Below are 70,838 nucleotides of genomic sequence, written 5' to 3'. Positions count from 1 at the left end.
GTGCTCAGCCTCACCTCCTCAGGAAGTCCCCCACAGATCCCAACACCCCCAGACCTGAGCTGAGACACATCCTGTGCTGTTTCTCAGGGGTGGGGACACAGTGTGTTGTGCTATGTGACCTGACACTCCACTGCTGTGTAGGGCTGCCCTATAAAGCTTTGACTCACCCAAGAGTCCCACTGCAGTCATCTGGAGAGGCTGGTGGCCACCAGCACCTAAGCTGTGCTCATGAGCCCTGCATGGCCCCTTCAGAGCCAAGGGCTGCCTGATGCTGCTGCTGCTCTTGATTTATGGCCTGTGCTTTCCTTGAGAGCTTTGTGCTTTTCCACCGGCAGAAGGGCCAAGCCTGTTGGGCAGAGCCAGCTGCAGCCCTTCAGTGTTTCGTGGCTGAGAAACAGTTAATGCAAGGAGGGATGAATGCAGGACAAGGAAATTCAAGCAGCTGTTCCAGCAGAGGAAGGGGGGAGCCAGCACACTGCACTACCCAGCACATGTAGGTGTGGCCCGAAGGGGTGGCAGCAACCAAAATTAATTCCCCATCCCCTCCTGCTGCTGATATTAAATTGCTCTAAGCACAGGCTGGAGCCAGAGCCAAGCTCAGCTCTTCCAGGAGAGTCTGACCAGCAAGTTGCCTTCTGTTTGTTGATCAGACAAGCACCTAATGGAGGAAGAAGAATTTGGCACTGGGCTGGGCTGCAGAGAACTGGCCCTGCTGGAAGCCGCTGCGATCACGCAGCCTGTGCTGGAGAGAGGAACAGGCTGTTGACAGCAGACACCGTAATGAGGAGGAGTCAGCTCTGTTGGGCAGGGCAGTGCTGCAGAGACACAAGATTCAGGGTGGTCTGTGAACTCTCCCGGGGTTCCCTGGAACCTCTGTGAACCTCTCCTGGAGGCTGCAGTGCTGCTACAGAGCACTCTAAGGTTGGAGCTGGTGGAAGGGTTTGACTTCAGCCATCACTGACTGCCTATCAGGCTCCTGGCAGGGCTGGACAGTGGCAGGAAGGGGCTGCAGTTTCACCTGTTCACTCCCAAGCCAAGGTGCTTTGCCTTGCTGAGGCATGGGAAGACAGCTCTGACAGACACAGCCCTCTCGGTGCTGCCCCCTCTGTGTGTTGCATGGGCAAACTGGACTGCAAATCTGTACTGCAGGGGCACCACTCCCTGGGCTGGGGAGAGACAGGGAGGTTACCCAGGCCTGCCTGCAACGCGGGAGGACCAGGGGGAGCATGCCATCCCTCTGCTCATGCCCCCTAGCCAGGCACCTCTGCACATCTGCTGGATGTACAGGAGGACCTGCACTGTTCGGAAAGTTTGATGCAAATGCTTGTGGTTGGCAATGCCCTGCAGCCAGGGCTGCACCTGATGAGCTGTGGCAGAGGGACAGACAAGCCAATCCAGCTGGCATGAGCAGAGGTCTCTTCGAGGCAGCAGGCACAGGGGATGCAGAGTCAATACTGCATCCCTTGCCCTCAAAAGCCAGTGTGTTCATTACTGCAATGACCTCGCTGCCTTCCTCCCACCAGTGGCCACAGCCACACGTATCCCCAGGGAGGGGAAGCTTCATGTCCCTTGGATCAGCCAGGACCCACACTCCATCCTGGCTTTGCACCTCTTGCAACAGGAGACATTTCCTGTGCTGGCTCTGCAGGGCCACGTCCATCCACACACCACAGGGGCCCTGAGCAGGTACAAGGCAGTCTTTGAACAATGGCTTGTGCTGCAGGAAGAAGCACTAGCAAGGAGTGAGTGCTCCTCATAACCACCAGTGGGACACAGGCTGATGGCAGCAGCTGTGGAAGGCATCACTCTCAACAGTCTGCCCTGACCTGCTGCACAGCTCTGCGGCCCTGCCTTAGTGGTGCTGGCGCTGGGAATCTGCAGAGCACCTGTATGCAGCCCAGCAGGCACCCTGTCTGCTGTCCGTGCCGTGACTCTCGGGAGGGCAGCCCTGCGGGATGTGCCGAGCTCTGTCTCTCTTCCCTGCTCACCCAGATACTTTGCATGCTCAGGCGAGCCTGCCACTGGCTCTGCCCACACCCCTTCCACTGCCCAAACCCCTGTTCTTCCCAGCTCAGGAGCCTCCTTCACATTTGCTGGGGCTCTCCTCAGAATGTGGCTGCCACGGCCACCTCCAAAGGGACTGGGGAGGGCCAACTCTGGTGTGGAGCTGGTGGGAGCCCCCAGTGCTCTTGAGACACCCCACCACACCGGTGCTGACAAAGCGGGGTGGCTACAGGCAGCACAGGCACTACCTGCAGGTAGCTTGCAGGGAGCATCTGGAGCAGAACGAGCCCAGCAGAACAAACCCTCCTTCCTGCACCTGCACCGGGTCACCAGCCACGGGGAGCACGGGGAGCCCTGGCCATGCACACCACGGTCCCAGGCTGCGCTGTCCCCAGCCACTGCCGCGAGGTGCCGGGGTTTGTCCTGCTGTGCCCCCCCTCCCAGGGGGCCAGGAGGTCTTACCGAGACGCACAGAAATTCTGCCTGCTGCCATGAGCTGTCACCTCCGATTCTGCTGAATATTTAAAAACCGCCTGAATCTGAAGTGACAAATCCATCATTGACCATCTGCCACTCTGCACGGTCACCCTGCAGCAGTCCCTGACATTTCCAGCTCTGCCCTGACACGAGCCAGTAACTCAGAGATGGCAGGCATCAGCCTCAGCAGGCTGACAGGCGCTGCCCCCCGCCTGCCCCAGGCCCCTCGGCAGCCCACGCACAGGGACAGCCGCGGCACAGGGCCCCTCCTGCCCCTCCCCGGCACAGACTCCGTGTCCGTCTGCCGCTGCTGCCGAGCGCACGGCTCCACACCGAGTACTGACCCCACTGCCGGCACAGTCTGAGGGACAGAGCCAACGGGACACCGTGCTGAGGGCACGGCCACCCCCAAAGCTGGCTGTGAGCATCCCCCTGCCATCCCTCAGAGGGGCGCTGTCCCGGGGGACAGCGATTGCTGCGAGCCCCACCGGCAGCATTGAGTCCTCCTGCACCTGTACCAGAGGTTCCCTCAGCACAGCGGAGTGAGTGGGGCTCCACTGCGGGTCCCCAGAAGCCTGTCCCTCCCTAGGGCTGCACAGGAGTCCTGCCACATCTCCATGGCCAGCAGGAGCAGCCAGGTTGCCTCATACTCCACATAGGAATTAGGGTGGATGACTGCTCGGGCATTTCTGGGTACCCTCCTCTTCCTTGATAGTGCCTGTCCTGTGTACACCAGGCAGGACAGCATGGGATGGGATGATGCAGGGAACAGGCTGCTTTGAGGCAGAAGTGCCCATGTTCATTTCCACACCTCCCCTTGGCAGCACAACAACCACTCTCTGCTTGGCTGCAACTGGTTGTCCTGCAATGTGAGCCCATGCTCAGCCATCCCTCCTTGTCCCACAGGGACAGGTCTGGGGGTCCCCCTCTGAGAGGTGGTCTCCCCTATGGCTGCTCCCCACACAGGATGCAGGAGGAGTGTTACAATTATCCACTTTCCACCAAGGCTGCTGCATCCTGCACGCCTGGTTTGGGGACCTGTGGGTGGCACTGCTCATTTGGGCTCCAAGCCAGTGGCAGTCCAGGCTCCAGCATGGAGCAGGGGAGACCCAGGAGCTCTTCTGGAGCAAGGGATGCTCTGTGAAGGCAGCATGACTCTTATACCCTGTGGGTCTAAGAAGGACCAACAGTTCCTCCCTGCAGAGCTGCTCCTGGCAGCTGTCCATAGAGGAACAGTACTAGCAAGGCCACAGGGGTCCTTACCCACTCTCCTGTGTCCACAGCAGCTCGAGGGGGAGGCTGTGGGGCCAAGTGCCAGGAGACCCCACGGGGGATGCTGTGGGCCATGGCCCTACACCTCCCGCTTGGCTCAGACCCGAGCAGAGCCAGCCGGGCTGCAGGAGAGCTCCCGCCAGCCATTCGCTCCGTACTTGTAGCTGGCACAGAGCTGCAATTTACAATCAACCTGCTGTTTGAGCTAATTGTGCTGTAATTGCTGAGCTGTGCTCCCTCCTGTTCCACCAGCGAGAGGCAGTTCTCACACTTCTCTTGGCAAGCTGGTACATCCACGGTCAGCCCCGGCGCTCAGCTCGCATGCTTCCACCCCAGCCATGCCCCGGGCAGAGGCAGTTTTCCTCTCACTCCTCTGCCAGCAAACACCACCCCAAGCTTGGCAGCTGCTGGTCTCTCTACAAGCCCTCATTGGAAGCAGCTGCTGGAGGCCACGGGATGACCAGGACCATGATGCCACATATACGTGGATGGGCAGGCACTGGGCACTTCACAGAGATGCCTCTGCCTCCTGGGAAGGCATCTTGCCAATGTTTCCTTTATATTGGATAAAACGTGGGCATTTGGAGGAGCAGAGCAGGCTGTGCCTGGGTTCAGGGAGCGGCTGGGTAGGGCCTGGGGTCTCATTGTCCTGCTGCGAGGCAATGAGCTGATGAGCACGAGGGAAGGGAGATGCCAGGTCATCAATTGTAATTAAAGGACACTGTCACTGCCGGGGTTGGGCCGGTTCCCAGCAGCTCGTGTCACTCCCCCATGCTGACACCGCAAAACTTGTACATCTTCTGTGCTATTTAAAAATCCCATCTTTAATAACTCGGAGTCATCAGGAACCTGCATGACAGGCACGGGGGGATGTCAGACACCCAGGGGACAAGCACAAAGGGAAGCCACTCCTTGGGGAGCAGGGGGTGCTGCAGGTGGTTCCAGCCCCATGTGAACACGCAGGCAGGCTCTGGGCTAAGTGTCCCTCCAGGCTCACAGCCTTCGGGCTTGGTGCCCTGGGGCTTGGTGCCCTCTGCTGTGCCCTGGGGTGGCACTGGTGCGGGGCCGTGGTGGGGCAGAGCTGGCAGAACTGCAGGCAGCACCGCAGGCAGCACCGCAAGCTCTCGCCGCTGCAGGCGGTGTGTGCGCAATCAGCGCTAATCAGGTCTCTCACTAATTGCGGGGCCTCCCGCAGGGCGGTGAGGGCTGGGGGGCTCGGAGGGGGGTGGCACTGCCCTTCCCATCCTCTCTCCTGTCCGGAGTAGGTGTCACATCTCTTGTCAAAGGCATCTATGGAGAGTGGGCGTTAAACACTCACAAAGGCGCTGCGATTATTTCAAGAGAGAAGGGTTGGAAAAGTCAGCTTTGCTGAGAAAATCTGTCCCTCTTCACATCTCAACAGTTTTTCTCCAAGGACACTGTAGCACTGTGTTTTTCCCACAAAGAGTCACTTGTGGTCTCAGCAGTGGGCAGTCTCATCCTGCCTGCCTGGTGTCCATCCTCACTGCCTGGAGTCCCCATGGGATTCCCATCTAGGAGGCAGAGGAGATTGTCTGGGCACTGCCCCTCCTGGCAGGGAGTCCTGCCCAGCACACCTGGCTTGGCAGGATGTCTGCAGCTTGTCCTCATCATGGGTTCGTGCCTTCAAACCCATCTCCAGCTGACAGGCTGGGGCCTATGTAAATTCCCACCATAGTCACACTGAGAGCTATCAAACTATCTAATTTAATTTCTTTGTGAAAATAAATAGCTAAAGTGGCCCTAGGTACATGCATAAATACTTCAGCTTTATGTTGGGCCTGTTATTATTTCTCCCAGCTCGTGCAGTTGTAAGGCACACTTAATAAGTACATATTTATTGCATGTCTCGTCCTGGTGGAAGAGTAGGGAATTTTTGCTGAATAAGCAGGAAAACAGCTTAGTCTGTAATAAAAAAGGGAGGGAGTTAAACAAAAATATGCTGGGTAATTAATGATTGGGCTTTGAATGGCCATAATTTTTTATTAAGCAAGTATGCAAATACGGCTTAAGTGGCTATGTTAGTATTCAATGGCTTTTTTTCAAATGTTGATGGCTGATCTCTGGTAGGACTGTCTCTTTTCTTCATGCCTGAGTGCACGATGATGAGCTAACATGAGCACTCCTGCGAGTCCACGTGGGAAGCTGGGAGCATGTACCCAGGGAGGTGTGCTGCTCCTGTTCAGCCCTGGCCAGCTTCACTGGTCCACACCACGCTCACCTCCCTCTTGCCTGCTGCCAGCCACTGGCTCTGTCTCTGCTGCTTTCTTTGCCTCCCTATCCGTTTGTTGCACGCTTCATTAATCCTGATAAATGTGTGGGTTAGTGCTGGGAGAAGCAGCTCCAGGATGCTGCTACCATGGAGCTCCCTGTGCTCTGCTCCCTCTCCAACAGGTCGGTGCTGGCACCCATCAGGCAGCCCCTCCACCAGCCCTGGGACATGTCCTGCCGTGCAGCTGGCACCTGTGGCTGTGGAGCAGGGACAGCAGGGGACAGGCACAGGGATAATGGGTCCCAGCTCTGTGGAGCAGAGATGTCCCAAGCAGAGCTGCTGTCCCCAGGCACCAGCACCACAGCCATAAGAACCAGGCTGGGCATGCAGGTGACAAAAAGTTACTGAGCTGTGGCCAAACCATCACTTCTCTAGGTACCAGTGGCTGCTGTACCCCGTGCAGACCCTGAGTCACAGCAGGGCAGCATGAGGGGTGACACAGACTCCATGGCTGCCCCTTCTCTAAGAGGAGGGTCCCAAGGGTGCATGTGGCTGTCCTGGGGCTGCAGAGACAGGAGGGGATATGGCAGCACTGTGCACAGCCACAGGGGCCAACTGAGCTTTTGGGACTGTTGATGCTGTGATACAAGGGAGCCCTGGGAATCCTGGGGGGCTGCCAATGGACAGCACCAGGAGGCTCTGCTCCCCAGATGAGTCCTGCTGCTCTGTGGTCAGAGAAGCTGGCTTGGTGGAGCGGTTTTTGACACGCCACATGAGCTCCAGGGGGAGCAGGCCCCGAGTCCCTCTTCCCATCAGAGCAGCAAGGCAGAGAAAGACAGCAGCCAGTGAGGACAACCAGGCTGCAGGAGTGACAGGGCCATGGCAATGCACACAGCAACGCTGGCAAACAGCAAGCTGATCTTCCCATTAGCCCTCATTAGCACGTGGCTGAAAGACAACACGAGTTTAAATTAAGAAGACATCACTATGGTCCCAACTGTGTTACTGCTGTGCACGGGAAGAGCCCGACAGCTGCTATTTAATACACCTCCACGATCTGTCAGGGCACACACGGGCTGCACAGCACAGCGTCTGCCTCAGCACACACATGCTTCTGCATGGCTGCACACCTCCACACGCAGACAGCACCTGCCTCTGCACGTGTCCAGCACCCTGCACATGTGTGTGCAGGGGCAGGAGAGCTATGCTCAGCCCTGCTGCCTGGGACGTGTCCCTTGGGCAGGACGTGGCTCCTCCATCCAGAACACCTTGCTGTGGCTCCATGTGCTGGACAATGGATGAGCCCCTCTGTCTTCATGTGTGGCCATGACACATCTCTCTTGCACTGTGCTCTCCTGAACCCAGGGAGCCAGAAGAAACCTGTGGATCTAAAGAACATCCAGGGCCAGACTGATGGGTGGGAGCTGCCAGGGGAACAGTGTCAGTCTGGGGTTGCTGCTCCCAGCACAGCCAAGTGGGATATCAGCACTCCATATTTACACTGCACATTCCCAGCGTGATGCCTGCTAATGACTCCCGCTGTTCGGGGGAGCTGGTGGCTGTCATGAGCAGGAAGGAAAGAAAAAACCTGTTTGTGGGCATGAAGGGAGCCAGAACCATGTGATGGGAGGTGTAGGGGGCTGATGCTGAAGGTGTGAGCTTGCCCCTCAAGAGGGACAGAGCAACCTGCTGATGTACCCCGTAGGTGTCTCCCATGGGTATCTCACATGGGTATCCCACATGAGTAAGCCTTGCCTGCAAGCTCATCTGCCAGCCCACAGCTCATGCCTGATGGCCTGCAGGAGCCCCAGTCAAGGATTACACTTGCCCTTTGTGCCAAGACTTGTAGAAGGGCTGGAGGGGGTCTGACTGGTGAACAGAATGGGTGGCAGGCATTACATCATGGTGGGACTCTCAAGGGACAGGATGCTCCCACCAGTCTTGGCCAGGTGAGTGAGGAAAGCTGTGTTCAGAGATAGATTGTGCTTCCAAGGCCACAGCAGCAACAAGCATTCTCAGCCATGGATTGTGAATTTCCCACACATTCAGTGACAGTATTGGAAATGCATCTGAGTACATTAAAGTATTTCAGATAGCATTAACTGTGCTGGCCATGTGCTGGCACAGGGAGACCTGCAGGTGCTGCCCTAGGCAGCTCTGGAAACTTCAACAGATTGGGAGGTGGTGGGCACTGACAGGCAAGAGCTGCTCCTGAGTCACTGAGATGACTGGGCTCCTCTAACCACGTGCCAGGTTCTCCCCACACATCCACACGTGGCAGTGCCCCAGGCAGGAGCCAGGCGCTGCACATGGCCCACAAAGGCAAGGTCTGGAGCTTGATGGTCTGCACTCATCTCCCTGCAGGGAGCAGCCCAGACCCCCAGCCCTGGGAGCATGGCCTGCCAATGCAGCAGAGAAATTAGTGTGGGGACAAGTGTCAGGTGCCCCTTCATGTCCAAGATGGTGAGTGGGAGAAGGAGAGGTCATCTCCCCAGGCCACCTCACTGGAGGAGCAGAAAGCTGCAGCACAGAGCTCAGTGCAGACCTGCTGCCTCAATTATTTATAGGTACCATGGGTAGAACATGTTTTAATGACATTTGTGCTGGAGCTCAGCAGTGCGGATCTGCAGCGAGCCAAAAGGAATATGTCAGAGGCTTTAGGGCCGGTAAAAGCAGCGTGTCAATCACAGTGGCATGCTCACCTCAGCCCCTGGATCCGCTCCCCCTGCCCTGCGGAGAGCCGGCCGCCGCCGGGATGGATTGATGGGCAAACCCACAGACACACCAGCAAAAGTCACCCGCCTTTTTTATGGGTAAATCACAAGCAATAAGCTTTCTCAGTAGAATTAGAATGACATCCTGGAAAATTATGCTCTGGTTTTACAGCGTATGATGGAAAGGCAACGGACTCTTTGGAAGGGGATGCCTGTCCTACCATCAGGCAGCCATGGCTCGAGGCTGGGCACGGATGAAGCAAGCCTGGTTGGCGCAAATGTGAGCAGGAGATGAAGGGGACAGGACAGACCTGGGAATGTGATCGGCACTGGACTGCACCAGCTCTGCGCACAGGACCCAGCCCAGGCCCCAGAGGCCCTGGGTGATGGCTGGGTGCTGCTGTGCATGGGCAGTGCTGGCTGTGTGCAGCCCGGGATGGCTCAGCCTGGCAAGGAGCACGGCTGCCTCCCGATGCCAGTGATGTCTGCGGTGACAGGAAAGGGATATGTCTCTGCCTAACCTTGTAATCTTGCAGCCAACTTCTCTGTGCAGCTGGTGGGGTAGGGGTCCACAGGCCAGGGCCTTGGCAGCCAGACCTGAAAGCAAATGAGATTCCAAATCAAGCCATCTGGACACAACACGCTCCAGCACCTCCAGCAGCTTCCCAGAGAAGAACCTAGAAGAACCTGTGATGCTGAAGCACCTCCAGCTCACCAGTGTGTCTGACAGCATGCCTTGTGCTGGGATTTAAAGACAATTGGCCCTTGTGTCTTTTTGCATTTCTGCTTGCAGAGTGTCATTTTCTTCAGAAAATGCTCTTTTGCAATTACTGTGAATTACACATGAAAAGCAAGCGACCACATATTGATTGGAGCCCAAGAAAAGCACCAGAGCCATTTAGAGTAGATTAACTTTTTCTGGAAAACGGCTTCACAGTTATTTAAAGAGATTAATCAGTTCATTTTAGGTCATTTACCATTGTTTCCATGGCCTAGCCTGGAATATCCCCTCTCTCCGTTGTGGACAGAGCTGAGGCCGTACCAGGAGGAGGAGTACCAGGAGGAGGAAGGAGAGGTGCAAGCAGATGGTGCTGCTCTCTGGGTCCCTGTACCACTGTACCACAGCTGCCTCAGGGCAGAGCACAGGGGAACCCTCCTCAGCCAACCCAAATACCTGTCTGCTCCAGGCCAGGTGCAGCCAAAGAACAGGAGGGCAGCATTCCTGGGATACATCCTGGGTCATTGCCCGTGCCCCCTCACTCTCCTCCTGCTCCCCATGCCAGCATGCTGCAGGCAGAGCAGGCTCCTGCCCTGGAGTATTTCAAAGCATTTTTTTCTTCAGGAAGAAAGCATTGAAGTCAAATAGCTCCTGTGGTGGAATACTTCCCAAATGTCAACACAATCTGTGCTACATTACGGGTAAATGTGATAATCTTAACGCCTGGCTTCTTAATGTCAGTGGCACTGAAGTCTGATGGATTGACAGACAGCCAGAATGACACGCAGTCATAGCTGATAAGGGCTCTCTCCGGGGAAATCACAGCTTTTTAAAGATGTTGGCAGCTACTAGCAAGTACCTTTTTATTTAAAAGGATTACAAGCATTGATTGCACTTCCTGTTTTCTTTTTATCACATTCCTGCACCAAGTGAAGCTTGTGCTGCGAGCTGAGCTTTTCAGACAATTATTCTGGAATAATGAAGGCGTGTCATGTTGCCTGTAATGAGTGTTTTCAATGCCTAATTTGCGTGCAGTATGAAGGGATTTCAACAGCTGCCTGGCTCCTGGCTAAAGGTGAGTGACTCCTGACTGCAGTGGAGGCTGCCGTGGGCTGGCTCTGCCGGGGTGGATGGCAACACGTGCTTTCCCCAGCAGAAGAGGGATTAAAACTCCACGAATTGCCATGGTTAAAACACAAGCTAAGGGGATGTGTTCTGCTTAGAAATGGCTGGTGGCTGTTCCCCCAGTGAACAGCGGACCAATTCATGCTCACCTGAGCAGCTCTTCCACAGCAGTGGAGAGAGATGAAAAATGGATGTCTATAAAACCTGCAGTGTAGCTGGACAGGGCAGTTAAAAACCCTGAGCCACAAACACTTGCTGTCACTGACTACAGATGAGGGATGTCTAAGAATCACCACTTGGCCTCCCAACCACGGCTGCTGGGCACACGCAGCAGCAGAAGAGGTGGGTGGATGGTGTGACTCCCTGCACAGCCTAGGGGAGGAAAACACCAAGGCACTGGGCTCCTGCTCCTGCTTTTACCCTTCCTTGCTGCCCCATGTTATGCTGTTAAATGCCGGATTTGACCCCTTACAACTGGGTTTCAGTGTTGGAGAGGGTGGGTGGGATGGCATGGGCCATGGGAAAGCCTGGGCTGTGTGACTGCTGCGTGGGGAGCTCTGGCTGTGCTTTGCCGTGTATCCCAACTACTTCAGACTCTGCCCACCCATGCTGGATTCAGCTTTGCAAAGCCCAAGGTACTTCTCTAAAAATTTGAAGAACAGTCATTCAATCCACACTCATCTGGCAAGGGATTGTGAGGCTGGAGAAAGCCCAGGCTGGGCTGTGTGAGTGACAGATGATGGCCAGCCGGGCTGCTCAGCATGGCACCAGCATCCCCAGAGGACATAGTCCCGCTGGCAGCAGGAACACCAGCTCTCCACCACACTGCCCTGGCTGCTCAGTAAGGTGAGGGGTGATTTCAGCCCCACTGACTGCCCAGAAGCACAATTCCAGGGCCAAGTGAAATTCAGTGATCTTGTTTCTCTCCAACTTCTCTGGCTTTGGTGACAGAGTTGTGACAGCTGCCTGGAAACACAGCTCCACTCCCATCAGTGAAGAGGGGAGCAAGAACTGCTGCTGCTGAGCACAAAGCCAGGTCATCTCCAGATACTGGGAACACTCCTGGGATAGGCTGGGAGGCAGCAGAGCCACATCAAGTAGAGACCACAAACCAGAGTTCTGTGGCCCAGCAAGAGAGCCCTGACAAGACAGAGCTGCTGCCTGCACCAAGCACAGGGCAGAGATGTGAAACAGAGATTTTGCTGAGCAGGGAGAGTCTGACACCAGCCCCGAAAGAAGCTCAAGGGCTCGGTAAATGAAAGGAGGGGGCTGGGATATTAGCCACAGTGGAGGTGGTTAAAGGAGTCAGCTTTCTGGTGATAAAGCAGCTTCCTTAGAGGATATGGGGGGAGAAGGGATCACCTTCCAGAGCATGATAATGCCAGTGGGAACGGAAGGTAGAGGTTGACACAGCCTTGCTACATTCAGCTACCAGAGATGGATTTTCCTCCGGGGGGTAAAGGTATCACTGCCCTTTTTTCACTTCCCTTTAATGATCCCAGAAGATCACATCCATCTTTTGCAAATACCTCTCTAGAGGAGACCTGGACACCTTGCCTTCTGGAGCTTGCCATGGCTCAGTGCAGGCACTGGAGGTGACTGATGCAGCCTCCCTGTGCTGGGGATGCAAAAAGGGCTGCAGCAGCCCGTGGTTGATGGGACACAGCAGCACCAGCCTTGTAGGACCCATTCAGAATGGGACCGTGGCAAGTGCCACTGTCCTCAGCCAGCAGTGACAGTAGACAGCCACAGGTCACGTTCCATGTGGAGAGAACCATCATCTGCAGAGAAGGACTGGCTTCCCCTCCTGCAGAAGGAAGAGGAAAGAGACCTGCCCTCAGCATGCTCTGCAAGGAGGCTGTTGTGCAACTGCTGAAGAGAGAGAAGCTGCTACAGGAAAATTTCCTCAGAAGGGGCTGTGTTGAGGAGGCATAGAGCTATTCAAGCATCTTCACAGATGCTTCTGCAATCAAAACTCTCAATAATCCTCTTCTTTTGTAGTGAAGGGTCTGGTTCTGACTGGCAATTTGTTGCTTTGAGCTCTCTCCATTTCCTCACAATATACAAGAAGCAGATCCTCCTGCACAGCGCAGGCTCACAGTCAGTGCCAGGCACTTGTCACCTCCACTGCAATGAGCACAGACACCTCCTCTTCCTCAACGAGGAGTTCCCAGAACACTTCAGCCCCGGCCTCTAGAGTCCCAAAGTGTTTGGGTGCCTGAAGTGGGACAGCAGGACTTGAAGAGCTGCAGCTGGATGAGAGTTCTTTTTGCCAAGAGCCTGGGCTGGAAACCTGGGTACAGACACTCAGCAATGCTCAACTCTCTGCAAACAGCAATGGGCCAAGTGTCCAGACCTGCCAGAGCAGGCAGCTGTGACCACAGCACTGACAGACTTGCTGTGAGGGGGTAATTAATGATGCAGTTAATGGTGATGCTTCCTGAAGGCTGGCAGCTGTAGAGGCATTCATTTTAAGTGTGAGAAGGAAAATCACGCAAATGTTGAGGTCTGACAGCACACCTTGTGCCTCTGGAAAACCCTCCAGGCTCAGGACTTCCCCCTTCTGTCACAGTATCCCATTAACTGCTGTCATCAAAGGTCACCAGATGCTTCTTCCATAACATTTAGTGAATAATCAAGGGAGCAGGATGGAGTGGAGGCAGGGGGATGGTGAAGGATAAGGAAACACTCAAAGACCTGGGGGAACAATAATCCTGTTTTGGAGCCAGGGCTGCAAGATGCTGTTCAAATGACTGTTACTTTATGGAGCAGTTTAAAGTCTGCCTGCTGTATCTGCTGACCTACACTGAGGCCACCACTGAGCTTGGCCATGTCCCCTCTCTCTGTGCCTGCTCCACCCCTCCGTGGTGTGCCATTGTCACACTGATGGGTGCAGCCACCTCAGTGAGGCTTCCCAGGCCCAGGGAGGGTCATGCCTCTTTGCCATGAGTACTTTGATCCTTCCCCAGCCCTCGGGCATCAAGGAAACCACCAGCAATTGATTTAGCTGTGGTCAGGGCAGAATGTCATTTATTTGCATCATTTCATATTAAAACTGAGTTTGAAGGAGCATTTTTTAGCTGCTGCCAGTAACTGAATGCTGCTGCAACACACAATATCGCCAAAACAAGAATGGGTCAGGTACCAAAGCTGTTGACAATGCTCCATGAAGAATTACAGAATCATAGAATGGTTTGAGCTGCTCAAAGCACAACCCAGCCTTCTCCTGAAAGGATGGAGAAAACCAAGGGCATTTTTTTTCATTGTTCATTTCCTTCAAGTTCAGAGAGAAAAAATTACTCTTCTCTTGAAGAAGCTTTTTCTGATGAGCATTTCAATGAAAAACGGGAAGAAGCCAGAGATGCAGCATCCTGCCAGTGGGAAAACGCTGCAGGGGTTGACTGTGCTGTGGCCTGTCAGCCACCCAGCCCCTCGTGGAAGGCACCAAAGAGGCCACAGTGACAGGGCAATGCAAGTAAAGGAAAAAAAGACCAAAAAAAGCACATAAGACTGAGGCTAGACGACAAGGAAATAATTTATTTCCAGGTCCCAGAAAGACCTTGAAAAAAAAAAATAACAAGGGTGAGGAAATCAACCGTCTAATTTCATCTGGGTAGAGAAACGAACCCCAAGTGACTCCATCAGACACGGTGGCGGCTGCCAGCTCCTCCTGCGGGGGCAGGCAGAGGGTGCGGGCAGCGCGGCGGGGCCGGGGCGCTCCTGCCCTATTTACACGTGGGATAGGAACTAAAACGAAAGCGGTGCGTGCATGCGCGCCGGGGAGCACGGGCTGCTCGGGGATGGAGGGATGGAGGGATGGAGGGATGGATGGATGGATGGATGGATGGATGGATGGATGGATGGATGGATGGATGGGGGAGAACCCGCCGGGAGGGTTGCTAAACACGTACCCTGTCAGACCCCATCTCCTAGGACAGAGCCCTGCTATTGCACAACACTCGGCTAGAGGAAGGGCCAGTGCCCAGACAGGGGCTCGGGCACAGCTCTGCAGCCCACAGGGAAAACACGAACACATTCCTGAGGAAAGAGAGGGCTTTCTCCGTTCTCCTGCCTGGAGGTGCGGGGTGTCAGGTGCTTGAGACCAGAGCTGGCACTCGAGGGCCCCGCTGCCTCCCCAGCATCATCACAGTGAACCAGCAGCACGCTGGGCACAGGCGCCAGCCACAGCATCATCGCCTCCTCGCGGGGACCAGAGAGGAGCTCCTGGTCCCAGTATGAGCCAGGCTGGGCCCTGCACATGGTGGCAGTGGGCAGGAGCAGCTGAGGGCAGACACCATGGCAGGTCCTGTCCCTCTCTGCTGCTGGGTCTCGTGCTGCAGCCGAAGGACCAATGCCAGCAGCCGGGAAGCAACACACAGTAAAAAAATGGACACGCATGTATATTTACAGTTAAATCTTCTCTAAGCATGGAGAAAACAGTGTCTGTGGTTGAACTAAAAGGACAAAACCAATGACAAGCCCAGCATGTGTCAGGGCTTGGGAGACCATATCAGTTACCTATCAATGATATAATTGATTTTTTCCCAACATGAACAGATAAAGAGCTGCACCAGCCAGGACGGCCTGAGGTGCTGGGCAAGGACATCACTCTACAGGCTGTTCAGTTTTCCCTGCGGCAGTTGGCAGGCTGGGAAGGCACTGGGCACCCAGTGCTTTCCTCCAGCATCATCTGCAGGCCTGAGGAGCAATGGCACATCCCACTAGCATCTTCCTCACCTGCCTCCCAAACCCAGGAATTACATGCAAAAGCAGTCCTGCTGGGAGCTCATGCTGGTGTGCTGCAGGATACTGTGCTGGGGACACCCTGGATACCCCGAGGTGTCACAGATGTGCTGCCTAAGTCACAGCCAGCTCGGCCCCAGAGCTATGCCAGCAGGTTCTGGCCTCACACACAGCTCCTGGGGATGGCTGTTCTGTTGCTAATCGTGATGCTCTGCTGCTGGCTGGGTGCAAGCAGGAATTATTCTTCCCAGCCAGGGGCTGGGGTTCCCCCGCACCCTGCAGCAAGGTCCTCCATGGGATGCAGCTCTCCCCCAGCCACTGTGGGCCAGGGAGCACTGACGTCCTGCCTGCTGCCCTGTGCAGCTCACACCATTTGGTGACAGCCAGTGCCTGGCTGGGAGCCCTGCAAACCCCAGGTCCTGTGTGAGGGGCTGGCAGAGTCCACCTGGGGGTGCTGCCCTGGGCCCCTTTGATGGCACTCCCCAGCACCGCAGCTGCTCTGTGGCCCAGGCCACAACATCACTCCTTGGTGACAGGTGGGACATCCCTGTCTGTCACTGGGGCTGTGTGGCACACCAGGACTTTGCAGACAACGTCAGGGAGTGTTGGGGATTCCCTTCACGTCACCAGCACCTCTGTGATCACAAGACAGGGGTGAAGTGATTGCAGCACGGAAGGGAAACCTGGTTTGAGGTGAGTGGCTGCTCTGTGCAGGATGTGATCCCACCGTGGCATCCTCCCTCCAACACAACACCATGCCCGCAGCCGGGGGCTACTGAGAGGCCCACGGGGAGCAGCAAGAAGGAAGACTTCAAAAAGCAAGTAAACTTAGGAGGGGAAAATCTGAACAGAAGTTAAAAGCTTGTTTCCCTCAGCAAGGAAAGCTCTTAAAGAAATCAAAGCTCTTTAAATGCTCTGACTCAAGTGACAAAAACAATTTAGACAACAAAAGGCTCCCGGTTTGCTCTTCCTCTCCTGGATGGGGATCACCGAACAGATCTATTTAAATGATAATTTGTGGGGGAGAAACCCTCTCCAAACCCTCTTGAATTAGATTTTCTCCTTCTTAAGTCAACGCGTAGTGCTTTAAAAGAGACTGGCTTTGAGGAGATGAGGACACCCCGGTGGCTCTCCTGGGCTCCCCAGCCTCCCCACGCGGGTGTGGAGCCCACCCGAGGCCAAGGCAGCTGCAGAGGAGCAGTCACCTGGTGCCCGCCGGCAGCCGTGGAGACTTGCCCAGGAGCGCACGATTGCCGTGTGACACCTCACGGCGCGGAGCCCACGGGGATGGGGGACAGCTAGGACTCCTCGCTGTCCTCCTCGCCCCTGCGCCCCGCGTACAGCGCTGCCAGCTGCCGGAAACGTGGCCCCCAGCCCCCCAGGTAGGAGAAGTCCTGCTCCGAGCCGCTGGACCAGGTGTTGATGGAGCTCAGCGAGGGCACTGGGGAGTCCGAGCCCTCGAAGGCATAGGTCTGGAATGAGTCATAGGGCGGCACAGAGAGGTCCTCATCCGCCTGCTCCACCTTCCTGCAGATGTAGTCTCTGAACACAGAGAAGTCCAGGTCTGGGCTCTGCACCCACTGTGGGAGGGCATGGAGCTCGGAGGCTGGGTTTCTGCCTGGGCCCCCCTCTCCTGGCCCCCCACCTCCATCACCAGCTTTGATCTCACTGAAGTCGTAGAGGCTGCGCAGCGCTGACATGTCGTAGGCCTCTGTGTCCTGCTCACCACCCCCTTCATCGTTGTATTTGATGACATTGTCCCTCATGTCCTCGTCATCCTCAGAGGTCAGGTGGCTTTTGTGGTGTCGCTTCAGCGTGAGGATCAGAAGGACCAGCACTGGGAAAGGAAGAGACAGTCAGATGGGGACGCTGTGCTCCTGCAGGGCAAGGATGACTCCTGCTTGGTGGCAGGTGTGGAGGCACAGTACCCCCTGGCAAGGGGACCTCTGCCAGCATGCCAGACGGTTCCCATCAGCCAGGCTCATCAAGCAGCAGCCGTGCTGTGCACTGCCTTGGAGAGAGGTTTGCCTGGGCTCCAGAGCAGACCAGGAGCTTCCTTTGCCATGCAGCATGACCACCGAGACAGGAGCGAGCGATGGATAAACACACAGCTGGACAGACAAACGGATGTGTTCTGCAGAAGATGAGTAGGAAAAGGGGGTGCATGATTCACAGTAGCAGCCAAATGTTGGGTGGGTGAATGTGGAGCAGATGGCATAGAGCCTGAGCAGTGAGCCACAGCTGTGTCCTGGATCATCATCCATTCAGCCCATCACCTTTAAAGCACCGATGTGCACTTTATTCGTTTGGGCAATTAGGCAGAAATTTGTTTGCACTGCGTTGGAAAATGAAACCAGTGTAAAGTGCACCCTGTGGGAAAGGGTTTTCTGAACAGAGATGCAGCACAAGACAGAGAGTGGAGCCATGCCAAGGTGAGGAGACCTCACCAAACAATGTGCTGCCTCCCACAGGCATCTGGACAGCCCTTGGGGCCAGGCCGAGCCAGCTCTGGGGCCAGAGAGGGTTTTCAGCAGCTGCATCCATCAACTGTCCCGTGCTAAACCTGAGGGCACTACAACATCCCTTGTTCAGCCCCCTTTCCCACATGTACACAAGCACTTGCTCCTCATGCCCAGCAAAGCTTGTGCCCGTGTTCCAGTGGCAGGCAGCAGCATTCCTGGGGCACAGGTTCTGACCTAGGCAGCACTCTGGTTTGACCACAGCCCAGCTCTGCATCCTGCCCACACACTCACAAACACTCTAACACTGACCTTTTCAGGTAAAAGTACACGTGTGTGCCCTACACCCACCACCCCTGCCCACATGCAGGGAGCACATCCTCCCCATCTGCTGCGAGACGCCTGCTGTGGGCACAGCATGGCAGCTGGCAAGCAGCTCTTGGCTCCTGCCTGTCCAGGCAGGGAGTGAGCCAGCAGCTCTCCAGGCTCCACTGGGCAGCATCACACCTGCCTGGCACAGGGAACTCTGCTCTGGCTGCCTTGTGGAGCCCAGCATGCAGAAGCTGTGTCAAAAATGGGAGCTTCCCCACCGGTCCCCCCCACCAGGGGCTGAGGTTCATGCCCCCCATGCTGCAGCTACCAGGGAGGACACAGATGCAGAGAAGCCTGCTCTTGTGCCCACAGCACTGTGCCCACATTCATGTGATGCTGATGGAGCGGAGCTGGGACAGGACAGGAAGGACTCAGGGCACTCACCAACCAGAATGAGGACGCAGACCAGCAGTGCGATGAGGGCGCCGGGGCTCAGCGTGGCTGACACCACATAGGCTGTGCTGTTGCAGGACTGGATGGCCCCGTTGCTGTCACAGCCACAGACACGGATGGTCAGAGTCCCTGTGCTGCTCAGGGCTGGGGGGCCGCTGTCCACCACCAGAATGGGGAGCAGGAACACATCCTGCTCCTGGCGATTGAAGCCCACTCTCTGCGTGTGCACCGCTGCCGTGTTGTCTGCAGGGAACAAGCAAAACCACAGCAAAGTCACCCCCACATCAACAGCCTGCAAGACCTGCCAGGAGCTCCTCCGTGCTCTGGATGAACAGCAGCTATTCCTGCACCACCTCCAGCAGCCATCCTGAGAGAGCATGGGGCCTCCTCCTCCATCACATGGACCCAGGTCATGGTTCCCTGGCACTGCAGCCCCCCTACAGCCTGAGTGCCTGAACACTCCACTCCAGCACATTACACTTTTACACCTCAAGGCCAGCCTGGGGTCTCCTTTGTCACCACACCTGTGGTGAGCCTGGCACAGGAGCTGCAGCACACAAGTGTCTGAACCATGCTGACAAACAATGCAGGTGGCACAGAGACAGGGGAAAAACTTCTGAAAGACCCTCTGAGAGTGGCACAGAGTCACAATCAGGATAAGCATCAATTGCTGACATATAGACAAGAACAAACAGGGTCTGCAGGTGGCACTGAGACTGCAAGAGCAGACACTGCTTCTTCCAAAGCCAAGAGTCATGAGTGAATGGTCCTGCCTCAACCGGAGGGCCAGACACCCCTGTGATCCTCTGTAACTCCTGAAGGAGTAGGCAGAGCTTCTTCCAAGCCTCCCAGCCAAGTTAGGCATCCTCCTCCCCATCTGCTTACACCCTGCTGCTTCAGGGGCTCAGCTGGCACAGCACAACTCATTAAGATCCCATTAACACAGCCACTTCAGGGACCCTCCAGGGCCCTGGTGCCAGCGATGAGCCCAAGGAGCAGCTGCTGCCGACCAGGAGCAGGGAGGGAGGGCAGGGACAGGGACTGACACTGGGATTGACTCCCTGCTCAGGGGTGCTGCAGGCTGCCAGCCAGCAGCAGCACAGGCAGGATGGGGCTGAACAGCAGGTGACAATTGCAGCCAGGTGTCACAAACCACTGCCGACTGTCTGCAGTCTTTATCTAATAAACCAGAGATTGGCCCACTCACAGCAAGGTGCTGCTGTCTACAGACTCTCCTCATCGAACCTGATTTATGCCAGACCATCCCCTTTCTCTATGAATCAGCTCTTCCATTGGAAAACACATCTACTGTAACTCTGGCTCTTGGGCTGCTGCCACCACGGAAATTGCTGTATGGATTGGGTGCTGCATGAGAGCACACAGGGCATGGTGGGGACAGGAGGTGAGCCAGGATGGAAGATCCACTGGTCAGCCAGGAAGCAGATCCCAAAGGCTCTGTGTGGCAGCCAGGGCACTGCAGAGCAGAGATTCCTGTCCTGTGGGACACCTGCCACTGTGGCTGAGACTCCTGGAGCATTGTGTGGTGGCAGCACCATGGCATCTGGGCAGAGGTGTCAGGAGGAACAGGGGAGCACTGGCCCCTGGGTGCAAGGAGGCTGAACCCAAGTGTGGCGGCAGCAACATCTGAGAGCTGCCTGTGGCCTACCAAGGATGAGCTAGGAAAAAAAAAATTATTGTTATGCTAATCGTTTGCACAAAGGTAATGAGATGTCATTTGGTGCTGGTCCCCCCTCCTTGCTGCAGTGTAGCAGGAGGATATAAATAATGTTAATGGCACCATCTCAGCAAGAGGCCAGGACTAACTCCTAGCTAGCCCAGCTAAAAGTAAGCCTCAGACACCTGGATCGAGTGGAGATAAAACCACAGGACAAAAAGGACAGACCAAAGTGCTGTAAGAGAGAAAGGCTCTGGCCACAGCCCAGGAAGGTCACCTTTGCTGTCACTGTCACACCAGTTGGGTCACCAGTCTGAGGCTGGGGTCAGATTCTGGCTCAGAGGGTCCCTGAGCACACAACCCCGCACCTCCGTTGCAGCTCAGCCCAACCCTCACACAGTGCTATGAAACACAGTGCTTGAGAACTCCCCCAGCTGCTCTTCAGCACTGTGTAAACACAGGGGTAGCACCAAGTCTCTCTGGAAATGCAGCAGGAGGCTGGCAACTCCCTTCTGTTTACAGCCAGCTCCAGCTCCTGTTAGGGACCTGCGACAAGGCATGCTGTATTTTTAGAAACAGTCTCTAGAAACCAAGGGGAACTACACAGGCAAGTGGCAGAGGGGCAGGCACCAACCTCAGCTCAGCCCAGACAGTTTATGTAGCCTGGCACCACTGAAAAAGAAATATTGCCACCCACCAAGTCAAAATGAAGAAGCTGGTAGTTAAATCTAACAGCAGCATGACAGACAGGTCTGCTCAGAGAAACCTCGCCTCAGGAAGGGGCTGAGGGTTTGCCCTGTGACCCAAAACTTGATGCAAGGGAGCAACAAAAATCACTACAAACACCACTTTAAACATCATGAAACTGTATTTTATCTCCTGAACAGGGTGACAGGAGCTCGTCATCCCAGGAGAGAGATGCACAGAAATTTCACGTGTACACCAATGAAACTGCTGACCAAGGCTCAACAGCCAGAGCCCAGCCTGGCAGGGACCACCTGCCTCTGGCACTGAAATGGCTCCAGCACCTGCCCACTACCCCCTGCTCCCCACCACCATGAACTCCTCCCTGTTGGGTGTTTGCACCCCTGTTACTTGCAAACTTCTGAGTTCTCCTCTGAGATACTCAAAAAAACCCCCAGTGCTCTGCCATATGATTGTAGTCCTTTTCATCGCAGATCTGGGAAAATTTTGCCCAGATCTTGGAATATGTATCCTGGAAAATGCATCCAATGCAACCTCCTACAAAGCAATTGTCCTTTCTCTTGGTGCAGTTGTGTCTTTACATGTAGCTGACCCACAGCAGCTGCTTTGGGATGCGTTTTGGTGCAGATTTGTTTGCATTGGCACAGCCCAGGCAGCCCTGGCCCCGCGGCCCTCATGTCTCTTCCTCTGCAGCAGCTTCCTGCCAAATCCATTTCTGGAGTGATGAACTGAGGAGCAGTGCTTCTCAGGAGCAGCACTGGAATGTGAGCAGACGTTAATCCACAGCTTTCCTGAACAGACAAGTCTGGGTCTCCACACTTGGTTTCCTGCCCAGTCCCCACAAAGCTGCACCTTCTGTTGCGGCTGTGCTGAGTGTCCTCTGATGCCCCAAACCAAACCTTTTACTATCACTGCTTTCTTGCTGCACAACTTGACATTTTCTTCATAGGTTTCCACTGCCACCCTCTCTCTGATCATGCAGTGACATTATCCTGTGTTACATCACATCATCTTGTGTGGCAGGGGAGGAGACGGCCCCTCTGTCCACCTGGGGAGCAGGACATTGGACAAGGCAGGAACTGACACGACCTGAGCACACAGGGACTTATCAATATTGCCCTAAGAGGAAAGTTTGGAAATGCAATATACTCTGGTGGTAGCTTAACGTCACTAGGAATAATAAAATAATTAAGTCTCCCAGACTCCCTCTCCAAAGAGGCTCTTGGCAGCCTCGAAGACAGAACTAATAAATCCTTCTCATAACTCAATCTCAAACAGCGCTAGGAGAGCAGGAGGGATTTTGATGTCCCTTCCCTCTCCCACACTCACAGGGTCCTGTGAGCACCTGTCTTCCCCTTCTCCTGCAGCTGCTCTGCTGTACCAGAGCCTGGGAACACTGGCTCTGAGGAGGAGCACTGGCACCCGGCTGGGCCTGTGGGGACACTGCTGCCAGAGCTGCCCCAAGGGAGCAGACCTCCTCCAGCCCCAGGTGGTGCAGCTGGCAGAACAAACATCCTGTTTTTCCCTTCTGCCTCTTCCTTCTCTCGAGTTCTCTGGGTACCAGGCCACAGTACCACTGCTGCTCCTTTGCTGTTTGCTCAGCCCCGAGGAGGTTTGATGCTCTTTTACACACACCCTCCCCACCTTCACCCCGGTCAAATGAGCATCTGTGCTGCTTGTGCTGAGAGGGGCATCCCTGTGGGGCTGGAGGAGGCTTCCTCTAGCCTCAGGCAATCCTTAAATCCTAACATTTTGCTTTTGATTGTTAGGGTTTTCAGATCTTCTATCACCCATTACACGCTCTTAATGAGACCTGCAGAGAGTTCAGACATCTGCTTGCCGAGCCCTTGAGCCCTGGAGTCAGTAGCTCCATGTGTCACTCCATATTACCTAGCACTCCTTCCAGGTTGCCGGGCTTGGATGCTTTCTACCATCCCTTCCAACACAATTAGCATTTCTTGGAGAACATGATTTCAGGCTTTAATTGCCTTTGATCCTGCTGTAATCAATTTTCTCAGGCCAGAAAGACCCAGCAAAAGGCGAGTTAGGAAACAGAGGATGGTGAATGCCTTTGGAATGATACCAGTTGGATCTTAACACGGTCAGCTTCTCTAATTCCATCTCTTCCTTTAGTCACTCCGTATGATGGGCATCTTCCTCCCGGATCGTCGCTGTTGTTACCACAGGTGACATTTATTCCTTGTCTGATGAATCAAAATGTGTGTGAGCGCTCCCTCAGACACAGCAAAAGCACGGAAAGAGAGACACCAATAGGCAGTGGTGCTGTTTTCAAAAGCCCAACTCTTGCCAGCCACCTGTAACTCAGCTATGTGGTCACCTGCAGGGACACCCTTGGTTTCTTCATCTCCAACACAGAGTACCAGAGGCAGTGCAGCTCCTCTGACCCCTGAGGAGCCCCAGCACTGCTGGCAGCTCACAGCCCCCCGGGCCCCCCAAAGGCAGCCCCACCATGCCAGATGCTCCTGCCCTGCCCAACTGCAACAGGAGCACTCCTGAGCTGGTCCCCACCCTGCTGAGAACAAGTCATTTCCCGAGGTGGCTTTCTGGTGCCACGAAGGAGCCAAGTGGAGTAGGTGCAAAGCAAAAGAGAGGATTTAAGCAAAAGCTCAGAGAATCCATCTGTGCTGACATCCATCAGTGTCACTCCTTGGCTGCAAAAGCAATATTTATAAATCACGTTTCAAAACTGGCTACAAATTTGTACAAAGAAACAGATGGGCTGGTGGTAGCAGTTTGTCACCACTGATATTTATACGGGGGAGTAGAGACAAGTGCAAGAGGGGTGAATGCAGGAGAGGGAAGCAGTGGGGGAACACAAGGGAGGATGCAGCAAGGACACCTACAAGAGCAGGGTCAAAGGTGAGTGTACCCAGGGCAGCTGATGGACTAGAGAAGGGGGCAGAAATCAAAGGGAAGGAGATGGCACCAAGACACCCTGTCAGAAATGAGGGGTGCCTTCATCTGCCACAGGCAGCCACCTCCACTTGCTGTGGAAGACAGCACTGCTCAGCAATTGGGAGGGTCTCCAAACACTCTGGGAATAACCCTGCAGCAACAACATTCGTTTTCCCAAGAGCAGGAGGCGGGAGGTGATGCCAGCTTTTACTCATTTTATGCAGTGTTACACCACACAAAAAGCTCGAGGGATCGTTTAGCACAAAGAATTACCCCATGTCACAAGAGCCTCATCCCACTCAAGAGAGCAGCAGCTCCGCAGGAGATGGTGGCACACGTGTCCTGCATCTACTGCAATGCCAGCTCTTGGGCCACTGCTGGGGGCCCCCACGCAGAGCCAGGGAGCCAAGCAGCCCCTGCTAAGCTCCATACACCCCCAGCCACGTGCCCTGGAGACAAAACGGTGGTGGCTCTGGGATGGCAACCTGGCCACGGCAGACAGCCTGGCCCAGAGCTGGGAGCCTCGTGAGGGTCTGGGCAGGGATGCACACCAGCGTGTAGCTCAGTGTGTTCAGGCACATTTTTATAAGGTCCTTCAAAGAAAGTGAGGGAAGTTAATCGCTGGGTGTGGGGCAAAATCTTGCTGAGGATTAAAGCCTGTTTACATGATAAGAAGCAAAGGTCTTCTGAGCAGCTTGAGCAGAGGGGGAGGGACTCAGGTCAGGGACAGCTGTGCTGCTCAGGACACAAAGCAGTAGCCAGCTGTGCTACCATCACATCTGAAGCTTTTCCATTTTGACTATCCCTAATAATGCTGAACCAAACAGAGCAAGCAGGATCTTACGTCAGCAGAAGGCTCCTATGATAAGCTCAGAACAAACTAAACCAGGCTTTTGACAGATAAAGCTGCAAAAGCAGAGAAAGAAAATGGTTTTAAAAGAAAACCCAACTAAAACCAAAGAAGAATTTCAATGTGGTCTGCTGGCCCCTGTGACAAGCACATGTGGCTGGAAAAGGTCCCAGGAATCAGCAGAGGATCCTGTAGTACCCATTACTACAATCAGCACGTAAATTCACCCTAAACACCAGCCAAAAATAGGAAGCATCCTGATAACTAGTTTTCTGGATTGTTACTGTTCACACAAATGCAGCCTGACCTGACAGCCTGCAAAGTCCAACAGCAGCCAGGCTCAGCCAGCAGAACCTGCATGGCACCCCATCACTCACAGCAGCATTGAGTCACCCAGGATGAGCTACTGAGCTCAGGGATGCAGAGAACCCCAAAGCTGCCCAGAGGAACAGACAGGCTCTGCCTGGCTGCATGTCCCAAAGGAGAGGATGAGCCCCAGGAAACAGAGGGACTGCACTCCAGAGCCACCACGTGACAGGGAATCAGGCTCTGCAGGCTGTGTCCCAGAGAACTCACCATGGCTGTGGACTGGCTACAGCATGGCCACAGTGCCTCCCAGGGCTCTGGAGCCGTTCCCATTTGTGGGGGCACAGGGCTAACCACCCACATGGCAGCCCCAAGATGACCCCTGCTCCAGGATTTACCTTGGAGAGGGATAAATCATAACGCTCAAAATGGGAGCATGCTCATCTATAAATCCACATCATCTCCTTGCCTCAGGCAGGTTGGAGATTTCCCATCAAGAAAGGGACTGAGAGCCCTGAAAATACCAAAGGCTTAACCAGACAGCCTGAGAGGAGCTTTGTAGCTGCTTGCAGCAAGGAATAAAGCTGGCAGAGCCTCCTTGAGGAAATCCAAGCTGTTAGCTGACCAGCCCCACCATTTCAGGTTGACAAGAAAGTGCAATACGCCTGAAGCACCCAGAGCTGGCACAGAGAGACAGTGACCCATGTCCCTCTCCACAGCCAGAGCTGCTGCTCTGAAGGATGCTGGGCCAAGGCTGCAGCAGGACTTACCCTGGATATCCAGCAAAGAGAAATGGTGGTTGTTGGTGGCCTCAGGTGCCAATGTGAAGTAGAAACGGTGGCCACTCTGAGGCTCATCCCGGTCCACAACGCTGATTGTCTGGATCAGCTGTGGGGAGAAGGCAGAGGTGAGCACCAGTGCTGCTTCCACAGCCTCTCCCAGGGTCCCACGTGCAGGGTCCAGCCAGCAGCACCACTTGGCTGCATCCACAGAGAGGGACGAGCCTTCAACCCTGCAGATGGGCTCAGCAGGACCAGCAGAGTGACACCCACTGTGACAGGGCCTGCACAGGAAGACTCTCAGACAGAAGGGGACAGATGGCAAGTTAGAACTGGTCCAGAGTGCTGCCTGCAGCCTGAGACCAGGGCTGGGGGGCTCTCACTACCTGGCCTGGCTTGGCATCCTCACAAACAGCAGCTTCATAGGGGGTGGCAAGCTCAGGTGGATTGTCATTGACGTCCAGGATTCGGATACGGAGAGAGGCCCTCGACACCTGGGAGTGATTATCTGAAACAGAAAGAGAGGCAGAGCTTCAGGACAAAGAGCCAACTGCTGCTATCAGGGAAAAAAACCCCTCATCCCCATCTGTCCAAAGGCCATCGTGGCTGCTGCCAGCACTGCACCTCTGCCTGCCTGTGGCACTGACTGTCTACAGGACAGCAGCACCTGTAGAGCATGCCTCAGCCTCACTGCACCCTGCAAAAGAAGCCCAGCCACTGGGCTGTGTGCCAAGGACTTCTGAAACACCACCTGATCTACTCCTTGAAAATTGGAGCAGCCCAAAGCTAGTCCCAGCCGTAAGGGTCAGCCATCCACTGGCGAGCATCTGTGCTGCAGCAGAACAGCACCAAGATGGGACAGAAAACCTGGATGTGAGATCACCCTCTGGCCTGGGTCCTGATCCATAGGTTCTCAAGACTGGCAGCAACATCTGTGGGCTGAGCAAATGGAGCTGGGATGTGAAACAGCTGCAATCAGCTAAGGGCACATCCTTAGTGAGATGTGTCCATCCACCTCTGCTGTGCCCAGGTGATCCAGGGTCAAATGTGCCCCAGTGGGGCATGAGGCTCTTGCTCAGGGACTCAGTCCTCTTAGGCTGACACTGGGTTTTTATTGCTATTGCAGCTTAAAATTAAACACAGCACCTTCCACCAGCTGGCATGAGGGTAAGACTGAGGTAGCCCTCTCACCCTGGCACTGACCAGCCCAGCTTCACACAGCAGTGGTCCTGGGGACCCCCTCGCCCCTGGGATTCACTCTGCACGTGGGATGGGGCAGCATTTACACTTCCACTCAGTGCAGCGTCACTGAGCTGCACACACACTGCCGAGGGACACTGAGCCCGTGCCATAGGATTATAAATCACTCTGGAGGGCCTGATGTTTGCTGAAGCACCTCATATATCTCCAGAAATGAGAACTCCCTCTTACTCCATCTCCTTTGTTTTACCCAGAGGCTGCACCTGTGACAGAACTAATGCTTTTCTCCACACTCAGGCAGGAGTTCTCCTGCCTGTTTGTCTATAACATTAATACTGGCCCCAACAGATCAGGTGGGGGAGGACCCAGGGGAGAGGAGATTTAGTGCTGCTCCATAATTAGCCAGGAATCTAAGCCCCCTCCCCAGAGCTGCCTTCACCCGGTTCTCACGTTATCACTCCCTCTCACCCAGACCAGCTGCTCTGGTGATTAGATAGTTGTTTTTGGGGGAGGGAGGCTGAAGTCGTGACTAAAAGCTTAGAACTATGCGTTATTTTAAAAGGCATATTGGTGCAGTGAAATAAACTGCAATTGCTTGCAGGAAGAGGGAAAGGGGGAGGCAGTGGGGTGAGAAGGGAGCCCAGGGAGGCGGCAGCGGGGTGTGCGCTTGATGCCCACAAATGAGCAGGAAGAAAAAGGGTTCAGTTCCTGCAAGAAGGAGGATGACAGCATTTCATCACCCCCTCCTCAACCCACAGGAAGATGGATAACCATCCCTGCTGCTCAGCTCTGGAGCAGGCTAGGACTGCTGAGAGAAAGATAAGGAAAGGCAGAAAGAGAGGAGAGGAAGTAGAGCCTGAAAGAAGGAAGAATCCAGGACCTCAGCTCTTCCCCTTGTTGACTGTAACCCAGAGGAGGAACTCCCTTAGCACCCCACAGTGTGGGAGCCAGCTGTGAGCAGGAACCAGCCCCAGCACTGCCGAACCCTCCCCAGGACCTGCTGGGGTTGTGCGTCCCAGGCCTGGACATCCAGGGGATCCTGTGCAAAGCAGCTTCTCCTCGAGACCACCTCCCCCAGCCCCGAGGAGGGATGTGCTCAGTGTGTTCAGAGCCGGGCAGGAGCACAGGGCTGCCCGTCCCCAGCTGCAGCCGGCAGCGCGCTCACGGCCCCGCCCGGGTCAGAGCTGGGACCCGCACCGACCCCTCCGGAGCCAGGGCTCACAGCTCTGAGACAGTGACCTTTCTAAATGCACCCTGTCAGACAAAACCTCTCCTTCTGCCCTTCCGAAACTGCTGAAGCCTGAGGCTCATGCTCACTCCCGGCTCAGCGACGGGGTCAAAATTTGACGCGTCCAGGAACATCAAGGTTAGAAAGGCAACTGCTGCACTCTTGTCTACCTTCCCAGTGAGGCACACATCAGCTTCTTTTGATTTTGGCTGTACAATGTCTATTTGAAGGTTTCTCAATGCCTTATCAACTTCCCTCTTTCTCTGAACCGGTACCTGGATTTACAGATGGAAAAAATGAAAAATGGTTGGATATATTTGAAAAAAAAAAAAAATCTTCAAAACATCTGAAAGATGTTTTTTTGTAACAGTGGCATAAACTGATATTAGGATGGTCAGAAGTGTGATTAAGATTGTTGGAGCACATCTGTGATGAAAGGCACAAAGCACTCAACCAACACAGGATTCACATCTGCAAGGCCAGAAACTCTGGCCTGTGCTTTCTCTGCCTGTGTGCATGCCCCCCAAATGCCCCAGCACAGGAGCAAAGGCTCAGCAAGCAGGTCCCAGGGCCAGAAAGAGAAGCAGAGAGGGTGGCTGAGGCTGTGGCGTGGGTGCTGCAGGCACCTGCCCTCGCAGGGCTCTGTGAGGAACACCTAACCCGTGATTGAGGTGAGGGCAGCACGTGCTGGCTGAGGGCAACTGGAAGGGGAAAAAACCCATCTTCCATTGCAGCGTCTTTCCTCGGTATTCCAGCTCAGCTGACTGACATGCAAATTAGTTTAATTATTTCTTCTTCTAAAATAAATTATATTTTGCAGTGGCTGCAATATGTTGTGTCAGGCAAAATTACATTCAATATTTTTAAACTAATTGATGTCAGCCTTGAGAAAACCTGATTGACAGCAGCGAGAAAACTAGGCTGCTACCTAAACGCTTTCCTAAATTAAAATTAAACATGCCGTTTTTCTGCATTTCCTTCAGGAGTTGGAATGCTATTAATCTGAAAAGACTGAGGAAAGAGACATGGAAAATACACAGAACAAGAGGGAGATGCTGGAAGCACAGCCGTGCAGTATGGGAGCTCCAGGCTGCTGACTGGCAGCTGCCTTTGCCAACATGGGAGGAATTATTTCAGTGCCACTGGAGCTGCCGTGCGTGGGGGACGGAGCTCTGCCCACACTGCTGCATCTGTGCCTGCCTCAACACAGCCACCAGCGTGGCTCAGGGCGTGCCAGGCACCACTGCCCAGGTGCCATGTAGCAGAACAGGCAGCACTGAGACAGGACTGGCAGGGATGGGACAGGCAGTGCCAAGATTCTGGAGCATGAGATGGTCACAGTCCTGCTGCACGACCACCCTCAGGCCAAGAGTCAAATGCTTCAGGGGAATCTTCATCCACATCTCAGAGTATTTCTTTATTTAATTAATCATGTGAGTAAGTGATCTGAACAGGACGAGATTCTCCACTTAAATATTCAGAGGCAAAACACCAACTTGCCCCCTCTCTGAGCTGCAGACAGCTGAGTGCTCACAGGACTGACACTGAGCACCTCTGGGCAGCTGCTCAGCAATGCTGTAGCTCTGCAGCAGCTCCCAGGGATGGGAAGGGATTGACAGTGCTTGGTCACCCCTGCTGGGGCAGGAAAGGAGGGGACGTGTGGTTTCTGCTGTGCCAGGATCCAGCCCTTACTTCTCCAGACCCTCACACAACCTCCCAATAAAACACTTTGCATTTTTACACCCAAACCTCTCCTGTGGAGCTCCAAATCCAGCAAATGACATTTGCCCTTCTCCTCACACACACACACACACACCAAAAAGTGCTCAGCAGCTTCTCTGGGTCTGAGGAGAGCCCAGGGGACCGTGGGCTGCCACGTGCAGCTGCAGCACCTGAAGCAAACCAGCTCAGGGACACTGCTGGGCACAGCATCCAACCTGCTCTTCTGTGTCGAGACCAAATTGGTACAATACTGAATTCAAAATTTTTACATTAGTAAGGAAGAGAGAAGAGGCAAGAGTGGAATTTATTCTTCACTATCTCAGCAAATTGGAAGAACAAAATGCAGAAAAGAAGACTGAGATGTGCCACTCCAGCCCTGATGCCATGGCTCTGGGGCACAGGGTGGGTTTGTAGCTGCCTGCAAACCAGAGTGCTGCTGCCAAGGACAGAGCAGGGGCATGCCAGAGGTAAGACTTGTCTGACAGGTGGCTGTATCCGAGGCTGGAGCTGAAAACGTGGCTCCCAGCTGAGGGGAAGCAAAGTGGAAGCAGCAGTTAAGCCAAGTAACATATAAATGGCTCTCACCTCTCCTGAGTCCTGCCCAAACTCAGCAGCATGAGAGTCATTAAATTGCATCCAAACACAATGCTCTGATTAAAGCCAGTCTCCAGCAGGAAGATTTATCATCTCAATTACCAGCAGTGGACACAGCAGTCAAGGCCTCATCATTTTACATGAGCAAAGAGGAAAACAGGAAGAGAATCACTAATATTAGCCCAAGGAAGGTAAACAGCTTGCGAGGGAGATGAAGATTTATCTGTGGAAACGCTTGGCCTGGTCCCAGGGCAGATTAGCTGAACAGCCCCCATGCTTCCTGCTGGCTGCCATGCTGCGAGGCCAAACACTCTGCTGGTCCCTGGCCGGCCGAGGCAGCTCCTGCTGGGAGCTCAGAGCTGCCCCTGCTCCTCATGCCAGCAGTGGGAAGCCCAGACAGCTCACAGGCACAGCTGGGCACCTTCTGCAGCTTTCCTTACTGCTTTCAGGGCAAATACACTCTGATATCTGCAGGTGGGAGATAACCTGGACGTGGTCTCTGCCGCAGCAGCAGCTGGCACCAGGCAGGACTCTCCAGGGTGGGGGCACAGCTCCTGTCGGGGGCTGTCTGTAGGAACAAGTGTTGCCATTGGGGCTGGCTGTCCTTTGGCCTGCAGGGGTCAAACCCTGCCCAGGACAGCCCCGACAGCAGACCAGGAGGGCAGCCCAAGGAGGCCATGGGGATGCAATATCTTGTTGCAACACACTCCAAGCCATGTGACTGGTGCCATGGGAATCAAGCAAGCCCTGGCACCATGGGAATACAGTGGGTACAGTTTCCCACCAGCACCAACGAGCTGACGCACCAGGCACAATCCTGAGCAGCAGGACTCCCACTGGGTTTGTTCCATTCCTCCTGCCAAGTTTACATCTCAGTGAGGAAAGTGAATATATGACCACTTGACTCTGATGGAGTTGGTGACGTCTGGCCCTGTGGCATCCAGCTGCACCCCACATGCCCATGGTGAGCACTACAAAGCCCTTCCAGCACTCCTGGCCCCAGATACCTGTGTGCCAGGAACTGCACTGCTGGATGTGCTCTCCCAGCTGCCCTGCATTCCCTGCTCCCACTGCCATGGCTGATCCCACTGCGCCAGGCACATCCTGACAGCTGCTGCATGGCCCTGCTCTGAAACCCCTCCATCACTCAGAAGGCTGTACCTTTACAACTGCCCTTTCCGCCAGAGGATTCAGACATAAATTGTACTTTAAATTCAATATCAGTCATTAATATTTCATGATTACAAAACGTTAAGGATAATGTCACCGGGAAGAATGTCTGGGCAGCTAAAACGGATGAGTCAGAGCTCACCATGGGAGAAGTCAGAGCACTGAAGAGTCTCCCTAGCTTTTGAACCAATCCAGCCTGACAGGCTTCCCTGCCAGAGGGGAGCTGCAGCATTTACTGACTTGTTCTGAAATCCTAGCCACAGTGTGTAAATATTGTCCTTCTGATTCTTGTCACCTCACGTTTCCTCTGGATGCGGAGTTGTGCTGCAATGCCGCCATCCCCTCCTCCCTGTAGTGCCCCCAGTACAGGCTTGGCAATGGTCTGCCCCCCTGGGATGTGATCAGGCAGGGCTCATAAAAGTGCCACAGCCAGAGAGTGCAGGGGTTATTCCCATCAACCAGCACAGAGCACTGGCACAGAGATGCACCACTGAGCCAGAGACATCTCCTCAGGGCAGTGGGGGTCCAGCCAGGGCCACTGACCCCTCCTCTCCCTGGGCCATGGGCCCTGTGCCCTTGCCTGGCCAGAGTGGGTGGCAGGATCTGACCTCTGGACCCAAGTCAGGCCTTGACCTGGCTCCTTGAACACAAACAGCAGCTGCAACACTCAAGAATGAGCAAAGAAACACTGAGAGTAAAGCCCGGGGAAGGCTCCTGCCCACAGATGGACAGGCCTTGGCCCATGTCAGCGGGGATAAGGAGGTGCTCTGCAGCCACAGCAGCTCCCTGGCACCCACTGCAGGGCAGAGGCAGAGCACAGTGGGGCCCAGGCTACCCTGGTGACTTGCACATCCAAAATATGGAAAACTTTGAAGAATATGGCAATGCCTGTTTCCCAGCATGGGGCCTGGGACATTCTGCTCCCACAGTCCCTTCCCACTGCTGCAGCCCCAGGACCTCCCATCCACTCCTTTTGTGCCCAGCCTGCACCACCCCAAGCACACAGGAGTCATCTAGAGCCCAAAGCCAGGTGTAGGTACGGTCTGTGAACCCCAAACACTGAGAGTTTTGGCAGAATCAAGTGCTGACAGTCCTGCAGTGCCACAGGGCTCCAGCTGACAGGACATCCACACACAGCACATGACTGATCTGGGGGAGGCAGGTGATGTGAGCACAGCCCCCCGGGAGCCCCCGGTGCTGCTCAGCAGGTGTGAGCGCAGGCAGCAAGCTGCACAGGGATGACTGGCAGAGATGGTGCAGAGATAACACAAATTTGATTAGTGTTCATCAAATATACTATTCGACCATGCTCCCTTATTAATGCTCGACTCAGGAAGAGTATTTTTAGGTTGTCTAGGGAGATGTCAGACTCAGTGCTGCTGCATTTATTTTTCTTTTTTACTTCAGTGTTGATTAACACTCGTGTCTTGGCCACCCTTGCAATGACAGCACCCATATTCCTCCTCCTGCCCCACTCCAGTTCTGCACAGACTGCTCCACACAGCATTCCTCCCTCTTACCTGCTTCCATGGCCAGGACAGTGATGTTGTGCCACCCTGCTGTCTCCCGGTCCAGGACCTTTCCTGTCACAATAGCACCTGTTTTGGCATCGATGTCAAAGATCCTCTCAGCGTCCGTGCTGCGGTCGATGGCGTACCTGTGACCAGGCAAAAGGGGAAACCATGAGCCGCTGGATGTGCCAAGCCCAGCCTTACCACCAGCCCCAGGAGTACTGGAATCTAACACCACAGGCCCTGTACCCCTGCTCTCCTTGTCCTGTGTTTCAGCACAGTACAGGAAGGCCATTTTCTACCAGGCTGCAAGCCCAGAGCCTTCAGCTTAAATTAAAGTGTGGCTTTTGTTGCATAAAGTGGAACTGTGCACAGACTTTGGACAAGGGGAAAAACCTGCTCTGATGGGAACCTTATGCTCTGGATAGACAGAGCAATACAGAAATCATGGGCTGTAACTCCACTCATGACTCTGGGAAGCTTCAGCTCTGTAGGTTCAGGAAAAGCAGGAAACAAACTGAAGGTGGGCACGGCTACTCAAGGAACCCATCTCACCTACTGCCCTCTCTCCTGCTCCTGCCACTGCATCCACCCAAGTGAGACACCCAGAGGGCAGCACACAGCAGGCTGTAAGCCCGATCTGCAGACACCTCAACTGCAGCTGCAGCTGGCACAAAGCACAGGGTCTGGACTGAACATGTGCAATGGTGCAGCAATCTTGGCAGCACAGCAGTGGGCAGCAGCCAGCATCCCCCCATTAACACAGCACATCATGCCAGCAGCCCCAAGATTTGCCCTATTTCGAGCTGCCTAGTCCCAACAAGGAACGGGCTGATGAGCTCCTCCAGCTCTGTGGCCAGCTGCTCGGAGACCCATTGCAGGCAGCTCTCACTCTGCTCATTCAGCTGCTTCAGTACTGCCCCAAACAGCCCCTCCTGAGGGTGGAACCCACATATTCCCTGGGACACCTCCAGAGAGCACTATTCCCACTTCTCCCCAAGGACAGCCCCATAGCTTACAAGGAGTCAGGCACCAGGTTTAGCCCTGAACCTTCACCAGGACACCACAAATCCATGCATGTCCCAGTGGCATGTCCTGCATTTCCAACCATTACACACAGAATGGAGCAAGCCAACATTAAATCAGGCCATAATGAGATGTGAGCTCCTGAAGGAAAGGGCTGGAATCGAAGTCTGATCCAGCTGAGGCCCTCAAGCACAGCCATAGCACAAATAACACAAACCACCACTGCAATCAGAATTAGAAATCCAGAAGGCCTGCAAATCACAAACAATACAGCATAATGTTATTGTGTACAGCATCTTTCACACACACTGAATCCCAGAGTGCTTCACAGAATTAAATAATACAAGACAGCAAAGAGTACAAAGGATAAATTACCAAAAGGAGGGCTGTGAATAAATTAGAGCCTTCAGTCACATGTTCAACCACAGAAGGAAGATAAATGTAGGGACAAAGCAAACTGGAAAGCTGGCGTGGTAGGACTGAGAGGACACATTGGACAGGAGCAGAGCAGGACAAGCTCCAGGCCTAGCAGCAGGTTCAGGACAGGAGAGGTGCTGCAGAGCAGTTTTCCAGCTGTGGGTCCATCACCCACACGGCTGACAGCCAAGGAACATCAGCTCACCTTCTTCATGCACGGATATCCATAGATGGCCCTTTGCTGCTCTGCCCCATGCCCTGGGACGGGACAAGCTGCAGATGGGAGTGCCTCTGGCAGAGCCCCTGTCCATCCACATAGCTCCATCTCTGACGGAGGCACACAAAAAGGCATTCCTACTCTGTTTAACATGTTATACAGTACCAGATTACATTCCCTAGCTCTCTCCCTTTCAGACAGATGGGGAGATGAGAGTAAATACAACAGCACTTGCTTGTAGCCAAATAAAAACATTCAAAAGTCACTATCTAAATTCACTTGCATCTAGCCACCATCCAGAACTTATGTAGCTGAATTCCTCCACCCCCCTTGCATCTAGAGGTGATGGACATCTCTCACACAAAGCCAGGTACAAGCTCATGTATCTCAAAACCAGCTACTAGGGACTGCCTGCATTTTCTGCCCCAACTCCCAGCTGGCAGCAGAGTTTTTACAGGCACACAGCCAACTCCAAAAGGGACAGTGACACTGTCTTGGCATGTACTGCAGCCTCTCATCCACTCTCTGTTCACTCACTGTAAAGGGAAAGGAGAGGTATGGCCACTCTGAATTGTACAAATCAGTCCAATGTTCTGCTGGAAAGAGGAACAAAAACTGGAATGACAACACCTAATACCTTTCCAATAGCATAACTAATTCTACACAACTGCTTCCATTGTTCTCCCACATCACCTGACCTCGAACATGTCCTGCCTTCCACTCCACTTTTTCATGCTGTTAAGTTCAAGATGGTACTTCAACCTCCCCACAGCTTCCCTGCCTCTCAGACAAGCACATCCCTGTTTTGATCACACTTCTGTCACTGCTGCATAAACAGACATCTGCATAAAAAATCCACACAGAAGAACCGAGTTAGTGATGGGAGACACTCGCAAGCCTGGACACATCTGACAGGGCTGCCTGCCCAGCCAGAGGGCAGGAGGATGGCAGGGAGTGTTCAGTGTAATGCACTGGGAACCTGTTTTTATGCTTTTCGTTGCTTTGCTGCTGAGGTTGTCTTCTGTCCCTTCTGAATGGTCTGTTAAGGACATGCTGCCTGTACCCCATGGCCAGGCATGAACCAAACCACAACTCTGATCCCTCTGTCACCATTGCTACAGAGAACTGTCACCTTCTCAGTACTGCCCCAGGGAAGGAGACAGAGCTCAGCACACTGCCTTGGCAGGGCGACGCTGCTGCCACTCACTGTGACTGTGGAGGTGGCCAATCCAGGTGGGTCTGCAGCTCTCTGCAGGTGCCAAAGGCCAGGGATGCTCTGGAGCACTGGTGTGGGAGCTGGGGACTGGGAGGGTGGCACAGGGATGTCCATCCACCCTTGAAAGCCACACCCATAACCTGCTCAGAGCTGCAGATCCCACAACAGACCTCACCTTCCAACAGCTTCCATCTCATCCCATGCTGGAGTGAGCAGTGCTTTGCTGTGCTCACATCACTTTGTGCAACACAACCTTCACCATCAGCCTCTCCACCTCTACTCCAGCTTTATCTTCACCCATCCCACTGAAGTCAAACAGTGCTTCTCACCTGGGAAGAGGCAGCATTTAATCCCTCATCCTCCAGGCACTCAGAGAAGAACCTATGCTCATCTTTCCTGCAGCTGGCTGGTGCTCCCAATCTGGAACTGCAGTCCCCAGCTCTGATTGGGATGCGGACCTTGTACTCCATTTCCCTCTCTTCCTGCTGGCACTGCCTGTTGGTTTGGATGTTACAAGTGACTGTTTAATTTCGACAGCTTTCTTGGTGCTCGTCTTTCCCATGAATGCATTTCTCAAGCAGTTTGTTTCACTTCTCTCCCGAACACATCAAGAAGCACATTTTATGCCATGTGTTTTGTTAATAGGGGGCTTTTCAAACACTGTATGAAAAGCTTTTTGTTGTGTTTGTTTTTTCCTCCTCTCCCTTTTGTATTGAAGCAGGTTGTAGTTCTTGCTGTGCTGTTGGAGTCTATAAAATGCCCATGTCCAACACGTGTCTCTGGATTTTGTGAATGCCAAACAAGAATATCTCTGAGAACCTTAAATCCCAAGCAACATCTTCCCAGTGCTGATAAAGCCTGGAATGCACACAATCAGAGCACAGGCTCCCACTGCAGAGAGAGAAACAAAAGGCTCCCATACAAACAGCCTCACACACACAGACAGTCTATCACTGTATTACTTCATACAATGGCTCAGCTGAGAAAAACTGCACTACGCCCAGAAAACACACAGCTAAAGCCAAAAAGCCAACTGGAAACTCATTTTTTTTTCTGAAAAGGAACAGTTCCAGCCTTTGATAGGCAAAAAACCAAGGATGGAATAAAATAAAAAGAACAGGACCTTTAGGAGGGCATTTCCCACACTGGTAGCACAGAAGGTTTTGTGCCCCACAGAGGGTTCATACAGCCACTTGGCCATGCTGAGCTCAGCACAGCCCCCTGCTCATGCACTGGGGTCACTGGGAGGGTGTTCTTCTCTGAGAGATGGGGTGATCTCCAGGTGCCTCCTCACACCCAAGGCAAGCGGCTGCCAGGGGCTCTGCAGCCACTGTGCAACTGGAGTGAGGCAGTGAGGAGAAGGTGCCTCAGGGACATCCCTTCAATCCTCACGTCTTTGTAACAGGTCACTGCGACCCAGCCCAGCCTGTGGGAAGGGATTTGTTCTCAAACCAAGTTGCTGCATCCCATGGGACACACAGATCACCAGGAGGGCAGGGGAACATCAGACTGCAATGTGCCTCTAGCAGTTGCTTTGGGCAGAGCAGCAGCAGTCTTGTTCGTGCTGGCCTGGGGCTGAAAACAAAAAGCCAAGGGCACCTCCCTTCCTATTTGGCTAAAAATACCTCCCAAACCTTGTTACTGGCAGCCTGGTGTCAGCAGGACCTGGAAACCCTGACAGAGCTGATTTCTGCTCTGCTGTCTCTGGCAATCCTTGTTCTTTCCTGCCTCAAGGGGAGAGCGCATCTCGACATGACAGGAAGTGGTGGCTGTCCCCTGTTCGCAGGCAGAGCCAGCACAGGCCCGAGTCCAGGAGAGCAGGCACTGCAGAAGCACAGCCCTGCCTCTTCCCCCACCTCTGGCAGATGAGGAGCAGGAAGTTAAAGGGATCCACTGAACTGCAGCAACTTCAAAGGGTTCACACCAACTTCAAGGCGACGAGGATCAAATGCTGGTCATGCCATCAGGACCAGTGCTCTCTGATGTATCAGAGGTGAAATACAAGTGCTGGCTTCTTGTGACTGTACTTCCGAGCAGCACACTTGAAACGAGAGGTGACTTAGTGCCGTCTCCTGCTGACGGGTTAGTGTCACATCCTGGTGCTGCAGGGTGCTGGCATTCATGTCCGTGCACCGCTTTGAAGCTGTTAACAGCTGCCTACGCAGCAAAGTACTTCATTAAATTACCTGGCTAGCCAGAGGACAGGGAAGCAGGAGAGATCCAACTGTACCTTCCTCTTGCATTGGTGCTGCATCAGCACGACCAATATCAACCTGCAGCTCCCCTTTGGTACATGTTAAAATGTCTGTGAAGGTTCACCCAGCTGCACTGCCACTGCTCACGGCCGCAGGGACTGCCAGCACAGAGGGAGTCAAGGGATGGACCAAGTCCCACAGGGCAGCGTGGGGGACACAGGATGAGCTACCTGCCTGGGGATAGCTAGAGGCAGGACACGTATTTGAATGCATCAAGCCTGACAAGGGAAAACACATGGCAATTCCCAAGCTGCAGCAGATGCTTGGGAGTCCTGTTGGCTGAGTCCTTGTGTCTGAGCACGAGGCATTGCCTTGCCAGCACTGTGCTCACTGTAGGAGAGATTCCCACAGCAAAGTTTGGGCTTTCACATCTTGTTCCTGCCCAGTACTTGAACCTGCTTCTCTCTGGTCTCCACTGCCTTCTGTACAGCATTAAGAGCCTCCCTTCACTGCTTTCCTTTGGTCTGTCTGCAAACAATGCAGCAAGCTCCACAGGGAAGCAGCACAAAAACCAAGAATGAAAAAAAACCCAGAATAGTTCTGTCCCAAAGGTCCTTTTTCTACAATTACAGATCAGAAAATAAAATCTATGTTCTGCAGCACTGCTAGAAACAGTCAAGTGAAAAAGCACATGCACACATGTGCACACAGAGAGTTATGTGGATACACCACTCTCCTGAAGGGTGTATGCTGACAGATAGGTGCTCAAGGGCAACAAAGAAAGAAATCAGACAGGTAGGCTGACTGGAGAGTCACACGTGAGCAGAGGCATGTTGACAACATATTCAGCACTCAGCATCCACTAGTGCAAGTGGTGCAGCACTCACATACACAGCTCCTGGCACACCAAGGCTGATTTCATTCACATTCCCCCCAAAGTCAACTTTGAGCATCCAGCTTTGTGACACAGTACTCTCTGCTAGCTGCCAGGCATCTGTAGATGGCAGCTTTCCATGTGTAAATGCAGTTCTGAGCTTTCTAACCATCACAGTCTTTGTTTCCGTGAGGATCAGGAGATCCTCCTCACCCCACCATGAAAAAGGAACCCACGGCTGCACAGCACCGAACTCAGTGCCCCAAACAGGCACTGGGGGACATCACCAAATGCAACCAATAACTGTAGCTGAGCCCTTTCTGGCCTGTCCCCCTCCACCCCACAGCCCTATTCCTGTCCCTCCTAGTCTATTGCTGCGGGGCTGACTCCCTGCAGAGCTCTCAGTCGAAGCCAGCGCTGCTCCCTGGAAGTGAGAGGCTCCACGGGCGCCTGCAGCCCCGCCGGCACCTGGCACCAGAACACACATTTCAAGGAAATTTTCCACACGTTGAGGATGTTTTCTGAACACCAGATTTCCAACCCAACTGCTCGTGACTCGGGCCAGTTGGCAGGGGCAGAAGGCTGCTTTGTGCCTCAGGTAATAACAATTTAACAAGGTAACAATCTCTTTAGCCACAAATTAAATGGAAATGGGAAATGTCCTGTGCAGATAAGCTGCTGCCTGGATTATGTCCCCCGCCCAAATATAAACTCCTCTGATCTTTGATCCTATGCACACAGGCACGCACACACAGCCAGGCTGCGGCTCTGCACCTCCCAAGCCTCACCTCATTCATCACCCTTCACCACTGTCCTCCTGCCACTCCTGGTGTCTGGCCTGTGTCAGGTACCACTGCAGATACCTTGCTGTCAGCAGCAAGGACACGCAAGCATCACCCAGCCACCTTCCCTGACACTCCCTTGTGCTCACAGAGCCATCACCTGTCAGTGACGTATCCCCTGCCTGAGAGATCACTGCGCTTGCCTGTGCACAGGCTGCCACTCACCTGTCAGCTGCCTGTCCCACGAGACACTCACACACTCGGCCACACGTGCAGCACTGGCCACTTTCACCTGCACTCTCCCACCTCCTCTGTCCCAGCCATGGCCACAGGCCCCCCCAGGCCACGTGTCCCTCGCAGGTGGCCCCATGCCCACTGCTGGAAGGGGGATGATGTGAGGTTTGGACGGCTGCTTTACCGGACAGGGTGGTTCGCTGTGTCCGGGTCCAGGGCAGTGACCACCCCCACGATAGATCCAACATGTGCATCCTCCTGGACCTCCATCAGGTTGGAGGGGGGCCGGAACTCGGGGGGCTCGTCGACGTCCAGCACTGAGACCCGCACGATGGTCTGGTCCCGAAAGGTGCCCAGGTCCACGAACCGTGGGTCCACAAACTTGTTGAGGGCCTCCACCACGACAGTGTGCACCTTTTTTGACTCGTAGTCAAGAGGCTGGGATAAGGGAAAAGGGTAAGCCACAGGCAGCCCAAGGAGCCCCTCTGCTGCCCCTTCCTTCACTAGAGACACTGGGGCAGCACTAGAGCCACTGAAGCCACCTGCTCCCAAGCAGTGCCTTTGTAGCAGCCTAGGGGCTTCTGCTTTGCCCTTCTGCCAGCAGCACCCACACCAAGGGGGCAGGAGGAAGCAGAAGCCTCCAGCCCACTCCCATAAGGGCCCACAACAGGGTGCCCAAGCTGTAAGCAGTCAGGATTCTCTGGGAAGACAGCACAGTGTGTGCTGCACATGAGCGAGTTTTCATCATTAATCACCCTGCTCTTATTTCTACAGGCGAGGCAAGCTGCATACAGTGGCCTTGAAGAACAATCATTCTTTCCTGCCTGCACCAAGTATTTGCTTGATTGTTTTTGCCACCAAAAGCAGATACAGTTAAAATGCTGCTGGTCAGGTACAGGAATTACGTGGGCATTTTTCTCCTCTAACAGGTGCTATCAATAATAGCTATAAGCATTCCTCTCTGTAGTCCTATGCATGGTGTCTCCTCTGCACAGCTCACTGCTTCACTGCAACCCCCCAAGCCACCCTGGGGGACTCCAGCAGGCATTCTGTGCTGCTCCTCTTCAGCCTTTCCTCCCAAACACAGCCCTGTGTTTTGCCATGCAGGCAGAGCACAGACAGGTCTTTTCCCTGCATCAGCAGGCACAAAAATGCAACTGCTACAGCAGCACTCAGAGCATTTTCTTCAACTCAGATTCAACAGCAGCAGTCCCCAAAGGAAAGGGTCCTCCTAGGGACCTGTGCCCTCCCACTCAATCAACACTTCTCACCTTCTGTACCGTGATGACAGCCTCTTGGGTATTGCTGTCCGTGGTGACTTTGAACATCTCCACCCCTTCCTCATCCTTCACTTGATATGTCATGTCCGTGTTCTCCCCGACGTCCGAGTCCTCTGCCTTCACCCTGCCGATGGCAGTGCCCACAGGGGCCGTTTCGACAATGCTGAACTGATACATCTCTGGAGGAGAAATGGGTACCAGGGTCATTGCTTCTGCCTTTGAACCACCCCAGCCTTCACAAACTTCCCTGGGGAACCTTTGGGCTGTGAGGGTTGCTCAAACTCCGCTGTATCTACAGTCCAGAACGCCCCAACAGGAGAAGTAAATACAGCAGCCAAAAACAAGGGCTGAAGGAAGATAACTGGGGAGCCCTGACATTCCAGGTGCTGTGTGAAGTAAGGGCTGATTTCTCTGCATGGACACTGCTCTGTAACCAGTTGTCTCTGATTCTTTGCAAAGATTTCTTTGCAATTTCTGATTTTCAGGAGATGCGGTCCAAGAGCTGAGCCTCCTCCAGCTGCAGCCCCTTCCTTGGCCTGCCAGCCTTGAGCTGCCAGGCCACAGTTGGAGTGCACTGCAGAGCCCTCTCAGCCCAGTCCTTGCAGCAGGATCACCCTGCACCTTGTCTGGGGAGGGTCCCAGATCAGACACCAGCACCAGCCACAGGCCATTAGCAGCAAGCTGGAAAACAGAGCTGTGCTGTGCCAAGGCTGCTGCCCCTGAGCAGTGTCACTGTCCTCACAGCAGGGCAAGGGTGTGACAAGCTCTCACACAGCAGCCAGGAGGGGCCAGGCCAGCAGCCAAGTTCTGGCCCCAGCTCCCAGGGGACAGCAGCATGGTGGACCTCGCTGGCTTCCAGCTGCTTGGAAGGGCTCAGGAAAGGGCTGGCTCTGCTCTCCTACCCTGCAAGCCATGCTTGTTTCCAGGACCTGTAGTGGATCAGGGATCTGGCACCCATTGTGCTGCCAGGCAGGGACACATCCAGACCCAGGCCAGGAGCTGTGCATGCCACAGTCCTTCGGTATTGTCACCCTGGCAGCAGTTGGAGTGCCTCAGCCTGCAGGTTCCATCCCACCACCCACAGGGGACATGCTGCAGTGCCCACCCCCAGTGCCAGCAGGACTTACTCTGAGGGAAGCGTGGTGGGTTGTCGTTGACATCAGTGACTACGATGGTGACTGTGGTGGATCCAGACAGGCCACCCAGCTGTCCTGCCATGTCTGTGGCACGGATCACCACCTCATAGCGGTCCTGTGTCTCGCGGTCCAGGTCTGCCACGGCCGTCCTGATCACACCTGCAAACAGCAGGACAGCTGAGCACAGGCAGCTCACAGAGCCACGGGCAGCCTGAGGCTGGAAGGGGTCACTGGAGATTCCTTTGGATCCAGACCTAAACAGCACCAGCTGGATCTCTCTCTTCAGAGAGGAGATGGGGAAGATGCTCGGGTATTTCACTAACCTTCATGGCCCTTCCCTGGACTCTGGTATGCCCACAGAACTGTATCTGGTGTCAGATACAGCACTTGCATCTCACCACTGCACAGTAGAGGGGACTGTCACCTCCCTTGACTGCTGGGGACACTCTCCCCAACCACAGCCCTGGTGCTGCAGGAACACACTGCTGGCCACAAACAGTATCTGCTGAACCGCTCTGCAAGAAGTCACATGAGCAAAAGCCAACTAAGGGGAGAGAAGGGCACTGAGGAGAAGAAGAAGCCCAGGGGGTTGTCAGCCAGCCAGAAACATCCCAAATATCCTCCTGAAGCCCAGGAATGGCCACAGGCCCAACCTGCTCCCAGCAAGTCTCCTCATGAAGCGTGAAAGAGTCCCAACTGCTGCTTTTCCTGTGGGCTATTTGCAGCTCCCGCTGGGTTAAACCCTGGTACAGAGGAGGTTTGTGCTTTTCTGCAGGGTGACCAGGAGGTGGGTGAAAGATCTGTCGGGGTCAGAGGATTGGTGGGGGCAGGAGTCACAGGAAGAGAGGACTCATCCTCACCCTCATCCAAATGAGAGGGCAGAGCTGGGTCAGCCTCAAGGTCTGCTCTGTAAAAACCCAGGCTGAGTCACAAAACCCCTCTGGCACACATCTGCAACAGCCCACTTACCCTGATCTGCTAAGCAGGAACCAGGCTTGCTGCAGCACCCCTTATAGAACAGGGGTGCCCCTGCCCAGGCTCCATCTACCAGATGGCCTGGGCACATCTTGGGGGGACTTGTATCATTTGGAGAACTGGGGTGGTGGGGGGGAGCACATTTCTAAAAGTCTGTCTGCACAAAACCTCTCATTTTCAAGTGTCCTTCTAAGTTAAGGAGAGCAGAGATGACAAAACACATGCTCTGTGTCAGAGAATGCACTGGAGCTTAACAAAATGAATGGTATGGTAGTACTTCTTACATAAGTAAGTCTCTTAAAAACAGTGTTTATAGGTCTCCAGTATTCATCTGGGAGTGGGGAAATGACCAGGACTAAAATATAAAGGAATGTAAAACAAGAAGCAAAGAGCAGTAAAAGCCTGAAACCTCTGTGAATGGCAGAAATTACCAGTCACCCACGACTGTTTCATTTAAATGGAAACAAAGTAGGGAAGAGAAATTTTGAGGATGAAAGAAAAAAAAAAATTACTCTGCCCTGACGTGGCACTAGGGTCAGGAAGGAAGGAGTGCCTACATGGGTACAAGGTCATTAGCACCACATTCCAGTCCCACTGTACCAGCAGCACCCCATAACAGGAATCAGCTTAAAATCCCCTCCAGTTCAGTCTTTTTAACATTCCCACAGATTTAGACATTGGTTTTTGTTTTTGTAAATCCTCTCTCTTCCAGGGTTTTCTGTTTAACTATCAGCTTTACTTCCTCCTACTGTGAACTGCAAATTCATCTCGGCTTTGTTTCACCAGTAATCCTGCCCGGTGCTAGGGACAATATTGGAAGAGAATGCTGGAATGTGCCTCCAGTGAGGGGGCCTGACCCAGAGGGAACAGGGAGCTCTCTTCTTGCTGCAAACAGTAGAGACTCATCCAGTGCTCTGAGCACCTTACAATGCATTTGGTGATGTGCAGCACATTGAGCAGTGGTAGAGCATCGAAGCTCCAAGTCACCAAGAGCACAGCAGAGGGGGAGGTGAGTTCCAGCAGGCTGCAAGGAGCCAAGATATGGCTACAGGGATAGACCCCAAGGGTACCAGGTATCTGCACAGCCAGCAGGTTTCCAGTTTCCCTGTTCATGTGTCTGGTGTGGCCTTGTATACCTCCAGACAAGGGCTCACACCATGGAGCCACTGGTGCTGTGACCCAAAGGCAGCCAGAAATGCCACTGAGCTGGGGGGATGAAATTCCTCTCCCTCGCCCTTTGCATGACTTTACAGGTGCAGCAGGAGCTGGCAAAACTGCTCAGGAGAGATTTATCACTCCTTTTCTGAAACTAGCAATTATTCCAATGATTAGCATTGTTAGCATTTATTATAAAGACAAAATCACCCTTTCAGATCGTTGCCATCCTCTCATGGATAAGCACAATTATCACCTAGCTTTCCTTGTCCTTCTGTCACTTCAGGTTGTGTAATTACCTGGACTCTGCTGCCTTCAGCCCCGTGGATAAGGGAGCAGGTGATCACCCTGTGATGCTCTGACCCCCTCATTCATCCTGGCTCTGCTCAGAGGAAGCTGTTCCTCAAGGAGTCCCACTCCACCTCACACAGAGAGGCAGAACATGCCTGTGGGCACCCATCCCAGCAAGGACAGCACCCTCCCACTGGGCAGCAGGGCCAGCCCTGCACAAACACCCAGGGCTCAGGCACCAGCCCCAGCTGCTCGTGCTGACAGGCCTCCACTGTGAATACAAAACTGCTATTTCTGGGCAAGCACTATCTCATTGAAATTTAAGCAATTCTGTTAATTAACGGGGTCTGAAGCATTTTATAATGAAAATGATTCATGTCAGCACAATAGTGATGAATTGGGATGAGAGGGAAAAAGCTCATGCATTCACCAAGGCTGTAATGACTTAACTGAGCTGCTCGTAATGATATGGCTCATAATACGCCATGCAAGATGGGAGGAAAGTGCTCAGGCACTTCCCAGAACACCTCCAAGGTCACTTGTCCCAACGAGGAGCAAGTCCAGGCCACTTGGCACAAGCAAAGCAGGGCAAACGTCCTCAGCCAGCTCCTGTTCTTCCAGCAGCACAAGGCAGACAAAATCTCTGCCTGTGGCAGGGGTGGAGACTGATCAGAAACTCCCTCTCATGGTGTTGTGTGTCCAGTCCATCCTGGAAAAGTGGGGATTGCTGCAGACAAACTGCCAGACCTCCAGAAGCCCCATCAGGATTGTCACTGGCATGCTATTCCTAAATTCCATGGGCCACACCAGGCCACCAGCCCAAGAGTCAGGCTGGTTTTGTCTTCTAGGCTGAGGTACCACTCACCATTTACTAATGGCCGTGGCAAATCAGGGTCTCCACACATGCTCCACATCCACTGGCACTAAGGGTCACCAGCAGCAAACCCACATGACCCCATCATTTGGAGCCAAGATAGTCTCTGCTCCCAAAACCTGACCCCCAGGGACTCTGCAAAGAAGCTGCAAGGGATGGAGGCAGACCATCCTCAAGGCTGTACAGAGAGCACAGAAAAGTCATTGCTATCATCTCCCAAGATTCACCTTCTTTCCAGCTGGAAAAACTGACAAACTTTGTCTTTCCCAGACACTGCTAACAAAGCAAGAACAACCTCGAGCTCAGACTTGTCTCCCCCGTTCTTGTCAGTATCTGTTATAGCTGAATAATGTGGACACATGGTGGCATACCCTCTGGTACAAGGCACATGTGGCTTTCCAGCATGATCCAGATTAATCAGTATAATTACCAGGCAAGGGGACACTTACAGCATCACATAAATACCACTGAATCTGCTCCAACGGCAGACTCTCTTCGGGTGATAAAAACAAAGCAGGACAAAGCACTCAGCAGGTAACTGCCTTCCAGGAATCCCATCATTATGGGCTTTGCTCTGCTCTCAGGTACTTCCAGGTCAGATGTCCACATCCTCAAAGGCTGTTTGGACAACGCACTTTCCAGCTGAGGGCAGGAGGAGCAATAAGCCAGAAAGTCATGGAGTAACAAACAGGGACCTATCCTAAGGAGGCTCCTGATTCATCTACAGTCCAAAGCAGGCAGTCTTCAAAGGCAGATGAGATTACCCTGGGCTACAAAGAGTCAAGATTTTAGTATCTCCAGGAATGGAAGTGCCACCATCATGGTGAAAAGCCTTGTCTTCCTGCCGTTTGGGTCTTTTAACCGTGCATGCCTGAGAAGAATCTGGGTCTGTCTCCTCTATCCTTCTCTTATTTAGCTGGATAAAACAGATTTATTTCTGCCAGCAGCCTGGTGAGATCAAACCCATCTCTGCCTCAGGCCAGGAATGGCAAGGCACCTGCCAAGTAGACTGCAGATTCCTCACCTGTGCCCTCACCTGCCTGCAGAGACACAGAAATACCAATATATCTGCCAGGACATGAGTCCTGCTGGAAGCACACATCCTCGAGAAGGTCAGCCCTTGCAGAAGAGGTCTTGGCTGCAAAATCCAGAACTTCAGCCACCCTCCAGCCCCCCATCCTGTCCTTCAGCTCAGCACAACTTGGGAGGCAGAAGCTAAAGGTGCTTTGAGAGTGAAGTATGAGGCACAAAGGGTCAGGAAGTTCATGGAGCACCTAACAAGAGCTTGTTCCAGCCTGCAATCAGCCTTGCCCATGCCAGCGCAGAGAGACAGCACACTCACCACTCCTTTGTCCCTTCTTTTAGCAGCTCAGTCCCTCATCACTTAACATTAATTCCCTTGGCACATTACTACATATACTCTCTCATTTCAAGATGACCAAAGATACAATTTAGTCCCAAATCAGCTGAAGTTCCTGCACGAGTCTCAGAAAAGGGCTGTTAATGTTCAATCTCACTAATAAGAGGAATCCCCTAATAATATATAAATATGGCTTCTCTGCAGACTCTTGTGCCTTACACTCAGACTCCCTTTGTGCCTGTGCACAGCTCTGGTGGATAAGTGACAGGGATGGGGCACAGACCTGCACAACCCCCTGGGCACACAGGAACACACATGTACTGATACATCTGTGTTTGCAGACACCAAGGAGCATTTCTAACAAACTGGCAAGAGCAGCAGAGAAACGTGTTCTGCCTCCCACTACCACATCACACAGATGAACAGCTCATCAGCCCAGCCCAGTGTGCAGCGAGCTCCCAGACACAGCTCCTCTCCCAGTCCAGCCTTACTGCCCCAGGACCAGGGCTGTGGTCTGTCTCCAAACAGCAAGGCTGGCACAGGTAGGGATGAAATGACTAAGGACTGCACACAAATAACCACCAGCTTCATCCCAGCAGGTCAGTATCTCCATTCTCCCCGGCATAAAAAGCTCCAAGCCCTTACTGGCTCAGTCTTTAAATCAGGACACAGGCTCTGGAACTCAGGAGCTGGTTTAAGTCATCACAAATGCCAGACTGCATTTCAAATACCTTCTGAGTTCTTCTGCCTTTCCCCTGCATTCAGCAGAGTGACAGATTTGAAGAACAACCTCTTCCTTACGGTAAAAAGCCAGGTTCCAATGCACAGCCCCAAACTGACAAGCTGTCTTTAAAGGAAAGCACCAAACATCACAAAACCTATGGTGTTACAAGCTCTGGTTGCTCTATAGCACTCAATATCCCTACAAAGGGATACACAAACCTGCTGGAAACAGAGGCACCAGGCTGTGGGGTGTTGAGCAGTTTCAGGTTCCCTCCCAAGGAAGGCTGTGTGCAAGGGATCACAGGCACCAGTGAGTCTCCAGCCACACTGCCCAGGGATAAGAAAGGGCACTGCAAAGGACATGGGGACAGACATGAGCAGGCAGGCACAGCTGCCTGCCAAACGAGAGATTTGCCCCTATAAAGGTGAATAATCTGCAGTGGTACAGAGAATGCACGGTGATATAAAGCAGCATGAAAACGCAGCCTGCGGATTTAAACGCACCAATTTCTCCTCTCATGTAAATGCACTGAGAGTGCCCACACTCCGGTGCATGTCTCCATATTGGAAAAGCATAAGCTTGAAAAATCTTGGTGAGGATGAGATTCCTGGAACTGGAACAGGTGCTGCCACTAAACCTCCCAGTTTACTGTGTAACTCTGGGCAGAGCTGGGCGCATGGCTCAGCAGCAGTGAGAGAGACTCTGCTGTTAGATTAGCACTCTCACCCAGAGCCAACACCCACCACAGCAGCAGAAGAGGCTGTTTCCCTCTGGAAACAGCAGGGCACAGCTGTGTGCTGGTACCTGTGAGAGCACAGCCTCCTCAGCAGATGAGGGCAGCCACAGCACAGGCACTGCTGCTCACCTGCTGCAAGGAGCAAAGACTGTCTGCACCCTGTCTGAGCAAGGAAGGCAGCACAAAGCTTACAAAGCTTAATGCCTGCAGGCTCTTGCAACAAGCCACAGGGATATTCTTACAGTTGGCAAGAAAACCTTGCCTCAAAAGCTTATGCATACAAAGCTCCCCACTCACACGAGAAAAGCCAGCCTAGACCTTCAGCACACACAGGTGAAGTTCTTGAACCTGATTTGGTGCACACAACACAAGTTTCAGTCTGTGAAACTAATCTCAGAGCATGAGAGTGGCTGGTGTATATGAAAGAAAGAAAAGCTCATGTGCATCAGCTGTGCTTTCTCTTCACCGTCATTTAATTCTGGAATCTTCCTACAGCATAAATGCCATACTGCTGCTTCCAGGGGAGCCATTTAGATGCTTGTCTCCCTCCAAAAAGACCCGAGACACTACAGGCATTCAAGGCTTACTGAGTGGCAGGACTTGGCATAGCACAGCATCCATACGGTTTGGGTCTGCTGTGAAGGGTCCATTGAATACAAAATCCCAGCTGAACACTACAGCTGGTAACATCCAAGAACAGGAGACAAAGTCAGCTGCACATGGTCCATGTTCTGTACTCAAGCGTGGAAACCACTTTTGTACATGCCACACCTGTGCTTTGGAGGAGGGTGTGAAAAGAGCACAAGACAAGGAGGGAAGAAAGAACTTGCGCTGGAAGGAATCTGGGGCTGAGGTGGTGTGCAAGGCAGCACAGGCATGCATGGAGCTGCAAGAAACAGCAGAGAAGGAGGTCAAAACCAAAAAGGGAAATCAAATTGTTCTTCATTATCATATATTATAAGAAATGTAACATGCCAGGTTTTTATGGTTCTTTTTATGGCCATTAATAACAATGGTGGCTCTGAGAGCTACGCTGCTGCTATGGATAATTAAATCTTATGCTCAGGGCAGAAGCTGGGCCACCCCAGGCAATCAGACCTGGATTCCCCTGTGCAGCATAAAGACTTATTCTAACAGAACAAGAGTGGGAGCAGGTTGGGGTGTTGGGGTGTGCTTGGATGGATATGATGACACCACGTGTCCCCACAGCACTGCTGCATCCACATGGGCCAGCACTGACAGCGGGGCACAGGGCAGGCTGCAGCCACAACTTGAGTGGCTGATGGGCAGAGCTGCAGCCCTGCAGTTCCTGCAGCGCTGGTGAGGCAGCTGCCATTTGCAGCTCAGACACCACCAGTCAGCCCCAACACCTGTGTTAGCAGCCAAATATCCTGGAGCAGACGTGCTCAAGAGGGGCTGGAGCCTTCTGCAGACTGTCAGCAATTCTGCCTTTATGAAACACAAGCAAGCAAAACAGTAAATCAACCCCCCAGTGTATGAAACAGCCAGCTTGAGAATTAAGACACAGAAAGTCAAGGAATCAAGAAGCTTGGATTCCCAGAGTGACATTAATTCTCACCACAGTCCCACAGGGCACATTTTAGTTTATGCCTTAATACAGAGCATTAATGTGGCAGGAAGCTGAGCCTCTGCACGTTCTGGCTTGTGCAGTTTGCTCCCAGTGGTCCCTCTCCATTCTAGCAGCCAGACTTCCACTCACACAAATCTGTCTCAGATTGACAGGATTTCATGTGCACCTGAATTTTCAGTGTTTAGCCTATTGTTCTCACACATACAATATAAAACAAAGCAAATCTGGGAGAGAAGAGAGCCCAGGTGCAACAGCTCCTGAGCAAGGGGTGGGTACAGCCCCAACCTGCTGCTTGTGCCCTCTCCTCACTGCACCAGCCTCAGTCCAGACAAAGGCATTTCCCAGCACATGCCACATTGCTGATGTCAGGTGTGTGCAGGAGCTCCCAAACTCCCAAATCTGAGTGTTCCTCCAGCAGCAGCCAGGCTGGTGGCAGAGCCAGGGCTGGGACCAGCTTTCCATGTGCACCAGAGCATTGTTAGGAGGTACAGGGTTTCTTGCAGAGGCTCAGGCACAAAGACCTTCACACTCTCCTTACACCAGCATCTCCAAACAGATTTCACTCTGACTTACATAAAAACAGCCTTAAAAATATCTATCAGCACAGACACAGATCAGCCTGACAGAGACTTGGTACTCCAGCCCAGGGGTTGATCTCAGCCACAGTGGTTTAGCAAGAGGGTGGGGAAGACTTTGTGTCCAGTTTTCCAACACAAGCTGCAGCTCCTCAGCCTGCTTGTCCTTTGACAAATTTTCATTAAACTATGGGCACTTTACTGCATGCTTTGTGCCTTAAATATCCCTTATTAGCATTTGAGTGTCTTCCCTCCTTAGCAAGCTTGTGAGGTTCCCATTAAGGGTAATGAGAGTCAAACTCCTGGGAGGCAAGGAGAATATATACCCCAACATCTTCTGGTTATGGTCTACTCTAACCAGTATGTCAGAGCATCATCTGCCAGAGATTTATTACAGAGGCATTTTACAACAGGCTCTATTATAAGTTATTAAGGAATGGAGCAGCTTCTACTGTTCTTTCATTAAATATTAATAGAACATTTATAAACCTATCCTTAATTTAAAGTGTTACCTTTAATCAAAGCCCTGGTGATAACGATGCAGCCTTTGGTAAGGCCCCTCTGGTAGTATTTAAACCTTCTACACTGATGTTTTATGTGCCTGTGGGGGCATTCCTGCTCCAGGCAGAGAGGATCTCTGGCCAGTGCAGGTGCAGACCAGGCGCTCTGGGCTGGCAGCTGCAGATCCTGCCTGCTGCAGGCAGGGCATGGAGCTGGGCAGCAGCCTGAGCAGGGCTGCTGAGCTTCCTCTCCATCATCCCTACCAGGAGTATCCAGCACCAGCGGCCAGCAGGGAGGCACAGATCTGCTGGCTCAGAGTCATGCCCAGGACACAGCCACTGTCAGGTGTCCTGGCCCAGCCCAGCTGGGTGCTGCTCACCTGTTTTACTGTCCACAGTGAAGTGCTGCTCCCCCTCCAGCACACTGTAGACTACCCGGGCACTGCTCCCGTAGGTGGGGTCGTCGGCATCAGAGGCCATCACCTGCATCACAGAGGTGCCTGCAGCAGGGACAAGGAGGAAAACAGAAAGTCAGGCAGGAGTTTAGAAGAGCAAGACAGACCTCAGAGCAGAGCCCAACATTGATTGCTTGCAAATGATGGCGGAAAGAGAACAGCTGGGTGCAAATGCAGCATCACCTCCTCATCAAACAGCTGACAGCCAGGACTCCAGACACTGCTGCAAATGCCTCTGGTGTGCTGCAGAGCGGCAGCAGGGACAGGATCCTGGGCCATCCCGGGGCAGGACCTGCTCTCCAGGAGATCACTGGTCTGAACAGCTGGAAGCTTTTCTCCCAGTGGCCTTCTACTGGATCATCTGGGAAGGAGCTGGGGATGTCACACTCACACCTGCCCTTCCTGTCAGCACAGAGTGAAATGATCACCTCCAGACCACAGAGGGACCACCCAGCTGGGGCCTGATCCACACTGCAGCAGGCAGACCTGCACAGGGACCACAGCCCGAGGAGAGGAAAGGCTTTCACTAGCCCAGAGCCAGACACAGCACCAGGTCCTCATGCTCTACACGTAGCAGGGCAGGAGGACTATAAATTGGATAAAAGTCCATCAAATGTCTGCAATTAAGTTATTGATTTTCAAGGCTGCCTCATTAAACTGGGTACTTCACTCCAACTGTCCCTGTGATGGCTTTAATTTGACATCATGTTCAATTTAACAAAAGCAGGACCCAGGACATGAGGGTGTGGGCAGGAGCAAAGGGGCTGAGATCTACAGAGACAACAGAAGGGAGAAAGGAGGGGAGGCCTACACCTACCTACAGACACCTGGAGAAAGTGTGACCAAAGCACTGTGAGGACAGGTTACCCTGTTTCATCTCTAGCACCAGACTTGGTGCATTCCTGCCCAGAGGTCAAGCACTGGGCACCAGTCAGTCAGAAGCAGCCTCTGTTCCTGTGTCACAGAAGGCAGATATGGAGCTGAAAACGACCAGAGGAGCATGAGGACCTTCAGTCCCTGGTGCCTTCCTCCTCCCTTGTCAGGAGACCACAAGCCCAGAGCCTGCAGGCAACCCAGGGATTTCCTGCACCAGCCCTGCCTGGACTCAGGCACGAGATGAGGCAGCACAGACAGCAGTCTGCTGTGAGCAGCTGGGATGCACACGCTCCCCTCAGTCCAGTTCACTCTGATCTCCTGGAAAGGGTGTTCACTGAGGGAAACGAGCAGTTACCATGGTTGCTTTTCATTCTCCTTAGCAGCCTTCTCAGAGCTGCAGCTCTGCTGATAACAGGAGAATCCCCCTCATCAGTCTTCAGCAACAAGCTAGTTTGAGTCAACTTATTTATGCTTTGCTGTCTCCAGTGAAGTTATGGCGCATCCCTGCCAGGCACGTCCAGATTTTACACCACGGCAACACTGGCTCTCTGCCTCGCAAACAACTATTTAAGAAATACTATTGTTGCATTTCCTCCTCCTCTCCCTGCCATAACACAACTCCTTCAAGCAGGTATGAGCCAAGGCAGATCACCCCCACGCCAGCACTGCACGTTCCCTCAGGCAGCGCGGCACGTTCCCTTGGGAAGCTTCTGATCAGAAAGAAAAAACAATGGACCAGAGAAGGGAAATGACACCAGGGTCTCCAAGCATCCTTCTCCCACCTGCAGTAGAGAGAAACCTGCTAGGGATGCTGGAGGTGCCAAAGTCTGAGAACCACAGAAAGCAGTATCTGCCCCTAGGAACAAGAGAGGGCTCCCTCTGCACAGCCTGGCAGCGATCAGCTGAGAGCCTGGTGTCCACAGCAGCACCCACTCCTGCACCTGCAGCACAGGCAGAGCCTGCTGACTTGGCACAAACATCCCACGCTCCAAGGATCACTTGTTCCTGCCGAGGGTTAGGAGATTCAAAACTCACCCACAGGTACCCAAGCCCATCGGTTATTTCCCTGTCCTTGCCCTGTAGACCCTGTGTCAGGACTGCACATTTGCAGACAGAGCAGGTGCCTCAAGGACCACACCACAGCCTCCTGTTCCAGCCATCCCAACCAAGGGATCATCAGAGGCAGGCTGGCCACTAAATGTCTGCACCAAACTCTGCACTTGATGCTGCTTCCCCCAAGATGCATTCACTCCATTGCATAACTCACCTCCTAACCCATCCCTGTCACACACAGTTGTACTTCCTGTGATCCAGTATTTACTTGAATGCTATGAAACTGCAGATTCTGAAGAGGAGGCACGACCTGTGTCTACCCAGAGCATGGTTTGTGTCACCATTCTAAGCCGTGCCTTGAACAGGTGAGGTAGGCTGCTGCTCTCAGGTTTCGTGTGCCACCACTGAAAGCTCCTGACACACAGATGCTGGGCACTCCCAAGAACTGGAGCAACAGGGCAGCAGATTCAGCCCCAGGTCCCAGGGGTGAACCCCATGTTTGGGACTAGAGTTTTCTGCTCTAGGGCTGGGGAAACCAAGAAGCACGAGGAGCATTGCAGCAAGACATCTTTACTCAGAGGCAGAGATGGGGCACAGTGCCCTTGGGCTGCAACCAGCAGTGCCAGAGGTGATGAAGGCTCTGCCCTTCTCCACCTGCCCTCACAACAGCTCATTAACAAAACAGCAACATCAGCCAGGCAGGGAACACTGACCTCACTTTGTGCCTTGACTTCTTGTCGGTGAAGGTGCACTGCAGCCTGCTCAAGGTCACCTAAAGGGTATTAGGAATTTACTAGTTCAACTTTCCAGCATCCTCCCCTAACCTCCACTTATCCCCTTCCCACTCCTCCCTCCCACTCTCTTTCCATGTGAAGAGCTATGGTGTTCAATTTCAGCTTAACCTGGTCCCCTCCTTCCTGCAGAGACAAGCCTTCCCAGGCTCCCACCCTGCTCCAATATTAGTCCCTGCTCTCCAAGCACAGCACTGCCCACAGCAAGTACAGCATGTACAGCTTTTATTTAGTTTTCTGGCACATGCCTCAGCCATAAAAGATACACTAAATAAAATCTAAACATCCATCATGTACTCTATCACCCGCCCTCCCATAACCAAGAAGCCTGAGCCTGTATCCAAAGAGATAATTAGACATATAAAATGAGATAAGGCCTTGGTTCTTCCCTCGACCAGCTCACTCCACAGATCAGAGGAAATCAACAATTTTACATAGAAATTAAGAGGTCAGAATCCATCTCTTACTCTCCCTCTGCAAAGCTGAGATCTGGCACAGCAGATCAAACAAACCCTGATTTCCTCCAGAAGGAAGGGGGAGCAAGACTCTCACTTCCAGAGCAATACTTCCCTCAGCCTAGCTCACCCTGGCTGCCTGCCATCCTCTGTCCCCATGGGCCCTGCTTGGGCTGTCCCCATTCCACACCCTGAGCCATCCTGGAGACCTGCCAGGGACAGCAGCCAGCCCTTAGCTGTGCCAGCAGCATCCCTCCTGTGCTGTGAGCAGGGTCAGCGGGGCAGGGAGGAGCTGCCCACACCGAGAGGGGCCCCAGGAGCTGTGGGTGCAGTGTCTCTGCAGGGTCCCTTCCCAGGAGTGCAGAGCTCAGCCCCCACAGCCACCCTGCCATGCCGAGTGTCCCCAGGACTGGCAGGGCACAACAGCCCAGCCCAGTGCCCTGGATGGGATGGATGGGGCTCTGCAGGGCACCTCCAGGATAGCAATGCCTGTCCTGGCATCTGTGACTGCCTTCCCACAGCACCCAGAGCCTCTGGGGCCAGTCTCAGCGACCCTGCGTGAGGAAGGCTGATAGCTCCAGACCACTTGCTATGCCACTCACTCCAAACACGTTTAGCTAAAAGAAATGTTGACAGGCAAACTCCAAACACATCCATGAGCAGAGAGGCCCTGCACTGAATCCACAAGCAAGTGGCTGGGACCTGTCACTTCCCCAGGGACAGAAGTACATGCAGGCTCTGGGCAGACAAAGAGGCAAATGAGCAGCAGGAAAAAACCAACACTTGCTATATTTGACTGCCCCTCCTCACAGCAGCAGCCACCCTTCTATGGTAAAACCAGGAGCCTCCAGATGCTCTCCAGATCAGCCCTGGGGCTCAGTTGCCACCTTCAGCTCAGGCAGAGCCCAGGGCCACTTTCTGCCCATGCTGAGAGCTCTTTCTGTGTGGATCTGGCCAGCTCCAGGACAGCACTCAGGACACTTGAGCCCTGCAGAACATCAGGGACCCTGCAAGGAGTGCTGTGTCATGCAAAGCCACATTCCCTGGCCTGATGCCAGGGTGCAGCACTCCCATCCCAGGTGCCTGGGTGTCATGGGGCAGGAGGCAGGTGGGATTTTATAAACCATGCAATTTACAGCTTTTGTCTGGCCCCAAACACCTGCAGCAGCTGATGTACCCCAGACACATTCAGCCAGAACATCAGGGGAAAAAAATGAACTAGAGGAGCTTAAAAATTACTGGAGCAGAAGTGAGTTTCTTGCAATCTTGTGAACATCCTGACTTGGTAGGAAGCCAGGCCCAGAGGAGATTCACTGCACAGTCCTCTCACCCCACAGGACAAGCCTGAGGGCAGTAACCTGGCAGGGTGCAATTGCTCAAATGTGCTACTGTGAAATTTCTTTTGGGGTGTCTGGCCAGAGAAAGCCAAAGCATCCCAGCTCCTGGCATGAAGCAGGTAAACGTGGTGCCATAGGGAGCAAGCCAAAGCATTCCATAGAGAGGCTCAGGCTCCCCGAGGGGCTGCCAAAGGCAGCCTGGAAGAGACCCTCACTTGGGCAGGGCAGTGCTTGGAGCCTGTCCTGGGACCTAGAGTGCAGTGCAGAAGGGGAAGGACTTATCTCATTAAGGACAATCAGACAGGGCAAGCCCCAGCTCTCAGCCACTTGCTGTCCCAGCAGCTTCCAGATACACACAAGTGACTTAAGCACTTTATAGCAAGAGGAAAAAAAAAATCAGATTGCCTGCAAGTGTTCTGGCAGCATGGTAAACAAAGTGTTTTTCTCTGCTTCCAGCATGGAGATTAAACAATTTCTCTTCACAATAATCACTTCTGCATTCAGCCAGCTTTGTGCTGGAGTCAGGGCTTGACCCCAAGTTTCTGTCTGTACAGCCAAATCGCCTCTAATCTGGACATGGTGCTACACAAAGAAATGAGAGTGAAATGCACCAAGGGAGGAGTGAAGTTCTGATAAAAGCATATGCCTTTCCTGGCATGCTCCTCGCTCCAGGCCCTGCCTGCTCCTCAAGGACCCCACAAGTGAGCTCTGGGCTGCAACACTCACCCTGTGCAACCAACAGAGTTGTCTAACAGGAGGCACTGTGTGCTGAATTTGGGCTCATGCCTGAGTGCAGCAGACAGCTGTTAGGCAGACCCCTGGAAGATCAGGAAAGGAGCCCAAAATACAGCTAATTTTAGCACCTCCTGTAACAAGGTGAAGCTCCTGCAGTTTTAAGGCAGTTGGCTGGGTCCCATCCTACATTCTTCTGCAGCTGCAGATCTCTCCCTTTCGTACTGGATTCTGCTCAATTCTAATGTTTCGGAGAGATCCACACTGGGGTATCCAGAGAGGCTGAGCCTTGGGTGCCAGCACAGAGCAGCCTGCAAGCTCTTGACCAGCAGCCTCTCCCTGAGGTGACAGGGCAGCAGTGAAGCTGTCAACAGAATTTGCACACAGATGCTCCTTGGCATGCACGGCCATGGGCACAGGGGAGTCAGTGAAAATACTCCCCAGGAGCCCCTGCCTTCCTCAGCCTGGGTGACTCCAGGGCACTGCCTCCAGCCAGCTCCCTCAGGAGGCTCAGCAGGGACCTCTCCACCAGCCCAAGCTGACCTCCCTTCTGGGCAGCAAACCTCCCACAGCAGCTGCACTACTGCTCCTGATGCCCCAGGCCAGATCAGGTTTCTCCAGAAAAGCCAATTGCTGGTTTTACAGCTGGTTCTTCTGTTCCAAGGGAATCCAGATAAAGCTGGCCATTCTGGATGTGCTTCTTTCAAGTGCAGGATATCCCTGTGTAGAAAACACTGACTTCTCCAGCCAGGCTCGTAGGCTGGGGTTAGCTGCAGGCACCACCTCTGCCCTTTACAAATCCCATACTCCAGCCTTATCCTCTTGACCATCCTGCATCTGCCACTTTTGATCCATCAGATAACAACAGCAACCCCTTTTCTTTCCCTTTGCAGAGGTTTACAATGAGTCTGGATGAGCTCATGGAAGACAGACACTAAAGCTTACTAAACCCCCAGAAACCACCCACAGCCAAAGAAATTTCCAAGCTGAAAACAGATGCTGGCTGGGAGAATATTAAAAGGAGCATCACATGTCCTGTGCATGCTGTTCCTCCTTCCTAAGAATGCACTCTGACCACTGCCAAGGCAAGATCCTGGAACAAAGAGACCTTTAGTCCACCCTCAGTCTGACAGTCTGAGGCAGCACGTATGATGTCTACCCAAACACACTGCCCTGGCCCCAGCGCAGAGCAAGGGGCAGCTGTGCTGCCAAGCACTCCCTGTTACTCTGAGTTTGTGCAGTTCTCTCATTTGTTATTCCCTCTTAGACACTAGGAAATCAAATGACTTTCCCTCCCAATTAGTACTCCTTCATTATGCAAATAATGTCCTTTGATCTGCTCCTGCTGTCACAGAGCGGATCTGACTGTATTTGGTTTATTCCTCTTCACGCCCCAGGAAGGCACCCACCTCTGGGAGCTGGGACTCTGCTTCTGGCAGGGAATGGAGAGTGCAGCTGAGAGATGCCTTGAGTGAGAATGAAAACCACCCAAGCACAAACTCCAGCGAGGTCTGGGAAGGCAAGACCACTAGAGGAGGAAGAAGGGGTCACCCTTAACTTTTCAGGCTGAGATGCAGAACAAGGGCTTCCAAGGAGCAGAGACAGGGAATGAGCAGCTTCCTACAGCTCCAAGCTGGAGAGCAGCCTTGCCCTTGGAGTGGCCCCATCCCAGCCCCTTCCCCAGCAGAGCACAGCTGAATCCAAATGGTGCTGGGTGCAGGCATGGCCACCAGCAGGTCCCCAGGTTTTGATCTTCGTATACTAACAGCCAACTGAAGTTCTCCAGCCTTTGTAGCCCTCCTTGGCCAATACCAAGCTGAGATCACCTCCATCCACATTCAGGAAGGCAGCAAGGCCCACTCCCCATTCACTCTCATGAAAATACCCCACAGGTCTAGGGGAGATGGTCCGTCCAGCTCAGAGACAGCAAACATCACTATCAGTAGCAACGACATCAAAGCCATGATCACAGCTGCACCCAGCCTTGATGCCACAAAAGGAGCACTCCCACACAAAAAGGGCCTGGCAGGTCACTTCCCACAAGAATAACCTGAACTTCACCTCCCTGGCCCAGGAGCTTCCCATATCCTGCACCCTCAGCCCTTCCTACAGCATCTGGAGCTGAACTCCTCACACTAGGTCCATGACCAGCCTCATCTACCTCCCAGCTGCTGAACCTCAGAGGGTTATCAGAAAGCTCCTTTGCCAGCCTTGCCTGTTTATGCTTTCACAGGATGTGTCCATCTTGTCCTTTGTGCTGCCTGCTCCTGGGCAAAGCACTGCCAAGCCAAGGGAGAAGAGGGAGGGAGCTGGGGACTTGCAGCAGCAGCATGTGGGTCCCTCCAGCTCTGCACTCACACTGCTGGGGCCTGGGGAAGCACCAGCACCAGGGGAAGATGATGTGTGATGCTGTGAGGCTCTCCCTGGGCCGTCTCCAGGGTGAGGCTGCTCTGGAGGAGCCCATACACTCCCCAGGATGGCCAGACTGCAGAAGGCTCAGAGGCTGTGGCAGGCAGGTAGCCTGGAAAGCAGAACAGGCTCTTGGCTCCAGCTCCCCTCTCTAAGCACACAGCTGGGAAATGCAGCCCACGCCGTTCACAGCACTTCTCTTCACTTTTAACTTCCGAGTATTTTAATTTGCAGGAATCGCCTTCTTTTATGTTGTGAAACCGTGTTTCTTTCTCCCTCTGATCTCCAATTTCGCATAGAAACTGTCTCCTTTGATATGTCTTGTTCACATCAGTCTGATCAGGCAGCTCCATAATTGTTAGTGATTTTCAAAGAACTGGAATCCTTGTCTAATATCCAGAGTTGAGAATTCCTTGCTTTTTAAAATGTTGTTCAAGCAAATTAGATTAATTTAATTTCTTTCTTCCCTTTGGGAACAGGATGCCTCTTGCTTTGGTGCCCACATGCTGTCTTTCATTTCTCCAGGAGCACCCAGCTGTAGTTCAAGGGGTCACTCTCTGACTGAGGGAAGGATTTGCACAGGTAACTGGAAGCAGAAGGAGAGCTTGGGCTGCCTCAGGAGAACTTGTTCTCCATACATCAACAGAATCCAGGCAGCAGCAGCTCCTCTGGTGCAGGTGATTCCTGTACATCTGTACCTGCTGTAGGGCCACGCACCAGCCTTGCAATATGCTGCACATGAACCACGGAGAGCTGGAGCTCTGTCCTGAGGCAGTGCAGACCCGAGGAGCGTTCCCTGGTGTCTCTGCAGTCAGACCTTCCTGCAGCAGCACAGCAGGACCTGGTGGTTCACCTGACCTGGCCTCTCCAGCCCCTGGTGCAGCTCAGCTGCTCCCCCTGCCCCGGGGGCTCTCTGCAGTCCTGGCACTGTTCCTGCCCTGTGCTCACAGTGCCTGATCTTCGATATCAGCCTTTCACAAGGCTGTCTTCTGCTGGCATACAGCCTTTGGGAACAGTGATTTACAGCTCCTGCTGGCAGCACATGCTGACAACACACAGCCTGCTATAGGGGTAGCAGAGAGTCCAGTGTGGACAGGGAATGGCGTGGAGAGAACAGTGTGGACAGGGAATGGTGTGGCTCTGGGCAGTGCAGCACCAGTCGCTCTCCTGGACTCCAGCTGTGCTTAGCAGCATGGGAACCCAGCAGAAGCGAGGGTAGCAGTGCTGCACAGCTCACACCTTCCTGCACTCCTCCTGAAGCTTGGGTGAGCACAAAGCCAGCTGTCCTGCTCTGCCATCCCAGGGGGATGGACTCATGCAGCCTCATCATCCCTGCACCATCCCAGCCTGGCCCTGAGAGCTTCAGTGAAGCTGATCACCAACACACTTAAGAAGGGCCTTGGTGCCAAGGGGACAGGCAGTTAAGGCTAACACAAGGAAGCCACAGTTCCATCACAGGGACATGAATTCCCCAGTCTCAGCCAACAAGGCTTGGCCCCTCAGAAAACGACAGATCCAACTGAGAAGGGCCTGGCAGCTCTGCACGGGGACACACAAAGGGCTGATGTCTGGGCAGTCCTGCGGCTCAGAAGAGCAGCAAAGCAGCACACAGAGGATGGCCTGAGCTGAGGGAGAAACCACTCAGACCAATCTGAACCACAGGCAGACGTGAGCCCCTCGGTTTGTGAGGGCTTAGTCCAACTCTCCAGCATTTAGGAGGGAGGGGGCTGTGCAAAGCCAGAGTCAATGCACAGCACACAGCTGGCACCACCACAACCTGTCCCCAGAGCACGGCTTAGGGCTGAGACTGAGCGCTCAGCCAAAGGCTGGCAATCAGCTCAGAGGATTTATCCACTTGTTTTTCTTAAGCCACCTTATTTATTTTTCCCTTTTGGCTCCCTAGCTCTGGAATCCCTGGGATTTGCAAGTGGTTTTGGTGGGGTACAGGAGGCTCAAGGCTTGACAGGAGAGAGGTTTCCCAAGGCACACCAACCCACAGCAGACCTACCGACGGGGGACAGCTCGGCCACGCTGCCAATGTAGGGCCCCTCCAGGAAGCGAGGCTCACTGTCGTTGATGTCCTGCACCTTGATGATGAATTCTGACTCAGGCTCCAGCAGCTGGTCTGTCTGCCTGTCCCGGGCCTGTGCCCGCAGCGTGTAGAAGGTTTTCTGCTCCCGGTCCAGGCGCTCGGTGGCGTGGATGTCGCCTGTGATCTCGTCGATGAGGAAGATGGTCCCTGCGCCCTCCCCGGAGATGGTGTACTTGATGGAGCCGTCTCCCTCATCAGAGTCCGAGTGGATCTGCCAGGGAAAGAGGGAGAGGGTGGGAGCAGGCTGGGGCTGTGCTTATACCCAACCCTAGCCACCTGCACAAGATGCCCATGGTCCCTGTGTGATGCCCCTCTGCTCACTCTGCTCTTGTTTGACTGGATAGTGACAGAGAGCACCACCAGACAACTCCTGTGCACAAAGGAACGCCCAATAAACTGGAATTTCAGGCCTGCCTCTACAGCTCTGCAGATTACAGATTCTGCCAGTGCAACCTCACTGTAACCCAAAGACAAATCTCTTTAATAAGGGGTTATGAGATGATGGAAAACTGAAGGACAACTCAACAGCACTCCAAAGAAAGAGGCTTCCCCATGGGCAAGGACCCAGGACTCTAGCAGCATGTGATCACCTCTCCCAAGCTGCACAGGCACCTCACCATCAGCATCCCTCCCCTTCTACACAACCAATTGCCAGAAGTCTGTCCTCATCCACCTGCTCTGCCTCAGCCACAGCCTCCCTCCACGATCTGGGCAGCTGGTGCTGACAAGTCTCCCTGCTGAAGAGCTCTCAAACTCACTGCACTCCTGGGCTGGGTTCACACTGCAGAGTAACAGGGGTCACAATATCTCGTCATCATGCCCAGAGCCCCACCTGGACAAAATCTGCAAAAGAGTGTGACAAATCTGCTCATGTTCAGGACTAAAAACAGACCCTGAGGAAGATGCCTTTGCAGGCAATCTCTGCTGCTTCATTTTTAAATTAAGACAGTGTTTGGAATTAGGAAAAGAAAGGGTAAACAGCAGTTCCCCCATGGACCAAGAGCTGACTGGAATCCAGGCCAGACGTCCAGAGATAATTTTATTGGTGGCATTAAACTGAGTTATGAGGTTTTTACAATCCAGCCACTTATGAGAAATCTATTAACAGTAACTGGACAGGCAGAATGCATCTTGACAGAGAGCAGCATGGGCATTAATTGGGACAATCCATACTGGGACAGGCCCCCGGAAAGGTTTCATCAGCTGCTTTCATTTGTTTCCTACAATTTCTGCTTAGAATCAGCAAAGTCATGTCCCCCCTCCAAAAAAAGAAAAAAGCCGTCCATTAATCGGCTAATGAAATATGAAAATGTTTATGGGCCATTCAATCTTCCAAACTGCAGTTCTATAATCCACCTTTCAGACATACAGCTCTACCAGCAAGAATTTATATCAGAGCTGCCTCTTTTTTTACGATGCCTTCATTATATTTGTCTTGTTAGATACAGTTTATATATTTATTTCACAAGTGAGGGACCCACACATTAGGCAATTCAATGCATTTTGCACAACATTCACAAATTACTGCCCATGGTGACACGTCTCTCAAGGCTTGCCTGGAAGGAGACCTTCACCAGCTCACAAATAGGGCTGTGAGCCCAGCAGAGTCTGGGACCACCGTGATGGCTTTGGCTGCAAATGTGCCTCTGGGGTGGTCACCCTGCCCTGGTCTTTGGGCATGGTCATCCCAGCCTGGCCATCCAGTCCCAACCCTTCCCACTGGCTGGTGGAGAGCTTGCTGCCCTCTTCACTTAATCATCCTTTCCCCAGTCCTCACTGCTACTCTACTTTTCAGGGCCAAGGAGCACCAGGTCTGTACAGCGCAGGTAGCAGAAACCTGCATTTTTCTGCTGAACACCGGGCTCATGATTAATAATTAGGCTAGAGATAAAGCATCCAGCACCACATTGAGCTCTCAGCACATCCTCTTCACATATTTGCTCATCGCTGACTGCTGGGAGCAGACACCAGCATCCCTTCAAACAGGAGTGTTAGGAAGAAAAATGGAGCTTGGGCTCAAGGGGCTGCAGAGATTGATTTACAGGGGAAGATTAAAAGAGCTAAATCTGTGCTGCTTGGCTAAACAACAACTAATGGGGGAGGGCTGGGATCACAGACTACAGAAACGCGAGGGGAGATGCCACGGACCCGGACCACATCGCAGTGATGTTCTCTCCTCTCTGTTACAGCAGGCAGGCTTGGGGAGCACCGTGCTGCCACGCAGCCTCAGGGTTCCCTCCACCCCTGGGCACGGCAGGAGACTGAAGTCACACAGCTCTGGCACACACACTGGGCCCCAAGAGCAGAGGGACCACCCAGCCCTGCCTGCAGCTCAGCCCCAAGCAAGGATAGCAGTGTCTGCAGAACTGGGACATTCAGAGGGCGGACAATAGGCTGAGCTGTCCCATTTGTTAAACAGGAAAATGGTTTCCTTGTCCTAAAAGACTACAGCCAGAATTCCTACGAAGCCATTAATTACATACTAATAATTAAATCAAAATTAAATATGAACAGAGGTGCACATTCCTTATTAAAAGCAATTAAACAGAAAGCACAGATACACAAATAAAAAATGACTCCGGGGCTAGAAAAGAAAGAAAATCAAATAAAAACTAGCCCATAATAAAGGCGCACTCTGTTTGCTCCAACTCATAAAGCCCGAGTTCATCAATTTTCTTTAAATATTAGCAACTTAATTAAATCTGCTTTTTTCCCTTTAATCCTCTCCTCTATCTAAAATAGATCTGTCCACATGCAGAAGTTTGTAACTAGTGCTGACCCCATAATTCTATTTAAAAAACCCAAAGAAATCCACATCAAACTGACAGCAGCCTCAGGGGAAATTACAGTTCAGAAGAAGGATTAGCTAGAGAACCCAGATTTTATGGAAATGGTATCGGCCCTTCAGAAAGCACATGTAGGTGTGTGAGAGGTGTCCACAGAGGGCAAGCCCCAGCTACTCTGCAGGGTCCCCCAGTGCAGGGAGGATCCGGACCCTCGGACTGCGCTAAGAGGGCTGGCACAGTGCTGGGGACAAACAGTGTCCCAGGAGAGCACTCCATCCTCTCCCAGATGCCTGGCCCTGCTGGCTTTCAGCCCTGGGGATCCCCAGGCAGCGATCTGAGAGCTGCTGTTCTGGGCCAGGCGGGTGACGTGGTGGGTGATGTGGAAAGGGGCCGTAAAACGGGTGAGTTGTAGGTTTTGGTTCAGCTGGAGCCGAGGCATTGCCAGGCCTGTGACAGGCCCTGGTGCCTCTGCTGCTCCCAGGGGAGCCATGAATTAGCTGTGCCTGCTCCGAGGGCGGCGGAGGAGCGCGGCTTTGAGTGTCTGCTGAAACGGACACAAATCACCGCTGAAATCCCTGCTGGCCCCCGGCCAAGAAACCCATTTTCCTCCAGACTCGTGCCCAGACGGCTAAGGCCATCAGACAGCCCTGCTGTACAAGCTCTTGGGCACTCTCCTTCGGGGTGAGCCCATGCCTCCAGCTCTAGCTGGATGTAGTGCGTTCCTCTGACTGGTCTCCACAGCTGGCACTGCCTTCACCCATACACAAACAACACATCTGCCTGATACATGGGGCAGCTGCTTCTCCAAAGCTCCCAGAAAAGGATAAAGCCCAGCAACCCCAAGGTGAAGTGCTTCTTCAGGACACCAGGAGTGGAGGGAGCAGAGGTCCATGTGCAGCCTTCCCAGGAGGTTACACACCAGGGAAGTGTGGTGAGCTCCCACATACAGACCCAGACCTGCCTAGCAAGGCACTGTCACCTGCCAGCAGGTCCCACAGAGACAGGGCTTCTTGCACCCACCCCTAGACACCGTAAGAACCCAGTATATGATTGTAGGAACACAGACATAAATCTTGGTGTGTCCTGTTCTCATCTCTGGGAATACATTAACCTCACCAGCCCCAGCAGCGACCAGGCTTCTGCCATTGCAGTCCACAGAGCATTTCTCTAGCCAGGCCCCCATGAACAACCTCCCCATGGGCCCTCTCTCTGCTCAGCACTGCCTGCATGTCCACCCTGCCCCTGGTTCTGTCAGCCCCATGGAGATATCAGGTCAGCTTACCTTCCCCACATACAGCGGCTCTGTGCCCGTGTACTCCTCCACCACGAAGAACTGATTCCAGACCCAGCCGCGCTTCACTCGCCCGCCGGCCAGCAGCGCAGGGTCCCCGGGCTCCCCCAGGCCAGGGCCCTCCACCTCCGTGTGCATGGCCCAGGACCCCAGCTCCTGGATGGCGCAGAACAGCAGCAGCATGGTCCACAAGAAGCCCTGCAGACCCTTCGCCATGGCACTCTAGGAGGCTGCATGAGCAGGAGCTTCTGGACGGGCAGCCAACATCCTTTAGGGAAGAGTAGGAGGAAAGTCCACACTAGCACCGTGAGGCTGCCTGGTCACTGCAGAGCATCCCCATCCCTGCTGCATGCCGTGCCCTGCAGCTGGAGCACTCCTGTCCAGCCCGAGTCACATCTGTGACAAGAGGTGTCCCGGACTGCCCGCTGCTGGTGTGGGAGCAGTCAGTGCTGGTGCCCTGCAGGCTGCTCCTGGGTTTCCAGAGAAGAGTCTGGCAGCTGGCATTTGTCCCCGGGGGCAGAGCTGCAGGGCTCTGTGCCCGGCTGCTGCCGGTGCCGCTGGGGAAGGGGCGATGCTCAGCCTGCCGCCCACCCCACCTGGGGCAGGGAACACCACAGCAGCACACGGGGCACACACACCCACTGCTGGCATTCACAGGAGGAGAAGGAAAGCTCTTCCACAAATGCTTTCACAGAGAAGTTAACAGGATGAGCTGCTGCGGCCAATGTCTGCCTGTCCTGTGGCAGCCTGGGATTACTGTGCAAAGGGAGGGGCAGTGCAGGTGTCTGTGCCACACGTGCAGTTCACAAGGCCATTTGTAACTCCCATCTTCAGGGGGACAACATCCCAGTGCCTGGTGAAGGGTCCTTTGCCCAGATGGTTCCGGTCTCTTCCATTCTCTGTTGGCTCATGCAGGGAGGTGCAGGGCAGTCAGCAACATCTCCAGGAGCCTGGAAAAAGCCAAGATGTCAGAGCTGGTGTGAAAACACGGCCCAATGTCCCCCTGTGCTCCTCCTGCAGCCTTGGTCAGCATCTCCTGCCCTGCCTCAGGTGCTCCACAGCAGCACCAAATCCCACAGGTCCTGCCAGAGCAGGAACACAACAGGGAGGGCTGCAGAGCTCTCAGCACTGCAGACATCTGCTCCAGCAGGGACTCTGAGACCAAGGACCCTGCTGACAAGGGCACTCTCTCAGCACATGGTCCTGACTGTTGAGAGGAGTGAGGTCTGTGCCTGGAGGGAGTCACTGGTGCCCACACTGTTAGGAGATGTGTAGCAGCACTCCTGGCACAGCACAGCTGCCAGTGCCTGCACAGGACCAGACCACAGCAGCCCTGCACAGGCAGACAAGGCTCACGCTGAGGGACACCAGCCCCTGAGCGTGGGAGGTACAGCCTGTTCAGACACTACTGCAAGCCCTCCCAGCAGAACCTTTCTGTCATCTCACCTCTGCAGCCATGGGCAGGAGGAAAGCATCTGTTCAAGAATTTGCCACCTGGCTGACTCTAAAGGTAACAGTTTGAGAAAGGGCTCTGGTGTAAGCTTCAAACCACCCTCAAGGCACTAAGGGCTGAGACATGAGACCTTTAGCCAAGGGCACATTTCATCCAGTGAGCACATGGGGAGAAGAAGCCTGATCAGGAGATGGGGATGCAGTATCCATCTCTCCCTGCACCAACACCCTGAGCTTCCACCAGAGCCCTGCGATAGCAGCCACAGCCTGATCTACTCATGAAACATGCACCAGTCTGCAGAATTCATCTCCTGTCAGCTGTTATTCTGAACTGGAGGCAGAAAAAGGGTGAATGGAAAGGAAAATGATCCTGGATTAGATGTCCATCCACTCCCCACAGAAAGGGAACTGGACTGTGCTTTGCACAGACCCCTGCATGAATCTGAACAGTCCCAGCTGTTCAGAGGAGGGACAGCTCCCACATATTTCTTCAGTTCTTTCCCTCACTTGCCATTCCCCCTTGTGTGCACACACATTTCCTCCCCATGTCCACACGCTATATTCCACTCACACATGCACATCAGCTGTCACATGTGCCAGCCCTGTGCACTTCATGCTCCAAGAAAGACAGGATCTCCTGTGTATTTTTATGTTAGCAATCATGGTACAGAAGCACTAACAATGCTCCTCACCTCTCCTCCTTGCCAGCCCACTTATTATGAAGGTATTTCCACACCAGCAAGGTGAGGTTGTTGGCAATGCCACAGCTGTGTCTTGCAGCCAGGACTCCTCACGCAGAAGTGCTTCCTGTCCCTGCTCCCAAAGGGCAGCTGCACTGCTGGTGAGGATCCCTATCAAACACCAGAGTATTTAACACTGTACTTAGGGGAGCAAGATGACCTGTAGGTGGGAGATGGACTGAGCCATCTCTTCCCACACTTAGGGTAAAGTAACTTCACAGATGAAATGCAGAGATTGGGGTCCCTGCTCTGGAGCAAAGGAGCTGAGGCTGCCTGACCCACAGCAGACTCCAGAGCAAGATACAAGAACAGCACAAATGCAAATGTGCTTTATCACACTTACCTGGATATAGAAAAGATAAATACAAGATATAGTGCACTGCTGTCACAAACAACACTTCTCCAAATTCTCACACCTAGGAGATCTCTGGTTATTTTGGAGTAGGTTACCCAGACAGTGAGATAGGTCAATAAACTGAGCAGCACAAGCTGTGCCAGAGCAAGACTTTCAGGTCAGCACCAAGGGCAAACAAGTAAATGTGGGAAGAACACTCTATCCAGCATCTCTGCCTGCCACTCTGCAGCACTTTTGCAGGCAACACCTTTGGTTGCATCCAGAATCTGAGTACAAATAAGTTGTAGGTGGTAAACTCAACTTCCAGAAAGAGAATTTAAAAAAGAATCCATCTGCATGTGTTCTCAGGACAACTATGTCGGCAGAGCCTTGGGGAGAAACAGCCACCACCTGCTGAAGTCTCCCATTCTGCCCACCCAGCATCCTCTCCTCGCCATCCAGGAGCAGATCCATCCACACGGATTTATAAAGCCCTGCCAGAAGCCTGACAAGGCAGCAATGCCAGAGAGCAGTTCTGAAACACTGAAAGCCTTCTGAACACATGAGGAGGCTGCAAGAAAGTCAATCCAATGGAGCAAATCCTGGCACCACAACTAACATCAGCATCCAGGGTCTCCAACCGAGCTGGCACACGAAGGCAGCACATTCCCACTGCCTCCAGTGCACAGCACTCGGGGCACCCAGCTGGCAGAAAGCACCAACACTGGCTCTGTGACAGCAGTGGGAGCCACCTCCATCCCCCTCATCGCACCATTTCACACCTTAGCAGCATCTGATTTCCTCCACGACACAGCTACCCCAGCCACACACTGCAGACAGCCCTGTGCACACAGAAATTGCACTGCTCCTTGCTCAGAAATGGATACTGGGCCTTCTCTGTCAGCCTGACCAGAGCTACAGAACATCAATGGAAGCAGCACAATCCCAAATAGCATCAATAAACCAGTAACAATAACAGTTTAAGTGCACACATTAAGGTAAGGCTGGAAAGAGGAAGTGAGGGCAGAAGATGCTGCAGTGGGCAAGCTCCACTTGAGCAGAGCTGCTCCCTGGCTGGCAGACAAGCTGGCCCACAGTTCCCAAGGCAACTTGTTCAGCCCTGTTGCATCTAAGCACTCCACAGAGCAGATTCTGCCATGGAGAGGAGAGTCCTGCTGAGCACCCATGGGCTGGGCTGCGTTGCTGTGGGAAACACAACCTTGTGTATAGTCTCAGCTATTGTGCTGTTTTTTTGTATTTAACAGATTTCTCATCTGAGCTAACACGGTTTGCTGGTGACTGTCTCACGTGTCCAAAGTTCAGCTGCTCTCAGCTGAGCTGTCTGCGTGCTCTTCCTGTGGGCAGCAATGCAGGTGCTGTAACCCAAGTTGTCTCATCCAGGTCTCAGACATCAAAGCCCAACTACAGAACCTGTGGCGACCTCCAGTCCCCTGCACCACAAAATGTGGCCTCAGAGACACATCTGTTGCCAGGCTCATTGCCACAAACCAGATCCTTCTTCTCCAAATTCTCAGCCCGTGTCACTTCTGTGACAGATTCAGTGTCTCTCCTCAGTGTGCAGAACCTTCTTTTCAGCTGTCACAGCACAGACCCCTTCCAGAGGCTGCACAGCCAAGAGCCCCAGTTCCCACTCACGCCCTTGCAGCAGCAGGAATCAAGACACCCCAGAAGGTCCCATGCACAGGAACCAGGACTAGCACAACATTTATTTCCCCATGTTACTGAAAACCTTTCACCAACAGCTGGAAGTGCCCCTTCTCTCTGTCACACGTGAGCAGCAGGGCCATAAATAACCAGTGGGAGCTGCTGCTTGCAGCCAGCCCAGCCCACAGCAGCACACGTGCACCCTCATGGCAGCGTGCCCAGCACTCACCACACCAAGCAGGTTTCCATGCAGAGTGTGAAGCACCAGACCCTCACACTGCCCCAGGCCCAGGGTGATGTCCCCTCTCCTGCTGCTCTGCCATCCCCACTTCCAATTATCTGCACAATTCCCCCCTCCCCTGCCCACCAGAGCTCGTGCAGTTTGTTGGTGTGCATTTGGCACAGCTATACTGTACATCATGTTGACAGTAGAAATTACATCCTGAGCTTATGTTTTACACTGTGCTCTGTCAGAACTCACCGCAGCCCAGTGATCAGGACAAATTGAATAGCATCCCGTCCATGTCAATATTTATTTCATTTTACAAATGCAGGCTGATGCAGGAGAAAGTAGGCAGGGGGAGGGGGAAGACATGGGCAGGAAGGAGCACACCAGGATCGCACTGCCCAGTACACCACAGCCCTAAATTACTGCCCAACACAGCAGGGCCAAGGCAGGCCAGGGAGGACTGTCCCACCCAGAGGCCAGCAAGCATCCCCAGGAGCTCATGCAGTGCTCCATGCACGTGGCTCTCCTGGAGGGGTTGCCACACCAGTACTGCTCCTCTGAGACAAGCCCTAATAACTGGTAGAAAACACAGAACTGCCCAGCAGGTACCAGAAGATGCAAAGGCAGGAAAAGAGAGCCCTCTCTCCTCAACCAGTCTGCAGTCTCAGCAAACATGAGCTTGGATGTCCTGCTTTGGTTCCCCACTCCTCCCAGCAGTGGGGCACCAGCTACCAGCACAAGCATCAGGACTGCTCCAGCTGTTCAGAGCAGCCATGAGGATGCTACAAAGGCTGCTGAGGAGCAAGGCAAGAGCAAACCA

General features: G+C 53.4%; 1 protein-coding gene across 2 annotated transcripts; it reads right to left on the bottom strand.

The window, feature by feature from the left end:
• Nucleotides 1-16,562: 16,562 nt before the first annotated feature.
• On the bottom strand, nucleotides 16,563-65,987 carry CDH22 (cadherin 22). 2 transcript variants are annotated; one of them, XM_066330662.1, is made up of 12 exons: nucleotides 65,590-65,987; nucleotides 61,438-61,732; nucleotides 51,702-51,821; nucleotides 42,532-42,699; nucleotides 41,396-41,583; nucleotides 40,309-40,562; nucleotides 33,128-33,309; nucleotides 29,265-29,270; nucleotides 26,125-26,246; nucleotides 25,730-25,847; nucleotides 18,499-18,750; nucleotides 16,563-17,120 (listed from the first exon to the last, which is right to left on the bottom strand). In XM_066330662.1, the coding sequence occupies exons 1-12, from the start codon at nucleotides 65,812-65,814 to the stop codon at nucleotides 16,582-16,584; spliced, it is 2,469 nt and encodes an 822-aa protein (XP_066186759.1). In that variant the 5' UTR covers nucleotides 65,815-65,987; the 3' UTR covers nucleotides 16,563-16,581. The 2 variants fall into 2 exon arrangements, with proteins under 2 accessions (XP_066186759.1, XP_066186758.1); XM_066330661.1 differs by lacking the exon at nucleotides 29,265-29,270 and having other exon boundaries at nucleotides 33,173-33,309.
• Nucleotides 65,988-70,838: the final 4,851 nt, after the last annotated feature.

This window comes from Sylvia atricapilla, chromosome 16, assembly GCF_009819655.1.
Source record: "Sylvia atricapilla isolate bSylAtr1 chromosome 16, bSylAtr1.pri, whole genome shotgun sequence".
NCBI classification, from domain to species: domain Eukaryota; kingdom Metazoa; phylum Chordata; class Aves; order Passeriformes; family Sylviidae; genus Sylvia; species Sylvia atricapilla.
This window is presented reverse-complemented; position numbering and strand designations above follow the sequence as displayed.

Excerpts from the sequence above, each read along its gene's own strand:
- CDH22 (XM_066330662.1), bottom strand. The coding sequence starts at position 65,814 with ATGGCGAAGGGTCTGCAGGGCTTCTTGTGGACCATGCTGCTGCTGTTC. Across the intron at positions 33,310-40,308 it reads ACAGCGAACCACCCTGTCCG|GTACGCCATCGACCGCAGCA; the intron begins GTAAAGCAGCCG and ends GCCTGGTCACAG. Across the intron at positions 17,121-18,498 it reads CTGCGTCCTCATTCTGGTTG|TGCTGGTCCTTCTGATCCTC; the intron begins GTGAGTGCCCTG and ends TTCCTTTCCCAG.